The following is a 59,676-nucleotide window of genomic DNA, read 5'->3' as shown; positions in this document are numbered from 1 at the left end:
GGGTCCTTTTGGATGAATTTCCTCTGAAAATTTGAACTGAAAACAACTAAATTTTCTCTTACTTCTTACCTGAATTGAGCCTCATTTCCGCTTCCCTGTCTCTGTGTTTCTCTCTGCAGATTTTTTAAAATTTGCTCCCACTTCAAGGCTTGTTCAAATGTCTCAAAGTAGTAAGACCTTTGCTGATCACTTTATTTTAAATTTCAACAGCCTCCCAATAGTCTCTGTCCTTCTTTCCTGTATTACTTTTCTCAATAGACTTAATATCTTCAAATGCACAGTATAGCTTACTTGTTTTGTTGCTTAGTTGTGGTATCTACAATGAATTACCACCATACCTCCAGCATCTACTATAGTACCTGATGCAGAGGAGGTTTCCAATACATATTTGCTAAACTAAGGAAAAGGCATAAGTACCAATCATTCAAAAATATACATTTTCAAATAATATATATGTCTTCTATGTGCCAAACACCGTGTTAATGATGTTCTGCTTACATGGCTTGAATGGTCCTTTCTCTGAGAACCACATCATATGCTCTTCTTGCTTTCTTTGCTTTCGCTGTACATCACTTACTACACATTTCATAATTATGCATATGTTTCTGTGGTTATTTCCTTCTGTGTCCGTTAGTGATTCATAAGGGAAACACCTCAGCTATTGTATTACTCTCCCCATGCCTAGTCCACAGCAGCTACTCAGTAATGAGTGGATAAATAAGTTAACGAAGCTCATTTTTACTCTGAGTTTTGACACCATGCGCAGAGAGAAACCCCAGAGCATCAACTTGGACCATGCGCTTCTACTAAAAGCAACTAAAGACTTGGGCTCAAAGCTAGTCACAGAGACGACCTTCCTCACTTCTACCTCCAGGCAGATCAGCTCTGCATTGTCCTATTTTGGTGGCACATAGGATTGGTCCAAAGCATATCATTAGGCAAGGAGAAACGTGTACAAAGGAACAAGCACCAGGGCAAGTGAACATGGTAGCAGGGCCTTGATCAGAAGTAGGCAGGATAAAGTGAGAAGTTGCCAGGCTGTATCATCTCACCAGTAGAATGGAGCAGCACTGGAGTGTGAGAATAGGGACAAAGAGGCAAAGAGTATCCCCAGTCTCTAGGTTGTTTGCTGCAGAAATTTTAGGCAGGGGTAGCAGTCAATTCTAGTTCTTTCACCACCTACTTGATAGAGACCAGAAATGTAACGCTACGAAATGAGGGTAGAATTACTAAAATTCAGGATCCCATGAGAAAGGCAAATCATACCATTACTTCTATGATTTATTCAAATTCCACAAAATTTAATAATTCTTCAGTATCCCCCTTTCTCCTTAAAGGATATAAGAACCAAAGATTTTGTTATGGGCTTAATATCCCCCCCAAATTTATATGCTGAAGTCCCAACAACCCCCTAGTAACTTAGAATATGACTATGGCCTCTGGATATACTGTCATTAAAAAGAAAATTAAATTAAGATTATTTTGTACATTAAGGTGGGCCCTAGTCACTAACGTCTTAAGTTACTTTTCTCATTGCTGAGACAAAATATCCAACACCTAAAGTTAAAGGATGAAAAGTTTATTTTTGCTCACACTGTGTAAACGTTTTAGTCCATAATCACCCGGCTCCAAGGTAGGGTGGCATAGTAGAGGGGAGTCGTAGAGGAGAAAAAAGAATTTACAGTGTGGAACGTGGAAAGCAGGAGGGAGCAAAAGCAGCAAGCAGCAAGCCCTCTTTTTGTCCCTTTTATTCCATCTAGGCCACAGGCCCTTAGGGAGGGTAGCACTCACACACAGGGTGGGTTTTCCCATTATTCACACCCCAAATTATGCCAAACCAATCAGCGGACTAATTTAGTAATCACACATCTTTAATTTCAGCATCACACACTTAATCCCAGCATCACACACCCTAGATCCAGCTACCTCTGAAAAGCCCCACCTAAGACAGCACGAGGCTTTGAGGGTACATCTAGACACAAGCCACGGCAGTTAGTTTCATTATAAGAAAGAAAATTAAAATACAGACAGGTACAAAGAGAAAACCTCATGAAGGAATAAGGAGAAGATGGCTAAATGTATGGCAAGGAAATGACACTAAAAGAAAACAACCTGCCCACACCTTGGTCTCCAACTAGTACCCTCCAGAATGAGACAACAGATTTATGTTGTTTAGGCTACTCGGTCTGCAGTACTTGGCATGGCAGCCTCAGCAAACTAATGAAGTGATATAGGTTTTCTTCCTCTAGAAATGAATTCTTCAACTTTGGCTACCTATTTTAATCATTTAAGGAACTTTTTAAAAATATCATGTTTGGATTCCTCCCCAAAACAATTCAGAATCTCTGAAGATTTTACCAAACATTGATTTTTTAAAAGGCTCTCCATATAATTCCAGCGTGGAGCTAGGGTTGAGCACTGTACTACATGGAAGCAATCTGGATTCTCAAGGATCTCACCAAGTCTCTCACTGGACCCATACTACTTTTGGAATTCTCATAGATAAGAGAGCAATCCATTGTTGTCCAAGCCAGAGTTTGGCAAACTTTCTCTGTCAAGGGGCAGAAAGTAAATTTTGCTTATATGTGTATAGACAATATATGTGGCAACTCAGCTCTGCTATTGTAGCCTGAAAGCAACCATGGATACTACATAAAGTGGTGCCTCTGTAACAAAATGCAATAAACTTGACAAATTAGTAATCAGCAGAGATTTATTTCTCACGGTTCTGGAGGCTGGGAAGTTTAAAATCAAGTCACCTACATGTTTTGCACCTGGTGAAAACTAACTTCCTAGTACATAAATAGATCTTTTGTTAAAACTTCACATGGTAGAAGGAGTGAGGGTATCTTTAGGATCTCCTTTATAAAGGTGGCAATCCTATAATGATGGCACAGCCCCATGACCTAATCTCCTTCCAAAGGCTCCACACCTTTCAATACTTTCACCTTGGGAGTAAGATTTCAACATATGAATTTGGAAAGGACATAACTATTCAGTCCCCTGAAAATATCATTCACAAAGCAGGTCATAGATTGATTTTACTCATAGACTATAATTTGTTGACCCCTGCTCTAAGGTATTTTGAGGATTTCTTGCTAGACAGAACCAACTACCGTGAAGGAAACAAATTTTGTGTTGCAAACCCTCCACGTGCACTGCATGTAGACTTTGCGAATATTAGAAACTAAACTCTAAGACAGGAAAGAGAGAAAAGAAAACAGGAAATCACATGATATTTCCTGTGTGTGACAGATATTTCAATAGGGGAGAGCATGAGCTGTAAGAACTTAGAGAAAAAAACCTGGAGCCAGTTCTTGAGACATCCAGGAATGAGTGAAAGAGGAAACCTCCCCCTCAGATATCCACCATCTCCTCACATCAACCACACTGCTTTTTTAATTTTAATTGCAATTTTAGGGTTTTGTTTGTTTTGTTTTGTTTTGTTTTGTTTTGTTTTGTTTTGTTTTGTTTTGTTTTGTTTTGTTTTGAGACAGGGTGTTACTACATAGCTCAGGCTAGACTTGAACTCACTATGCAGCCCAGCAGACCTTCAACTCATAGGCCTCCTGCCTCAGCCTCCCTATGTCCTGCAATTACAGGTGTGCACCACAACGCCCAGTTGGTTGTTGTTGTTGCTTAATTTATAGTCATTCTTCCTCGTTTCTTTTATATACCTCCTTGTAGATGACAAGTTTGCCCTTCGTGGTCTTGATTTGATTTCTAAACTATAAATTATTTGCTTATTGCTATCAATATGGATTTACCTCAGCCAGCTACTCTATAATATTTTTCATAATTTTTGAATTTATCTCACGCCTTCCAAATTTATTCTTGCTCTTCTCTTTATGTCTGTCTGCTTTCTTTTTATATTGGCCTGTTGTCCCCTTAGAATTTTATACTCCTTTGCTATCACGTCATCTTGCATTTCATTGAAGATGCTAGGTAATTTGCTAAAGATTTATTCCCAGTCCCTCAATACACAATTTTCAGAGGAATGTTCTTTCATTCAAAATATTATCCTAAAAGTGAGTATGTGTATTTCTGTTTTGGCTTTTTGAAACAGAGTCTTGCTATGAGTTCAGGCTGGCCTCAAACTCAGTAATCCTCCTGCTTTTGCATCTCAGAATGCTGGGATTACTGCCATGTGTACCACTCTGCCTGGAAAAATATGTACTTTTGATGTGCTATATAAAAAATATTTTTAAAAGCACAAATAAACATACTACTTTGTTTTAAATATAAATCACAATCAATGTCTTAGTCTTTCCTCATGCCATAACAAAATACTTTAAACTCAGTAATTTATAAGCAACAGTTCTGGAGACTGGGAAATCCAAGATCAAGGCACCAGAAGATCTGGTGTCTGGTGAGGGCCTGCTCCTCATTGATTGCTTCTTTTAGGTGTCCTCACATAACATAAAGAGCAAATAGACTTACAAACCTCTTTTATAAGACAACTAATGACCCCATGCATGAGTCTAAGCCTTCAACCTAATCACCTCCTAAAAGGTCTACCACTCAGTACTAGCACATTAAAGATGAAATTCCAAAATGTGACTTGGGTGGGGGCATCAACATTCAGGCCAGAGTATTCGGTATCTTGAAAACTGCATGTGAGTCTCTCCCCTACCCCAAGTTGGTGCATATAGTTGTAGCTAATCCATCTTTCCTTGGGTACAGTAGTTCATTTTATGTATTACAGTGTAAAATAGAGTACAATTTATCCATTCAAGTGTTTATGGATTTTGTATTGTTTCCAGTTTTTGCTGATCATAGTAACAATGCTATAGACATAAACTTGTCCCTGGTTCTTGGTGCACCCATGCAAGTTGTCTAGGAACTACACCTTGGAGTGGCGTTTCTAGATCATAAGATGCATCTTCAACCATACCTAGGAATACCAAATGGTTTTCAAGTGTGTTTGTGCCTATTTATACTCTCCAACCAGCAGTGCGGGGATATTTCCATTGTTTCGTATCAGTAATGATGCTTAGTATTGTTAGATTTGTTAATTGTTGCAGATACAGTGGACATAAAGTGCTACCTAATTATGACAGCATTTATGAAGATGAACATCTTTTCATGTTTGTTAACCTATCCTGCTTCTTCACTATGAAAAGCTTATTCAAATATCTTCTGCTTTTTTTCTAATGAATTGTTTGTCCTTTTCTTATCAATTGGTAGGACTTTGTCATGAAAACATGATAGTAATTCCTGATTGGTTAGCACATTGCAACTATTTTCTAAGAACTTAGGGCTTGTCTTTTATTTACTATGTCCTTTTTGAAGGAAGTTTTAACTTATAATGAAGTCAAATTTATCAGTCTTATGTGTATAACGGCTCCTCCTTTGAATTTTATTTAAGAAATATTTTCCATTCCCAAAATTAAGACATTTTCTCCATTTTTCTGTAAAGGTTAAAGTTTTCTTTTTTTAGCTGAATCTCCATACTTATTTAGAATTAGTATGTGTGTGATAAAGATTCTGTTTTTTCCCATGTGAATCACTGATTATCTTCATGTCACTTGTTAAGTACTTTTTCTTTTCTCAAATAATTTTCAATGCCAGTTCTTCATGTAGTGTTTTAAAATTAGCTATGTATTAATCCATCTCTGGACTCTATTCTGTTCCACTGAGCTCTATTTCTAGCCTGCAACCCAGAGTACAGTGCCTTAATTACAATAGCTTGTAATAAAACTTGACTTGGTAGGGAAAGTCCTTCTACCTTGATATTTTTTGGGAATTTAGAGCATATGATGTGATGTTTTATTTTTTGGGAATGTATTTGCTACTTATAACACATTGTTCATCCATATACATTTTAGATATAGCTAACTGTCTTGGTTACTTTTCTCTTGTTGCTGAGACAAAATATCTGATACCCAGAATTAAGGAAGGAAAGGTTTGTTTATCTTACAGTTTGTGGAGGTTTCAGTCCATACTTGGCTGACTCCAAGGCAGAGTGGCACATGGACGAGGGCAACAGTTCATGGTGGCAGAAGATAGCAAAAGAGGGTAGAGAGACAGAGCAGGCTCCTTCCTTCCCTTATATTGTAGGCAAACTACCTGCCCCAAGGTAAGTGTAGCATTCACATCCATAATTCCAACATTGGACCATTAATCAATCGAAAACTCTAGAAACCAGCCCCATGACTGCATGAAGCCTTGGGGGTATATTTAGACACAAACCATAACATAATCAAATCCTTCTTCAGAGTTTTATTAGAATTACATTGAATCTACAACTGAGAGAGTCTTATTTGAGAAAATTAATATTGCAATATTCAGACTTTCTCTCAGGGATCATATGTCTCTTTAAGAATTCTTTAATAACTTTCATTAAAGTTTTATAAGTCTCCCCATAAAGGTCTGGCTTTAAGATATTACTAGAGGCTGATCTTTGAAAGTGTACCATGACAAATTCATTTTGATGAAGAGGAGATTGTACTCAAGTTTGAGTACAGTTATTTTTTCCATTCACAGGTTCTACATTCAAGACTTAATCAACCAGTTATTGGAATTACTCAAGAAAAAAGCTGTCACTACTGAACACGTACAGACTTGTTTCTTTGTCATTATTCCCTAAACAATACTGAGCAACTGTTTACACAACATCTACATTGTATTAGATATTATAAATAACCTAGAGATGATTTAAAATATATGGGAAGGTGCATGCAGGTTATATGGAACACTATGCCATGTTACATAACAGACTTGAGCATCCACTGATTTTGGCATCCACGGCAGGGCTTGGAATCAGACTCCCATGGAATTGAGGGATGATTATTTTTCCCTCCTTGAGGTGGGGGCTTCACGTATGAAACAGACCTGACCTGTATCCACTCCTTGCTCACGCTGGCCCTGAGGGGAAGAAGAAACATAATCTGATTAATGGTTTCGAAGGATAAACTTGGCTTTTGTGCCCTGCTCCTTCCTCTTCCCATCCTCTTGGGAGCAGCTCTATGAGAACATGTGGTCTGAATTACTCTAAAACACGAAGAAGCCTAACAGCATTGACCCTTCCTTTATAGGAGAGGTTTGTGCCGCTGCTAGTGATTCATTGGAGAAGGCTGTCTGATTCTGGAATTTAGCATTGTGAATCTCTCTTATGCACAGATACAAACCACATTCTGGAAAATCAATGTAATAATAATAAAAATGTTTTGGTGTCTATCTGCCTGTTCTTTTTTTCCAGCTTTATTGATGTAAGATTGACAAATAAAAACTGTATAGATTTAGAGCATATGATATGATGTTTTAATACATGTACACATTGTGAAATGACTACTACAATCAAGCTAATTAACTTATCCAAAATTTCACATAGCTATCATTGTGTGTGTATGTGTGTGTACATGTGTATGGTGAGAGTGTTTGTGCTTTACTCTCTTAGCAAATTCTAAGCATAGCATATTGTATTTAACTATAGTCACTCTCTCTCTCTCTCTCTCTCTCTCTCTCTCTCTCTCTCTAATATATATATATTATCCAGTATTTATTTCGCTTGTAACTGAAGGTTGGTATCCTTTTACCAATCTCTTTATTTTCCCCCACACTTAGACCTCAGTAATCACCACTCTACTCTCTATTAGTATGAGTTCAAAAACATGTTTATATTCCACTGTAAGTGAGATCATGCAGAATATTTCTTTCTGTGTCTGGCTTATTTCACCTCACATGATATCCTGTAGCTTCATCTGTGTTGTTATAAATGACACAATTTCCTTTGTTTTTAAGGATAAGTAATAATCATGTGTGTGTCATATTTTCTTCATCCAGTCATAACTTTGATGGTCATTTAGGTTGTTTCCATATGTTGGTTATTGTGAATAATGCTGAAAAGACTATGACAGTATAAATATGCCTTTGATATAGTGACTTTATTTCCTTTTCATGTATTTCCAGAAGTGGGGTTGCTGAATCTTATGGTAGCTATATTTTTTTATAATTGAGGAAACTCCATATTGTTTACCATAACAGCTGTGCAAATTAATACTCCCACTACCAGAGTATAAGGGCAACTTTTTCTCTGCATTCTTGCCAACACTTTTTAACTTTTGACTTTTTTTTTTTGACTTTTTAATAGTACCCATTGTAACAGCTATAAACCTACATGTCGTTGTAGTTCAGATTTGCATTTTCTTTTTTTTACCATTTTTTTATTAAACCTCATAGAGACACTCAAGAAAGAGGACTTCCAGAACCACTTCATAAAGTGTCAAGAATGATGGGATGAGTGTGTTTGAGCAAGGCAGAGTATTGTTTTTTAATTTTAAAGAGAAAATAAACAATAATAATAATGATACAGAATTTCAAAACAAGATAATAAGAAGTTAGCAATGCCTATTATACTACATATTGTTAATTTCAAAGTAGTTAGATTACAAGATATGGGATGCAAAATTGATCAAACAATATAAGCACAAACTGTTCCTTTTGATGAATCAATAGAATAGTCTGGTTTCTCTTCAGATCATATAAATCTTTCACCTTTTCAATGAACTAATAGAGATTAGTAGTACAATTATCTTAGCTATCTTGTATGCATATATATCTTTTTCTTTTGTCCTCCTTTTTTCTCCTTTCCCCCACCCCAGTTGTTCTTTCCTTTTGAGCAGTTTCTTTTCCTTTCATAAAATCTGTTGTACATTTTGGATCTTATTTACTCTTGCAGTTTCTTACACTAGGGAGACAATACAATGTTCACCCATGTGGGTCTGATTTATTTCACTTGTGAGTATTGTCTCTAATTGCATCCATTTATGTGTAAAAGCCTCACGTTTATCCTTCTTTATAGCTGAGTAGTACTCCATTGTATAAAAATACCACAACTTCTTTACCCATTCTTCATTTAATGGGCATTTGGGATGTTCTCAAGATTTAGCTATAACAAATTGTGCTGCTATAAACATGGGTGCACATATACCACTGTGGTATGATGTTTTTAATTCTCCTGGGAAAATACCCAGAAGGGGAATAGCTGGGTCATACTGGACCTCTAATCCTGTTTTTTTTTTTTTTGAGGAACCTCTACACTGATTTCCACAGTGGTATCACCAGTCTATACTCCCACCAACAGTGGAGAAGGGTTCCTTTTTCCTCATATCCTTACCAGCATTTTTATTGGTGGATTTCTTGATGATAACCATTCCTTCTGGGGTGAGATGGAATCTCAATGTTTTAATTTGCAATTCTCAGATAACCAATGATGTTGAACATTTTTCCATATATTTATTTGCCATTTCTATTTCTTCATCTGAGAACTGTGTATTCATCTCAAATGCTCATTTTTGGATTGGGTCTTTCAATTTGGGAGCCCTGCTTTTTTTCAATTCCTTATATGTTCTAGATAGAAGTCCTTTGTCTGAAAGACATTTGGCTAAAATTTTTTCCTATTCTGTGGGTTTTCTTTTCACTCTGTTGGTGATTCCTTTTCATGTGCAAAACTTTTAATAAGATGAGATCCCAGTTGTTGATCCTTTGGAGTATTTCCTATGCAGTTTGGTTTTTGTCCATGAACTCTCTGCCTGCCCCTATGTATTCAAGATTTCTACCTACTTTGTCTTCCAGTAGATTTAGTGTTTTTGTTTTAATATTTAGAACTTTGATCCATTTTGGCTTTAGTTTAGTGCATAGTGATAGACATGGGACTAGTTTTAGTCTTTGGGATGTGGAAAGCTAGTTTTTCCAGGACCATTTATTAAAGAGGCTATCTTTCTTCTGGTGAACATATTCAACCGCTTTGTCAAAGATAAGTTGGCTGAGTGTGTTGTAGTTGTGTCTGCATCTTCTAATCTATTCCACTGATCCTCAGGTCTGTTTTTTCACCAGTACCATGCTGATTTTATCACAATAGTTTTGTAGTATAATTTCAAGTCAGGGATTATGATGCCTCCTGCCTTCCCTTTGTTGCCCAGGATTCAAATTTGCATTTTGTGAATGCTTAGTGATGTTGAATTTTTTTGTTAGGCCTATGGCCCATTCATATGTCTTCTTTGTAAAAATGGCTATTCAGTTGCTGTAATCATTTTAATTAGATTAGTAACTTTCATTTTTGTTTCCTATTTGTCTTGGTTACTTTCCTCTAGTTGCTGGGACAAACTACCCAATGCCCAAAATGAACGAAGGAAAGGTTTATTTAGCTTACAGTTTGTGGAGGTTTCAGTCCATGCTTGGCTGGCTCCAAGGCAGAAGGTAGCAAAGCAACAAGAACAAAGGGGGGAATGGCAGCCAAACAGCAAACAGCCAGAGCAAAGGGGAGGAATGGCGGCAAGCAGCTTTTTTTCTTGCCTTACATGGTAAACAGGCTACCCCCACCTAAGGGGCATGTAGCTCTCACATAATCTCCATGCCCTCCTCTTCCACAGGCTCAGGATGTATACAAAGTAAGCACCCTGGCTTCCTGCTGAGTCACTTAGCCAAACCTCTAGACTCCCCAAGTTGACACAATGTATCAACCATAACACTATTCAACCACTCTTTTGTCTGATTCAGAACATAGACTGGGAAATAAATGCTATTAATTAGGCCCCCCTCAAGTCTCAATATAAATGCAATTCTAATTAGATTATTAGTGTATAAACACACAACAGACTTTCATTTATGTGGAGACATATATGTAAATATCTATTTGGCAAGCCTCATAAATCTCTTATTTTAATTTAATGTGCTTATAATTTTAGTTATTTTTTAAATATTTCCTATTTCTGTAGTTATTGTTATTTGTATATACCATCTCTCTTTTCACCATGATTAGTCTTCTCAGATATTTTCAATTTTATAAATCTTCTCACTGACTCCACTATGGTTCCACAGTCTTCTTTGCTGTTTGGGGGGTTTTCTGGCATTAATTTCAGTTCCTAGTTTCATGATGTCTCTCATTCTACATTCTTTGACTTGGTTTTACTTCTTTCCTACTATAATTTGCCAATAATCCCTTAACTTCTCTTCTCTAATGTAAATGATTAAAACTACAAATTTCCTTCTGGGTAAAGGTTTAGTTATACTTCACAAGTTGCTGTTTTATTGCTATTACTTCTCTGAAATGTTTTGCTATTTTATTGTAAAGCAAAACACAAATAGAAGAAACTACGTAAACAAATGTACAGAGTAGTGAAGTATTATTAAAATCAACATCCTTGTAACTACCATGGAGGTCAGAAAAATAGAACTTTACTAGGATCCAGGAGCTGCCCATTGGCCCTGGGTCGATTTCAGCCTCTCTCCCTCCCAGACAATATCCTGATTTTATCATAATCACATTCTGTTACTTTTAGGGTTTTATTTCACCCAAATAATCATTCTTAGACATAATAGTATTTATTTTTACCCACTTATAAAACTTTGTTATTTAGGTCATTAAACTTTCTTTTATTTCACATTTTTTCCTCCATCTTCTTTTCCTGGATTTTGCTGACTGTATTCCAATGGTAGAATTCAACACAGTCCTCTCTCCCCTGGATTTCTAGGTGCTCAAACAGACTTCAGTTTGACCTCTTTGGCCCAGACTGTAAATTGTGTGGTGTTTATTTATCAGGAAGTTGTCTGTTTGGTTATCTCTCTGTTTGTGATATTACAGCCTCTATTGCTCATTGTCTAGTTCCATTAATTCACTGGCAGTTGCAAGATATTCTCATTCTGCAGCTTTGTTTTCTTTCATTAGCAGGAAGAGTTTTATAAAGACATGGTTCCTTCACTTACTTGGTTACTCTGTGATTCAGTTCATTCAGGAATGCAGAATAAATGCTCCTTCTTTCCCCTTCCTACGTTTTAAGATAATGTATTAATTTTCTGTCCTCACCCAAAGTGACTGATTAATTTTTTAAAATTATAATGATAAACTCAAAAATTTAAATGTATTCTATTTCTCATCTATTTGTCACAAGTTGAAATTAGATAGGGAAAGGCCCACGGACTCAGTCACACTCCCATGAGACACAGGACCTTTATCACTGGCAAGGACCCCTGAAATGGCCCCAACTCACTACTAGAAAGGTTTAAAGAAGTACAGAAAAAGCAGTGAGTGTGGAGCTGGGGATTTAGCTCAGCAGCACAGCGCCTGCACGGCAAGCGCAAGGTCGTGAGTTCGATTACCAGTACCGGGGGAAAAAAAAAAAGCAGTGAGTGAAAAAGCAGAGTAGAATTAAAGTAATAGATGGTGAATAAAGAGATGGAAAATCTGGAGTAATTGGGCTTGCTGGAATGGATATATTGTGTAAAATAAGAAGACCTACTAGATGGTTATGTTCTGGCAGAATGCACTTTGAATGCTATTTATAAAGACCACAGGGAATCAACTAAATAAATAGGTACAAGAATAGTTCTGAAGAAGCTAAGTGGAGGCTTTCCTCTGTAGGCCGTGGCTGACAGTAAAAGAGGCTGCTGTAAGCTTAGCTTACTGTTAGCGATGGTAATAGCAAGACTCCAACATAACTAAAACTGGTGGCAGCATTTCTGTTAATGTCTCACTAGCCACTGGGAGTTTTCTTTAGTTCACTTCTCAGAAAGAGTATATAAGAACAATAGTCCTGTGTATTTATAACAGTTTTTCTATATTTCCTTGAAAGTCAGTTTTGCTAATATAAAACCCTTTATATTTCCTTTCTAGGATATCTTAAGTGGCATCTTTTTTTTTTGGCCTTTTTCCAGCATAAGTTTTTGCTGTTAAAAACTTTGATAATACTTTAATTTTCTTTTCTTCATAAATAAGGGGAATTTTTTTATCTAAATGCCTAAAGGATTTTTTTTATAAAGTCCATAGTTGTCTATATCTTGGTGTTTCTTATTCCTAATCAATATTCTCATATGCATGACACACACTGTTTCCTACATTTTTACTTAAAAATTATTAATTTATAATTTAAATAGTTTTCTGATTTTTTTGTTCTTGTTTGGCTTTGGGACTATTACTCTTATGTTGCACCTTCCTTGCCAAGTTTCAACATTTGCTATTTTGCAAAAATTCTTTTTTCTCTACTTCTTTAAGAGATTTTTATTTATTATTACTTTTTTGTTGGTTTGGGTTTTTTCTGAGATAGAGTCTCACTTTGTAGTACAAACTGGCCTTGAATTCCCTATGTAGCCCAGGTTGGTCTTTAATAGTAATCCTCCTGCCTCAGCCTTCCCAGTGCTGGGATTACAGGTATGAGCCACCATACGTGGCTAGAATTTTTTACTTTTAAGCAATGCCAAATTCATAGCTGTACATACTGTTCAAAGAACTTTTTTTCTTAGCCACTATGAATAAGTGCTTGCCTGATGTTTCCACCATGTCTAAATACATTCATTTGTATTTTTTTGTTTTGTTTTGTTTTGTTTTGTTTTGGTTTTTCTCCGGTACCGGGAACCGAACTCACGACCTTGCGCTTGCCAGGCAGGCGCTTTGCCGCTGAGCTAAATCCCCAGCCCCCCATTCATTTGTATTTTCTTACTATCCTACATAACTATAATCATCTAAATGAGAAAAATAACACTGTTACATTGACTTATTTTGAATTAGTAAGTTAACAGTTTTGGGTCTTTTCATATGCATATGTTTCTGGTGTGTGTTCTGTGTCTGTAAGTTTGTTATTTTATTCCATATTTTATCTGTTTCTATAGTAACTTTCAATGAATATTGCTTACTTTCTTTGTATCCATTCTTATGGACAGAATTAAACCTTACTACATTTCTGTCACTGATTTCCAGGAACTACAACTGAAGGAAGATTTTTTTTATTTTCACAAAATTTCCTCTTCCATTAATTTCATGTTGAGACACTGCTTTCATCGACTTCCTACCTTCCTTTGTTTCCTCTCACTGTGCCAGCTTTTCCTCTTCCTTTGTCTCTGCTGTCTCTGTGCTGCTTTGTTTTGGTTACACTTCCAGCCCCTTCGCCTCAGGGTAGGACCCCATCTGAGAAACCCTCACAGATGGAAAGTTCCGCTCCAGAGAAGACTTCTTTCCTCATCCTTCCTTTTGCACAGCCACAGATACAATGCTCCTCTTATGGGTGGTGGTGGTTACATTTCTCATTCTCCTTCAAGACAAAAGAAGATAATATCTCAGTTGTTGCATTTGTTGCCCATATGCTTTTGGAAGATTGTTTTCTCTAATTTCTCTGCTCTATTAATTATGTGGCTCTTCAGCGAGATATCGAAACCAGGCTGCCACCACTCATACCATCTTCCCACAAACTTACAAATTTTAATGTGTATTACTTCATATTATGCACTTATAAATAGCTTAACTTCCTCTGTTTTCTTTTTCTTTGGTCTATAGATATATATTTCCATTTCCAAACAAAGAAAAATGCCTTTCTATTACTAATTTGTAAGCTATTTTGTAGCAAACTGTTGTGTACTGGGGATATAATCTTTTCAACTTTCTTAAAATTTGCTTTAGGGACTAGCATATGATGAAACTTTAAAATAGTCTATGCTAAAAGTGAATATGTTATGTACTTCTTGGGTGTTAATTATATTATTCAAATATTCTTCACCCTCAGTTATTTTTGTTTCTTTGACTAAGAATGTTTAAATATGTATTGAAATCATATATATATTTATATATAATTGTGTATAGTTATTAGATGTGTATAATCTAAAATTATTTTTATCTTCCCGCAAATTGAACATTTTATGTACTACATGACAACCATATTTACTGTAATTTTTTCTATAGAATTATGTTAATATAGTAACTACCTTTTCCCTTTGTTTGGTACTTACCAGTTATATGTTTGTTTATTATTTTATATTTAAACTTATTGAGTTCTTGCATTTAAATGTATCTCCTATAAACAGCATGTAAACATATTTTGCTTTTATCTTTATCTTCTGAAATCTAAACTTTGACTTTTTAACTGAAGAATTTTGTTCATTGACATTTACTCTGAATTATAATTTTTGCCTATTTCAAATTTTATCTGTTGTATTTTATTTGTCCCAATTTTTCTAATTGAATCTCTTACCTTCTTTTAGACTAATCATATTTTGCATTTGTTTTTAATCCTTTTTATTTTTTCCATCTACTAATTTAGAATTCTTACAGTTTCTATTTTTTCGTTGATTCTACTAGAACTTTTAGCATAAGATTTAAAGTCTAAAATGATTGTTCTACCATCCCCTAGGACATAAAACTTCAAAATCTTCATTACTAATCATGGCTTTCCTCATCCCTACTGTTTTCATGTATTTTTCTTCATGGATTTAGTTATGTCCTTTGTTTTTCTGGTTTCATTGTGTTTTTTTTAATCTTTCATATTTGATATTAAGTGTTTTATTCAGTTAATGTTTGTATTTCTGTATATTTATTCTTCTCTTTGCTCATTTTCCTTCTAGTATTTTATATCTTCTTTTATTTTTTGTTTTCCTACCATAAGTATACCCTTCAGAATTTCTTTTTATAAAAATAAATTATAGTAAATTCTCAATTTTTGTTCACCTGAAAGTATTTTCATTTTAGTGTCATTGTTGCCAGGTAATTTTGCTGGGGATACAACTCTAAGTTTACAATTATAAGATATTATTTCATCATGTTCTGATTTCTGTTGCTCCTGTTTAAAAGTGAACTGTAAATCTAGATGACATTCTTTTGTGATTATTAATCCTTTTGCCTCATATGATTTTCACTTTGTTCTAAAGTTTACTCTGCTATGTCTAGATGCAGATTTCTGTTTATCCTACTTGAGCTTCATGATGTAAGGATTGATATATTTTATCAATTATGAAAAATTCCCAGCCATTATTTCTTTGAATATTACTCCATACTACCAACCACATCCTATAATAATTCCTTATGGAACTTTCCTTAGAATAATTAAATATGTTCTTATGCTAATCTCCTTGATATTCTCATTCTCTCTCTTTCTCTCTCTCTCTCTCTCTCTCTCCCCTCCCCTTCCATGCTGTGAGTAATGCTTCAGTCTGTCTTTTAACTCATTAATTTTCTCTTTAGATGAGTCACCGTTGTTTCTTAACCTCTTTGATCCACATACTGCATTTGTAATTTCAATTACATCTCTACTTGGTGCCTTTTCAGCTCTTTTTAGTCACTCTTTATAATCGTCTTCCCTTTTGCAATATTTTTAAACAGCCCATTTACATTCCATTGTTAACACTGTAGTAAATCATGTATCTAGCTCTGCAGTTAATTGTGTCTTCTGATTCTAACACATAAGGGTCTCTGTGCCTGCGTATCTTCTCCCTCTGCCTCTCCTTCTCCCTCTCTCTCTCCCTCTTCTCCCCCTCTCCCTCACGTTCTCTTCTACGTGTTCCAGGGACTCATGTGGAGTACTCATCTGGAGCTCTCTTGAATGTTAGCTTTCACTTCCTAGAGTTGTTGTGAATTGTGGTCCCAGGTACCTGTGAAAGTAAGCTTGGGGGCTAGAAGTTCTTGCAGAACATTTTTACCTTATTGTCCTCCCACAAAACCAAACCCCAGGCAGGCTAGGATCCCCACATTCTATCTCTGTGGTATGGGGTTTTCCCCTATTTCTCCACTGAGGAATGTTGGCTTGATGGTTCCAGCTTTATGCTCAAGTTTCATCTCTGACTTGCCTCTCTGCTACGTGAACTTTGTCTTGCCCAGCTAAAGTCCAGGCAGCATTTGGAATCCACATGACCGTCACAGAAAAATAAGATCATAGCTTTCTTATTATTTTCAGGATCTGAGGATTTCTTTTACTTCCCAACCATCTCATCACAGTATTTAACTAAATTATCCAGCATCATTAATGGTCTAAATTTGAAAGTTTTCACCAGTCTCCAGCATGTCTTTTAAAAGTCTCTTCTGCTGAGTTTTCTTTGTTATATAGTATTTTTAGGGTGCTGTCCATGGATAATCTTCCTCTTCATCCACGTTCCCATAGGGCAGTGCCTTTATACTCCAAGTCCTTACCAACAGTGGAGTACACAAGTCATTCTTGACTCCCTTCTAACCCTTAGGCTCATGGTGGACCCTTCTTGCCTCTGCAGCTTGAGGTTCCACCATTTCTAACAGACTTCCATCGAGGTCAGCATCAGTGACACGCTCCCCTAAACTCACTGTTTATGTCTCTAACACTTTGAACAAATATAGTTCACAACACTCGATACTTTCCAGCATGTACTACTATCAGTGTTACTTTCCTCTATGACTCTAACTAGTTTTCTCATGAGAACTTCTACAAAAATGTAACATTCTGCCACCGGGTTCTTCAACCCTCCCCTTCACTATCTTCCCCAATTCCGGTGCAACTTTGATACTAGGATTATTTTCTGAGTGAACAGTAGCTTTTCCCAATAAACCAATACTACTTTCATAAATGAGTTTGTTATGTCTATCTTTGTGTAAATAAAAAAGATGACTGACTTTCAAAAGAACAGCTTTCAGAAAACCTCAAAATGCTCTGTCTATCTCATGCACTAAAGGAATGCTCCCTTGTTTTCTGGTTTATGAAAATCCTCAGCCTCTGATCAATGAAGCAGACGTGAAGGGATTAGAAGGTGACTTTTTAGCCTAAGTGTTCTGTTTGATGAAATTAGTGACGCCTGGCTGTACCATGAAGAAAAACCTGCAGAGCACTTATTCTCTTTGGTTCCTTCTCCTTATACTGAGGAAAATCTTAGCTAATAGCACTATATTGTCCATTACTCCTACTTTTTTTTTTTAGTGTTACAAGTTTCTGCCTTTTCTTCTGGCTATTCAGGGGTATTTATGTCATGGGGCTGTTTGATAAGATTTATCAAGAACTGCATGCCAAACGCCACTTTAAACAAGAAGCCCCTTCCTTGGTCATCACAAATTACCTGAATATGATACTTTTACCCAATGTTCCTGTCTTTCACATCCTTCAGAATTTGTTTAATGGGGTAGGACACTCATAGCTGACTTCCCCAACATAGAAAGAGATCCCAAATATTTGAGATCAAATATGAACCCGGTGACTGCCTCATGCTGATCTCCCCAAACAATGTGCACCAGCTGATGGAAGACAAAAACTAACTCAGCTGCCCAAGCTAAGCCTGTGGTCCCAGGAAATTAGTTCTTTACACACCCTCCTTTTCTCTCTGACCTATCTCTGATACCAGGCCACCTCTCCTCCACTCCTCCCTTGGTCAAACCTTTCAACTTATTAAACACTAAATATTAAATAATCATGTAAGCTATAAAGAAAGAAAAAGCTGCAGTTCTGTCAGCCTCAGTCCAGGCCAAATGAGTCTAACCTTCCATCCTCTGTACTGCAGCCCCTTCTAGGATCCTGTGCTCATGCCACATGTTGAAAGCACTGAACACATAAACAAGAGAAGAACAGGGCTGGGGATTTAGCTCAGCAGCACAGCGCCTGCCTGGCAAGCACAAAGTCATGCATTCGATTCTCGGTACTGGAAAAAAGCCACAAAAAAAAAAACCAGAGAAGAACAACCTGAGTGGTCAAAACCCCAAAAGATCTGGAAACACTGTCATGTGGGAAATTATCTGATAAACCAGAAAACAGGGGCTGAAGAAGAAAGATCACTATCTTTGAGTATTTTAAATGCTAGCAAATGAATAAGGGAGCAGGTTTGCCTCTTTGCTCTGTTTCACAGAACTCAAGCCTGTGGAACAAAGTTGTGAGGAGTTAGACTTACTTTAACTTTAAAAAGTTGATCTAATCAACATCAGTTGTACCACAGCAGGGTGCACTACCTTGTAATGCAGTGAATTCTTTATCATTGGAATCTTTCACTAAGTTTCTGAATGACTACCAGGGAAATTATCAAAATAATATTTTGAGGGGTGGGAGATGGACAAAATGACTTCCGATCTCTGACTATCAAGTTGTTTCATACCATGGTTTTAATGACTAATATGAGTAGTATAACACCATATCTCAAAAGCAATGACTAATGGTACCACACCAGGAATTATCACAGACACTATCACAGGGCTTGGGAGATAAAATTTTTGTCTGGGGTGAGGCAAGGAGGGTCTTCTGAGTGCTGTTTCAGAGGTGATCTCATTGCTGATAAGGCTTGATTTGGTTTATTTGCTTGCATGCACCATATCTTTTTAAGATGCTGGGGAGGAGTAAAGAAAGGAAGAGAGGACAGTTTGTTTACTAAACTCCCATTTTTAAACTAAATGTGCACTTTCATATCTATTATTGAGTCCTCAAGACAAGCTACAGTGGTAATATGACAGAGAAAGTAAGAGCCAAAGGTCACACGGCTTGTAAGTAAAGAGGATAACATAGTGACAAAGACAGGACAGAAAATAAATGTGCTTTCTCAAATCCTTTTTATGGAACTTCAAATCTCTGAGATGAAAAGAGACTTAGAGGTTATAAAGTTTAACTACCTCTAGGACACAAAGTCCTCAGCCTTGGAAAAGTAGGTTTGTGCCTTTAGACAGAAGGTCAACCTAATAAGAAAAGAATGAAGCTCACTTTTAAACTGAATGGCTTTACCCTTCCTAACCTCCTCTGTGTATGTGAGCCCAGACTCCTGAAGAAGACATCCACGGTGAAGTAAGAGGTGTCTGGCCCTGGTAGCAGAGACCACAGAAGACTTCCCCTATAGAAGGCTCTCGGTTGGAATCTGGAACCTGATGTAGCTCCAGGCTACGTCTCAGTCCTTGCCAGTCTATGCACCGAGAGTGCTGTTTCCGGTCCAAGCCATCCCGCAGGCCTGAATCCCCTGGGAGCAAGGCTCAGTGGGAAAGAATGTATTTCTAACATCCGTGTCACGGATTCAATTTCTTTCTCTGAATTTTCTCCCTGGGATGTGGATACTTCCACGCTGCCTCCCAGCAGGCCCCAAGGCGCAATGCTTTCCACCCGTAACTTGCCCACATCGCCACAGAGGCCTTCAGCCCGTGCAAGAGGCAGAAACTCACAGTCTCCTGGTGATTCATTGGCCTCTGGTCTACAGCTAGTGACACATCCTGACTCAAAAATGAAATTTGAACCTCCATTAAATCTAGGAGAACTGAGCGACATGAAAAGAAAATGGTGTGAGGGTGCAGGGGAGAGGACATTTCCTCTCCCCTCCAAAGGAGAGTCTTGGTCTCTGATGTCCTTCAGCATAGGGGTAAAGAGCAGGTTAGACTCCTCTGAATTCTAAAACCAACACCTTTGCCAGGGTCATTGTGCAGGCAGAGCTCTGAGCTTCAATGGTGTTGTGCAAAATTCCAGGAAAAACATAAACTTATATAAGGTCTTCTCCCCACCCTTAGGAAGTCTTTTGGGATCCCCCAAATCAGAACAGCACCTTCCACCAGGATCTCTGTTCTTCGCATTAACTCTTACACCAGACAAGGACCACCGCTTATATCCCGCAAAGTGAAGGTTCCTTAAGTCCAAGAACCAGGTTTTAAACATCTGTATCCACCAAGCTTTCACACATTCACTGGCACACGTTACATGCCAGTCAGTGTGACGTGAATATAGTCTTCCGGGGTGGTGAGAATTAAGAGGGATTTGAGGGATTGTGAGTGGGGACAGAGTGGGGGGATGCCCAGGTTTAACCACGTTCCCCTGGATTAGAGCCATGCTCAGCTGTGTAAATGGCACAGAGTGCTTCTTCTCTCTAGACTTGTCAAATCCAGGCACTGAAGATTCCATGTCTGTAAAATTAAGGAGCTGCTAAATGATTTCTGGAGGTGACGGGGACCTCTGCAGGGTGGGCAGAAAGAGTATGTCCACTCACTGCCCTCTGGCTGTTCCCACCCTAAATCTTCCCTTTGGAGGTAGGGTTCTCTCATCACTACATCTCTGGGGGCCTTTGTCACCAGGAGCTGAAGGACCTTAACTGGAGGACTCCTCAGCAAAGGTCTGCCCCTAGGCGCACTCCCCTCAGTAAAACTTGCACATCCTTCTGAACAATGAAAGCGTATTTTCTGGTCCCTAAATTCCTGAATAAACTTTTTTATCATTCTGAAAATTAGGACATAGGCCCAGTCTCAATTTTGAAGCCCTTAAATTCCCATAATGACATCTACAACTGCGTCCACCCCAAGGGAATATATTAATTCATCATCACTGGGAATAAAAAGTAATCAAAAGATATTGAGTGTCCTCTTACTGAGGCAAGAGAATAAGGCGTGGTAGATTGGCTGGGGAAGTAGGCATGGTTGGTTAATTACAAAATGCCCGGACGTGGGCACAGAACAGTTACCAAAGACCTGCACAAGGACTTCTCCCAAGAACTCCAGCAGGTTTTCCACAGGACAACCTGGACCTGACACCATCCTGAGGGACAGGAGATACGAACACTCAGATGCCACTGAGCTCACCGCCACTGTTCTCTCTCTCACACAGGGGTCCGCTTTCACGCTGCAGGGTGGACTTGTTTTCCTGCTATTGCTTGGCCCAAACTTACTCCTCAGAGCCTGTTTCCTTTCCTACCTTCAATAAATGTAAAGCCTTGCTGTCATTTATGCTTGTCTCTACCAAGTCTTTGCTCAGGAGAGAAAGAACCTAGAAACCACCTCTAGAAGTCCCTAGCATCCCAAAACTGGGTAACATTACCAGTTCTTTCCCTCTGTCAGCCTCCGATTGTTTACACCCTTTCTGTGTGAAGATTGTGCCCTTAACGGAGAAAATGAAAACCAAAATAGAAATTGAGGAAGTTTGGTTTATTTCTCTTGAGCACTGACATTCATCAGCTGTCCCAAGCACTGGACCTATGGCTCCTTTGATTTTCCTTTTGCTCTGGTCATCATTTTTAAATAGCTTGTTGTGTTTAATCTCAGCAGTTCATAAAAGCTTCATCTCCTTCTGCAATTCAGGAATTCTGAATCTCCTCCTACAAGAGTCTGCCGACCTTGGGAAGATTACTTCCTTCCACGTCCATACAGGTTCTTGGAAAGCTGAACTCAAGGACAGCTCTTAAGATAACCATGCGCTTCCAAAGGTAGTTTCCCTTCTCCTGCCTCAGACTCATTTGCAGTTGCACGGTGACAATGATCATTCTTAGGCTTTTCCAGGCTTTCACACCTATTTCCACTTTGAGAGCCCTGGATTTACATCCAATTTTCTATGCTGTCTGCACCATTAAATCCAAGAAAGGTATCAGAGTTTCCATCCCTGTCTCCTATCTAAGACTATTTCTATCATTTTCTCATCTTCAAAATCAGGTATTTCTCATTGATAAAGCTTTAGCCTATAGGCTGAAGAGCTTTCCCAAATTAAAACAGTATCTGTATCTGGGAAGGTAGGAAGAACTGAGGAAGGAGAATGAAGGAAATCTCAACTTTATTTATAATGCAGTATTTCTTTTGTTTATTACATTGTTGTTGATTATCATCAGTACTTTCTAATATTCTTTTCAAAATAAAATATTTAGAAATAGAGTAACAATTCCCTTTACTACTTCCTTACTCTTCTAAGACAGGAAATTGTAAAGTAATACTAGAGTTTATCCAGTATTGTACTTCTTCAGACATTCTGACTTCTCCTGACATATCTTGGGTATATGTCTCCAAAGACCCAGCCCTCTCTCCCTGTGTGATTGCCTGTCTTCATTTCTAGTCCTCTTGCCATTCATTGTAATTCTATCTTTGTTTCTGGCTTCTTTTGTCTTGCTTTATGCTTTGTTCCTGTCTAGGAGATTAGGAGTCCTTTGCTCTTTCTGATACCTGATTTTACTCAGGGCCCGTGTAGTACTGACCAACTTTTCTTTGTGATCAACCTGAGAGCAGATTTACAAGAAAAATTAATCCTGCCTGTTATGGTTTGTGTCTGGATGCCCCCCAAAATCTCATGTAGGCGTGGGGCAGGCTTCTAGAGCTTATGATTGATTCATGGTTTGATGTTGGGATTATGGGTGTGAGTGCTGCACCCACCCTGGGGCAGGTTATTTGCATACAGTGTAAGGGAGGAAAAGAGGCTTGTTCTCTGCTGCTCCTCCCTTTTGCTCTTGCTGCTTTTGCTGTTTTCTGCTGCCATGAACTGTTGCCCTCTGCCATGTGCCACTCTGCCTTGGAGCCAGCTGGGTATAGACTGAAACCTCCACAAACTGTGAGCTAAATAAACCTTTCCTTTCTTAATTTTAGGCATCAGGCATTTTGTCTCAGCAATGAGAGAAAAGTCACCGAGACACTGCCCCACAGCCTGTTATCTGGGGAGGCTACAAGAGACCAAAGAGCACCTGCACCACATGTTCGCCTTAGGGAGGAAAATGACAGAAGAAAGAAGAACTAGAAGAGCACAAAGACAGGCTTGACCACCTTCAGGGTTTTCTAATGTCAGTTCTATGTAGGACACATGAAATAGGAGCTACATTAACAAAATTCATGAATTTATGTGCAAGGTTCATAGCAAGTTCAGCCTACCTCAGCAGATGAGCACAGAGAGCTTGCAGGCACACAGGAAGTAAACTTCAACGGTTAGACACAATGAAGGAAGCACCTAAATTGCTTCTCTTCTAAAGCTTTTAAATACTCTTTGACTGCCATAAATCATAGAGAGCAGGCATTCAGGAAACTGCAGGAAAGACAAAAAGGAAAGTCCTTCTTTAGGCCCAGCATTTCATGAATGTGTGAAATAAATGGTAGAATCAGAATTTAGACTGCAGTAATAAAGGGAACGACAACTCTGTTCCTTAAATAGACCATGGGCGGACAATGAGCATTCTGCACAGTTGGTATAAACCCTGAGTTCAGTTAGATGAAGTGACCAGGTGGGTATATACTTTTTAAGTCAGCTTGGTACTCAGAAGATAACAGAGCTAGAGAACTAAAACCAAGCATCATCAGAAAAACCCTTCCTCATCACTCCTAGATCAGGATTTCACTAGTATACTACAGAACATACTTTTTTCTCTCTCTCCCTCTTTTTACAGTATCACCAAAACCAGAACTGTAGTATTCTGGTTTTATTTTATTTAGAGTATTTTTTATTTTTTTATTTTATTTAGTGTATTTTTTTATTTTTTGATGTATTCTCATGCACATTAACTATGTTTTTGAATAACTGCCTAACAAAATTTTCAAGGTTTTTTTTTCTATTGTATGGTTCTGCTTCTGTCAGCTTATCTTGCTATAACCCTTGCTGAATTCAGCATAAAATCATTTTGGGAGGATGTAGTGAAGAATTACCTGAAATCAACTCCATTGATAATTGCTATGAAAAATCTATGCTGAGAAAGAGAAACTCAGCTCAGTCACCTCAGAATACCTCTGGATTGTTAACCCAGACAAAGCTGCATGAGATATGGACAGAATACAAAAATTTCTAGGATCCAGTTTCCACTGGGATGGCATTCACAAGATAATTGGAAAAGAGGAATTATTATCACCTGAAATGAAAAATGATAATGAGCCAAGATAACAATTGAGATATCTTGAGACAATATGTGATTTATTGGGATTGCATTATTAGAAAATGGACAGACAGATTTTAAGGATGGACAGTGAGGTATATTTGCACTGCACAAACATGAAGCAGCATGCATGCGTTTAAGTAGTGGCTATAAGATTTCCCCTTACTTTACATAGTTTTAGGACTTAAGAGATCCCAATAGTTATTTAGATGCATTTCATTAGGTATCCATAACAGCCCTGTATACCAGAAAAAAAGGTCAATATTATCTCCTTTTTATGAGAAAACTAAAGATCAGAGTCAAATTCTTCTGACTTCTACTCCAGTGCTCCTTCAAGGACAAAAAGATCAAAATAATTTGACAACTTTCTGGATTAATTCTCTAGGCTTTATTTCAAACTTCAATACTTAAGGTCAAAAAGACACACAAACTTTGATTCAGGAAACTTGAAAAATAATTAGGAGTTGCAGGTACAAGATATAAAGCACAAATGTTCTGTAAATTATAAAATGCTGTCAAATATTGGTGGTTGGGTTCTACTGGGCACCACTGGGCCAGTTCTGGAACCCAGAGATGGAAATGCCATTTCAGTCCCCACTATGGCCCAGCCAGTGAAACATCCCAGCCCCGCTGAGCCAGGCGTCCAGACCCTTCCTCCATCAGTTCCTTATGCCGCCAAAGCCAGGGTAGAAGAGAGGAAATTGCAGCCCTCTCATTTTATGACCTTGATTTTGTGGTTGAGGGATTTAAAACAGCCAGCTTCACTGGGGAGGCTGGGTGCTTTGGAAAGCCTTCTCTCATGTTTCAGAAAACATGCTCCTAATATGGCACCGTCTCCACGGAAGTGATGAGGACAAGGCCTGGCGGCTGAGCTTTCAGGCCACCCTTCCTCATATCTGAGGTGAGGGAAGCCAGGGACAGGATCTGCGCAGACCCAGCCTCAGCGGGTTCAGAGCCTTAAGTATTACATAGGTCATACAAGCTTAGTGTTAAGACAGAGGACAAATCTAAGTTCAAATACAGATTCTCACACTGGGTAGCTGCACAGTCACTTGCAAATTACTTAACTGAGCCTCAGTTTCCTCCTCTGTTAACAAGAGAATACTAATAATTCCTGCTTTATGCCTTTTCTACAGGGACACACTGATATAACATGGGTTACTTAGCATAGCACCTATGCAGGATCCTTGTAACTGTTGCTATTATTGTAGCAACTATAACCCATGGTTATTAAGAACAATATTCCAGTAAACTAGTCAGTGCTGAATGAATGAAAGACCTAAGTGACTTTGGGTCCAGGATCTTTGGGTCTGATTGCTCTTCCCTCTTTGGAATAGTTAGGACAGCCGGAAGGAAGAAGGCTTAGGAAGCAGCCCCAGTGGCAGGAGGTTTATTTCCTATATGTGTGCAATCTTCACCCACACTATTACACTGCCCCTTCATTTACACATCAGAAGAGCAGGTCTAGGCAGAGCCCACAGTCTCAAACCTGGTCAGTGACTAATTAAACACCAGCAAGTGTGACTGTAAAACCCAGCTCTGTCTATGATGCCCCAGAAGCCTAACCCAGTCCATGGAAAAGCTCATGCATGAGCTTTTGAATGAGCTCATCAGTCTGGAATGTTGGATTCTAGTTGTTTGCCCTAACTGGGTGCCCTTGGGCAAGACACCTTGCTTCTGGGGACCCAGGATTCCTCATCTATAAAACAAGACAAAGGCCTTGAGGACCACTAAGGGTTCAACATGTCTGCATTCTAGGAGCATCTGATCCTGAGCAGTGGTTATAGGCCTAGCACACAGGGAGAGAACTGTCCCCTCTCTGAGGACCCCTCATCTATGGAGCACTGGGCCTAGGTGTAGAATGTATAAGGCACCTTGACCCCATTACATCAATGCTTCCCAGCTCTGTCACTTCACTGTTTTCCCTCCCCTTCGTTTTCTCCTTTCTCTCTCACACCTAGGCTCACAATTCTACCAGCTGGGATGAATGTTCACGCCCCTCTGCTGTGTGACACACTCACCCACAGTGGACCATGCTGATTTAATAGTGTCTCTGGGGTAACATTAAGTCACATTAACTGCTATTTATTTCCTTTGAGATTCTGATATTAATACTTCAAATCCTGAAATGTCCTGGGGCTAAGGAAATCATGTCTTTCATGTTTGGCCTAAAGATACTGTAAGCCTTTCACCCAACCCCACCTCCTTGGCCACATAAAGACTCGGGGCAAATTGCTGGAGAGACCTCTCAGACTGCACACACCCTGATGCCCTCAGAGGTGGCAACTGTAGCCTCTAGCTTTCTCCATGAATCTAAACTACTTCAAAACCTAGGGTCAGGCAGGCATGACTGTTCCTGCATGTAGTCTCAGCACTTGACGAGGCTGAGGCAGGAGAATCACACACTTGAGACCATCTGGGCAACTTGGTGAGATCCCACATTGAAATAAAAAGAGGCTGGAGATGTAACCCAGTGTTACAGCCCTTGCCTAGCATGTCCAAGATCCTGGGTCCATTCTCTAGTACTACAGGGAAAAAAACTAGGGTCCCATCTTCACTGTGAGCAGCAATGTATTAGGAGTGCTAGGGAGACTCACACACAACTACCTACGAAGTTTGCCATCTGAGAACATTCCACCAGTATCCTAGACCTCCCTGTGGCTGACGAAGCTGGTGGTGCTAACTATTCCAGCACCAAGAGTAACCTGATGGGAAGGGAGAGAGAGAGGGGAGGGGCTTATCCCAAGAACACCTCCCAAGGAGACAGATGTAACTCATGCTGCCCCATCACGTGGACACTAAAAGCATACTCCTCCCACTCCCAAAGTCACATCCTGCCCTCTTCACTTAAGAGATGTGTGACCTCAGGAAAGTTGTCTGACCTCTACCTGAGCTCCTGATCTATGAAATGGGCAAATCATTTATCACACAGGGTTTAGGTAAGTGAGAGCTATAAACCCAAATTTATTTCTGCCAAGTGCTGGAATTACAACCATGCGCCACCACACTGGGCAGAGAAATTTAAATTCTTTTATATCAAATCTTCTTCTTAAATATATGTTGAGATTCTCACACTGTCCTAGGTGAAGAATTTTGGCTCTCTTTAAAATGAACAAGATAGGCATATTGGCTAGGAACTATACAGCGGTATAAAACAAGTAGTGACCACAGGGTTGGTGGCTGGTCCCAGTCTGAGGAGCAGGGCTGGGGGCAGAGGCCCACAGGGGACATGGGCTACAGATCTACTTTGGAAGGTCAGACACTAAGATGACTGCTGCTGAACAGAGAGCATCTGCTGCACAACACCCTCCTGGCTAGAGAGCAGCGGGCCAATCTCCACAACCATGGGGTGGGTTCGTGCATCTCTCACCCTTATTCCTTGTCCCCTGTCCTTTGGTGCTGCTTCAGGTCTCACTGGCCCAGATAGCACCTAGAGCCAGCCAGTCACTTCTCAAGAGAGGCTTAGAGGAAGCCGCTGATCACTAAAATTCCTCGGCTATCTTCTTCCAGCCTTCATGGGCACAGTTAGGAGGAGGGCAGAGATGAGCGCATGGAGAAGTAAGAAGACAGGTGACAGTCAGCGGCTGTCACTCCTCCACAACCTAATATGCTGGCTTCTTGAAAGGTTCAACAGCAGCCATCCGGAAACAGTCTGAAAATCAGAGATGAGGCTCCCAGGGAACTGGGAACACGGGAAGACACAGAGAAACAAGAGCTGATTCTTTCCCACAAGGGTCAATAAGAAATTCATGGTAGAATGTCCCTGAATGAAAGAAGTAAAGAGCTGATGCATCAATGGATTGCAGTTACTCCAGCTGTTTTCTCGGATAATTAATGCCAGAGGCCTGCTGGGGGACTAGTAGAAGGAAATCAGCATGGGTGTTCTAGGGATCTACAAGGACTTGTCTTGGATCCACTTCAGCCCAGAGCAGAAGCCACGACGTTCACACATTTAAGAAGTCCCACAGAAGGAAACCCCCAAAGAAGAGGGCAAGTGGAGCTCTTTGACTCTAGGATAGTACGCACCAGAATTATTTCTTGCACTGCCCTATGTTCAACAACCACAAAAACGTGCTCACTCCAGAGAGGCATGAGGCAGATGCCTGTATTCTCAGCATCCTGCGAGGCTGAGTCAGGAGGATCACAAGTTGCAGCCCAGCCTGGGCAATTTAGCGATTTAGCAAGTCCTTGTCTCAAAATAAAAACTATAAAAGGGCAGCCTTCAGTGTGAAGGCTCTGGGTTCATTCCCTAGAATTACAAAGAAAAAGAAAGGGAGAGAGAAAGAAGAAGGAAGGAAGGAAGGGAGGGAGGGAGGGAGGGAGAAAGGGAGGAAGGAAGGAAGGAAGGAAGGAAGGAACGAACGAACGAACGAACGAACGAACGAAGGAACAAAGGAAAGAAGGAAGGAAGGAAGGAACAAAGGAAGGAAGGAAGGAAAAAAGAAAGATAAGCTTGTTCTGTGAGACTGGCTAATAAAAATGATAATCTAATCTCATCATGTCCAGAAATGTCCAAAATAAGACAAAAGTTTTATTTGGCCCTAGACCAACTCTAAAAACCCATAATGTTTAATCCCAGCACCGTTACTCACTCATGGGTACCCAGGGAACTTTACAGCACAAGCCCCTCCTGGTGATGGAACCACTGCTCTCTCTGCCCTTCTCCATGACTCTACCCCGCCCCTGCATCCCTTCTACCTCATATGCTGAGCATTTCTGGCTCTTTTCCTTTCACTATTCCTAATTCCAACAGCCGTTGGGTCTTGCTATTTCTTCTTAGGACATTTAGTTTGCACTTGATTTTCCGTCATTATGGCTACAAGCCTAGCCCAGGCCTACATCCCCTGGCCCCTGACTGGACCTCTCTTGCACCTGTCTCTTCCCTCCAACACTATTTGCATGCAGTGTCCCGCCCATCTTGCTAAATGCAGATTTTTCATGCCAGTAGTTCCCTGACCCTGTCAAGCCTTGGCTTCCCCTAATCACACTGAACTTGCCATTTGTTCCATCTCCAGTGTTCCGATCTCTGGCACTTTCTATCCCTCCCAACAGAGCTGTGCCTGATCTTCAGGGCTGGCTCAGGGGCTCCCTGTACTGTGAAGCCTTCTTTGACTCTCACAGGAGCCAAAGTTCGGTTACTTCACTCCCTCCTTTTATATCACAGGTCATATTTTAGCGTCTAAGTGAGAGCTATAAACCCAAATTATTAACTGTTTACCCATCTCTTTCAACCTCCTTCCCAACAGCTGCCTCCTTGGACAGAGCCTCACAAGAGTAAACCCTGGATAAACACAGGCTGGTTCATCCCCCCAATCATTCCCAGCATGTTTATATGCCCACAGAGCATGGTTACTGTTCATCCTAACCTTTCACAGTCGCGTCTGATCCCCCTATCCACCCTTCAAGGCTCATCTCTGTTTCTAAACCTCTGCATGGGATCTTAAGGTGGAAAGTACTGTCATATCAATTTCATCCCCTGCTTGGATAGGGTTACCCTAGATTTGTAGGTTAGGGAATCTGACTTTGTAGTGGATCTGATCAGAGCAGAGCATTTAACAAGCATTGCAAAATAGCCTCATGGACAAGTGTGGAGCAACCTGGGCTAAATACCAGAAAGAACAAGACACTTAATAACTAATTGAATTCTGTACCCAAAATGTGGGGGCCTCAGTCCTGTATCAAAGCTATTCAACAAATATTTATATAGCCACATTTTATTAATGGGTTAAATAAATGTAGGCAAGGCATGCTTAGTATACAAGTAATGAATAACAAATAACTCCTGCCCAAATGAAAGAGGGACAGGAGTAGCCACATGATTCGTCAGCAATAGGTTTAAAAGAATCTAAGTGTTTTAACTGACACTGATCTCAATATGTCATAATAGCATAATAGATGTAGAAGGAAAGAGGGAATAAAGGGAGGGAACAAATTACTCAGAGTGACATAAATGGAAGCCGAGCAGAGCCACCCAAAGTTTTATGGCACAATAGTGAGGTTAATGAATGATACTGTGAAAAATAGCTCTGTGGTCGAATAACTTTGAGATGCTAGAGTAGGTAAAGGCAGAGGTCGGTGCTCAGATCCTTTAGTACTCTGGCACACATTCTGAAATCTCTGAGTGGGAGATACTGGTCTCCAAGAGGGAGACATTGGTCTGCAGGATTTCCCAAATATACTTGATTGTAAAACTCATTAAATACCCACCCTTGTCCCCTGCTGGGATGAATGAAACACACTTTGGAGAACACTAATTCAAAGAAATTCTGCTCCATGGGTTAATCACAGCTCATCTAGAGTGCAGTATGCACACCAGGAACCTCAAAGGAGAGAACCAGAGATCAGTTGGGCAGAATTAGCAAAAATTGTCAGGTTGGCAAAAGGATGCAAAATCATAACATCTGAGGAATGTTGGAGAAATTTACATCCTCTGTCTGGAGAAGAACTGACTTGGCAGGGGAGGGGATGGACACAGAAAGTTGGGGGCTTGATCACTATAATTAAATATGTGAAGATCTATCACATCAGGAAGGAATTAGCCTTGTGTGAACATAAAGGATAACACTAGGATCAAAAGTTGGAATCCTCAGTGAGTCATCGTGGAAGTTTCTTTCATATGTATTCCTTTTGGCCGAGATTCTGGTGCAGTCCTTACAGCTCGATTAGGAGTAATGTCTTCTCACATTTCTGATTCCCTTGTTTTCCTTTCCTTTTAGCCCAGCATCAGAAATTGAGTCACAGGACACTTGAAGTCCATCTGGATAGTGTGAAAAAAGATGAGTTCATGGGTGAGTCCCAGCCAGCACCTTCAGGGGAAGTCGAGAGTCAAATCAGGAAGAACAAATAGTAACCCCAAGTCTGAAGAGCAGGAGACAATAAATAGAGCTGGGCCAAGAATCAGGCCCAAAGAGAAAAGTACTGGCATGTGTAGAGGTCATGAACCTGGTCCAGATCATTGCTGTGAAGAGCAAGATCTGCAGGGAGTTGGGATACTAGATGTCGGACTGGCACAATTTGGAATGACAAGAGGTCCCAGAACAGCCAAGATAGGCTGCAGGAGGAGTCCTTCTTAGCCTGTTCTAGGGAAATAATCTGCCACAGGAAACAAGAGTTATATGTCACCCAAATAAACACCATATTTTGAGAAACTTTGCAAATCTCCTTCTCAAGAGTAGTATTTTCCCTTGTTTTGAATGTCTTCAACATTTATACTTACTAGTCCAAGCTCCTCATTTCACAGATGAGGAGGAAGCCCCAAGAAAAGAGAAAAAATGCACCACAGTGACACAACTTGATAGGTTAGGGGAGGGCACAAACAAGAGCCTCTGGATGATCCACCCCATTTTTGTTCCTTTGTTTTCACTGTGATGCCCAGTACAATGATCAGTTTTCAGTTGTGCTCCATGAGTGTTGGTTAAAGGAAATAAAGATGTCATTGTGCCATTGACTTCTCTCTTTACATAGCAAGGATGAAAGACTAGAAAGCCAGGGAAGCTCCTGCTCCAGGTATAGGTTGATATCTGTATATGGAACTGGGGAGTGAAAGGCACCTAGCGTGGGCATCTTCCCCACGACTGTGCTAGCAGAGGTGTTGAACCAAGAAGGCCCTGTGAGCCCAGACAGACAACATCAAATTCTGAGGTGATGCTGAAGAAGTGCTCTGGAAGTCTTTGGTCCCCAGCTGCCTATAAATATAGCATCATTTTCAGTTGAAATATGGGCTATGGGTTTCTCCTTTCCTGGCATTTGGGAACTCCCTGAGGCCCCCAGAGTTGTGCCGCCAGAAAAGATCATTAACTCCCACAAACTCAGGGGTAAGTGCTGCTTCCTCAGCCAAAGCTCATAAAATTTCAAACAGAAACCCTTCTGAACCCAGGAAGATCAGCCTCGTTGACAAGAAACACATGGGCAGGGCCAACACATGGAATGCATTTTGCTCCAAACAGCTTCTTTTGATGATGTTTCCAAGGGTTGAGACCACAGCTCTCTGCACCTTCGTGGCAAGTGATCAGCTCTTGTTTCTCTAGGGTTTGGCATCCAGCTGGAGCCCTAAGTCTCAGAACTGCTGACTCTCAATGGCTTCATTGTCCTCAAGCGCAGTCCCTAACCCTGTGGGCACAAGCACATTGCACATTGTCACTATCTCCACCAGAGCATTTCCACCTCCGCCACAGACTCGGCGTGATAGGCGTGGGCCCTCAGCCTTCGGGCAGGCATTCTGCCACGGAATGCTCATCCTGGCTTCATGGAGCACTGTGCCACTCTGTAGTGGGGACTCCAGGCCTGAGCTGCATGACTTCTTCTTCAGCAACATCCTGACAGATCCCATCACCTTCAGCTAGTCTTTGCAACCTCCCTCAGTTGTCTTTACTGCTCTCATTTCCCATGGGCGGCCCATTCCAAGCCCCAGAACTTGTTTACCTGTCCCTTCATCAGCAAGAGGCCCTGTGTAGGTCTTTCTCCCAAGCTAAAACGGTTTGCCTCCTTCCTATCCTTCCTCTTCTCCCTCAAGCGCTTCTCTAGCAAACCTTCTTCAATGGACCTCTCCTTTGTATTTTTTTATTTCATTCATTCCCTTGTTTGCTTGTTTATTTTATTTAATGCCAGATTTCAAAAGAGGAAGACTATGTCTGTCATATTCTCATTCCATTGAAAACCCATGCAGAGGCCTAGCAGGGCTTTCTCAGGAGCAAAATGATCCCCATTCTACCTACTAAAGCCAGGAGTCTAGGTCATTGCCTTTTTATTCCCTTCTTCTTCCTCAGCCTCAACTCTTTCAGGCTATCACAGTTATTCGTATTGAGGCAGATATACCTTGAAGACATATGGCAGGTTTATCTTCTAGAAATGTCTTCTGTTTCACCGTAGTTCACAACTGCCGGCAAATGATGGATGAGTAGAAGAATGGAAGCTGGAAGACAGATGCGTGGGTTAAAGAAATAATTCGTGATTTCTCCCAGCCCCTGGACTTTATCAAATGTTACTTTCCTGTGCTGGAGGCAAGACTCTTAAGTACCAAATAAAATAATAAAGACTGGTGCCTTTCTCTTGCCATAAAGCCAGTCGGTAGTTCTGCTACGTGAAAATGTACAACCTTCAAGGTACAAATAATAAAGTATTTTCTATTCTGAGCACAGAAATCAGTGTTCTTTGTCCTGGCCCTGTTCTGTGCCTGGTCAGCATACTCAGTAAGTCTGTATCTGTCTGCTTTTCATCCCTGGGACACAATACCTAACACTAACAATTTACATGGAGAGAGGTTTATTTGGTTCATAGTTTAAGAAGATTCAGTCCAAGGTAGGCTGGTTCTGCGGCCATAAGGGTGTCAGGGGGGTGGAGGGGGGCCTGGCAGAGAAAAGCTGCTCAACCCATGGTGACCAGGAAACAGAGAGAGAGAAAAAGGAACCAGGGATAAGAATACATCCTTCCAGATCATGCCCCCAGTGACCCACATACTCCAACAAAGCCTCACCTCCTAACAGCATATGAAGTCACCAGTGGACTAATTCACTGAGGCATACAGCACCCTCATAACCCAGTCACCTTCCAAAAGCCCCACCTCTGAATGCATGACACACTGTGGGAAGACTTTAGCTCTAAACCATGGCAAAGGCTGAGGAGACCATCTCCTTAACTAACTCTGCTTCTCCCGGGCACCACGAGTCACTGTCAGATCCCCACTAATACCGACCCAAATCCTCTCATGCCTCATTTTACCCTGCTTGATGCATTTCTAGCAGCAATCAGACATGTTCATTTTAAATAGTTTCATATTGGCTTTTTTTTTGAGAATGAGGAGGAATGTGAGCAGAGAAATTGAACATCAGATGTAAGCCATCTATCCAACCACAGAGAAGAGCAGAGATTTTTTTTTAAAAAGCCCCTGCCCAGAGGGCTTTCAGTGTAAATTAGACACATAGAGAGAGTGTAACAAGACAGGGCAGGCAACCATAGGGAGACAGGTGGCAGCCGGGGATAACTGTCTTTGTTTCTGGCCAAGACAATCTGTCACCTGCTACCTTCGAGGCAGCTCAGGGGAAAGCTCAGAGAAGAGATTAAAAGAGGGCACAGAAGTGACGAGTTACTTCCAATAACAGGTAGACACGGAAGGCACTGCTGAGGAAGTAGAGACACTTTGCTTCTGGGAGAAAGGCAAAGAGAATATCGGTGAAAGAGCTCCCTACCTCACCAGGGTGTGGGAAAAAGACAGGTATAAGAACCCAACAGGGCATAGCCAGTACTGGGCCCCAGGTGTGCTGTGGGCTTGGATGTGTTCGTTTATTACAGTGCTGAAACCTTGTGTGTAGTGACATCTTCCAGCCTTGTCCTTGCCATAACCCTGCAGCATCCTCTATAAATTCCAGTGCAAGACTCCAAGATATCTTAGCCCAGCACATCTTATCACATCAGAATCAATGCAATATTAAATCCCAGACTTTGTAGAATGTCTCATAAAGCTCTTGTAACACACAGCCCATGCTCAAATTTCTCAACAAGAAATTGCCACTCCCGAGACAATTCTATGGATATGCATGTTCAATACATAAGTCAAGAAGGATGGATTTTAATCCTCTCACTACAAGAAATTAGTTACACCATCTTGAGGCATGATATTAGAAGAGAGTGTTGAGAACAAGTAGAATAGCAATCTGTCCAACATGAGACTCTACGCTGACTTCTCTGAGGAGACAATGGGGATTTTCTGCAAACCCACATGCCCACCCTCCCCTGTGAACTGCACCCACCTCTTCCTAGACTAGCATTCACTTTATAAAATAAAAAGGGATACAAAGGAGGACAAGGGCCTTGGTTCCCCTTACTAACATTCTTTCTTCAGCTAGTCACTTCTACTGCCATTTACTAAACCATGACTATGCCAATGACACAGCAATAAATGACTCTGCTCTTTGAAATGGAGCTCTTTGTAGCTTTCCCTTTGTTCAGTGATTTTAAAACTTGTTTAACGTGGGCTTTTCTTTAGACAGTCTGCAGGGGGAAAAGGAAGAGATTCACAAAATCAGACTGTTTCGATGAACGCAAACTGAAACATTAAAGGCTGACTTTTCAGGAGACACAGCAAAAGCTGGGACCCAGAGGAAGGCAAAGGCCATTCTTGGAGAGGAGGAACTCTAATCTATGAGAAGGTGATAGCTTGGGCCCTGTCCAAGTTGCCCCATGGTGTGGGACATGGGTAGTGGCCAGACAAGGGGAAAGGGGGCGTTCTCCCTGGAAGTACCCAGCCCCAGATTGTCAGGAGCCAGAGACTGGGCTGGACACTGGACCCAAGTCCACAATTCCTGGACTGTGGGGAGAACATAAAACAGGCACCTGAGCCTGTGGTGCTCTCCCAGCATCTCCTGCCGTGAACGGGGAACCTTTGGGACAAGCCCTGATGTGTGTAGTGAAAGCTGTCTTTCTGGAATTGCAAGTAGATTAATGGGGTTGAGTTTTATAGAAAACATGTTTCCAAACACATTAGCCACAGGCCAAACATCTCCTCAGAGGAGCTTTATTTTTAGAAGAGCTTTAAAAGTATTTCCTTTATAGTACCTGAGACTAAAATCAATCCCTGTGATTATCTGAAACTCCACTCACTATAAAGCTTCTGGGAGTGGACGCCCCTGAGACAGACCCTCACCAGAGCGGCATTACATGCTTAGTGAGTGTGAGAGGAAACGCACGTGAAAACTGGGAGTGGAGCAGGTGGGAAGTCCTCAGTCGTACTCATCCAGCCCCTGCTTACAACGTTGTCTGACTGAAACTGCCAGATCAGAGAATCAAGTTCCTATTTGGGTTTGTCACAATCTTGGGCAAGTCACAACATTTCCAAGTTTCAATTTTTCCCATTCATATAGAAAGGATTGCAAAGCCTTATTTCCTTCCTAACCCAGAAATTGCTTTCATATCTGCAAAGACACACCTGTGATTCCTCCAGCTTCCCTAAAGGAATATACCTTCAAGAATGGATATGAGTCGGGTCATTCCAGGAGTTTTTACACATTAGGAGGAAAATATTTTCATCATTTCTGTTCTGATCTTTTCAACAAAACTGTAAAGTAGTAGCATAGACAAGGAGGTTGGGACTCAAAGAGATTCTGTATTTTCTCAGTCCTGGAACTGCTAAGTGATAAAATGGCACAATTCACTTTTTTCTACTGAGGTGATTCCCCAACACATTTTCCTGTTGAATTCTGTGACTAGCTGCAGCTAAGTCTGTCTCAAGAGCTTAGGACTGAATAATAATCACAATAGCTGTTACCAACTGAGATGCTGCTAAGAGTCACGTGCTGGGAGCTATGCACATTAAATCCTTACAGCTCCGTAAGCAGGTACTCTTGTCTTCCTTTTATAGATCAGTAAGGCTGTGGTCCATTGTCTATGAGCAAGGATGGAGGAAGATTTTAAACCTATGCTGTGCCACCTTCTTCCCTAGGATCTGGAAAGAAAAAATTTCAGCAGATAACCTTGGGAAAATCGTATGGCCCTCCTAAATAAACATCCCTGGAGTCTCAGGGACTTCAGCTCAGGGAGCCTTTATCATGATCAGATCTTTAATCTCATCCACATCTATGTGCTGCTGACAGTGAGATATTAGAAGATATAGTGAGCCTCCCTGAAGACTTCTTACATGCATAGAAATCTCACATATAACCTGAGGAAGTGAGACCTTGCTGATCTCCATCTTAGAATGCAACACAATGCTGTATTTATAAAGCACTTATTCATATGGCTACTAAATATATCATCTTCTTAGTGGTGTTATAATCTTATGGGGAGCAGAGCTCATGGTTCCCCATCTTCTCCCCCTTTACCCCAGGAGATCGTGAAGTGGATCATCCGTATATGTGGCTGGGCTAGTGGATTGTAGTGCAGCATGTTTAAGAGCGGCTCCAGCCTCCCTGTCCAGAAATTCCCACAGGACTGTACGTGGACAAAGGAGAAAGGGGCATGAAACTGCATTTTAAAAGAGTCCATTTAAAAAGAGGCAAGGGATAGACCATCCCGACAAGCCAGGGGATTCAACTCTACACTCAGCCCAAAATGATCAACACCAGAAGCAATGTGAAAAAACCAAGAGGATTTCTTAATAAGAAGAAAAACTTCTGCTTCTTAAGTAGCAAAACTGCAGCAATAAAATGTCTCCCATTCTAAGTAGCAAGTAGAAAGTAAGCATTTCTGGCAGGTGTAGAAGAACTTCCCCAAGTAAGGTGTCATAACACACATGCTTCTCGGGGCACGCTAGCCACAGCTCTCATAAGACCATCTGTACAACCCCAGGACAGTCCCCTCCCCAGGAATAGTCCCCTAAATCAATCAGATTCCCAGATGCACTTGCGTCACCAGTTCCCTCAGAAGGCAAAGCTCTTTCTCAGGGAGCTTAGAACCTGCTTTACATATAGAAGCCTCTTCCACTCCCATACTGGTAAGAGAATAAATAAAAGGAATAGAAGTGTAACCAAGGGCTTGCGGCAGATTAGATTTGAAAGAATCATCCAATGCAGTCAGCACTTCCTAATAGCTGTATGATTTTATTATTCAACAAACTTTCCATTCTATTTGTCATCGCAGAGTGACATCCTCCCACTCTCCCGTACCTACAGATCCCAAAGAGTGTGCTAGCACCTGTCACTAGTTAGTGAGAATTTAGAGAGTGCTTATGCACTGCAATATCAGTCAAAGCAAATCTAATATAATTTTTTTTTTTGGTTTTTTTCCAGTACCAGGAATTGAACTCACAACCTCGCACTTGCCAGGCAAGTGCTGTGCCCCTGAGCTAAATCCCCAGCCCAAAGCAAACCTAATATAAACTTGTTATTCAGCTCTCCTCTCCTCTGTCTTTCTCTACACACACACACAGAGACACACAGACACACACACGCACACACACTCTCTCTCCAAAGCTAATTCTCTGTGATTTGGGGGTTTTCCAGAGCTAGGGATTATCCACATTCCTGTTCCTCTGGAGTCTATACTGTGGCCCATTCTGTTTTCCAGTTTAAAGGAGCAGGCCTGACATCTCGCCCCGTGGTTCTGTTAAAAGGAAAACCAATGGGAATTTCACAGGATTGAACCCAACACTCAGCAGCACAAATCTGGGATGTGTTAGAGATGTGAAAACAGCTCCACATTTGCATGGCGCCTTCCCTTCTCCAAGCTCCGGCTGCATGAGAGACTTTGCACTGGGGACTTCATCAGCAAAGCAGAGTCCTATCCAGCCCATCAGCCCAGGCTTCCGTGCCTAATTCCCTTTGAGCACAGAAGGCCCCCTTGGCCTTCTGCAGGCAGGTTGGACCACATCCCTTTAGCTTTCTGGACTTCTCTGTTCCAGGCCAAATTCCAAGCTGATAAGCAGAACTCCACTAGTTTCCCTTCTCCACAAAATTTTAAATGGGAGATGTGTTGCTCTTTACCTCCTGCCTCATCCTCTCCACTGATCCATAATAGTTTGCCATTTCTCACATGCGGCAATGCCCTGCAGTGGCCTGGATGACTTGCCGACTGGCTGTCCTGCTCCAGTAGGTGTACTGGACTGGCAGCACTGGCGGGAGGCATCTTGGGATGGGTCTGACTCAGAGCGGTCTCTCCGGTAAGGTGGGGCTGCTGAGTGCACTGCGGGGCTCCTTTTCACCTCTCCAACTGTGGGCTGCTCCTCACTCCTTGAACTTTTTCTTCTTCCCTAAAGAATCTCATCTTCAAAACTTTGGCGTTCGGCGCTAAGGAAGGGATGGGCGTTACTCCCCTGTCCCTAGACTTACTAACCACAGACAACAGGGGAGAGGAGACATTCCCTCCCTGTTTGTGGGAGATGAATGTACGCATGCATCGTTCTGTTCTCTCTCCTTGGAAGGCAGGGTTCTTTTTTGGTTTGACCTCCCAAAGGAAGTGGCTATTTTAAACTAGCCTGAGGGAGAGGAAGATAATTGACTATTCTTGTTGTCCAAAAAGAGAATGAGAATATCCCGAAGGTGAGAGGCCTCTGTGGCTGATTTGAATACATACTTTAAGTTTTACATTGAAGCAGATTCTTTTCCCATACGATTTCCATAAATGTTTCTTTTCTTTATTTATATTTGAATGAAGAGCTATCCTCCTAGACTCTACTGTTAGTGATTCCCGGAGTTTATTAAAATGTCTTAAAGTTAAAAATACACAGAACTCACCCCAAGAGCATTATTAGTGCCCAGTCACCTGAAACATAAGCAAAGCTGTGAGCTAACTCTCTCCGGCACTTGCCGCTGCTGCATTCACTTTGCCTGTCTCCCCATCTCGGGCTCCCACTAGAGACTTCCAGGCAGCCTTGGGCAGCCAAAGTGCCACAGCCCCTGGCTTCTTCCTGAGGTCTCTGTGTACAGAATTAAATGCTCTTCAGACAATTAGGCAGTTTTCATGGTTTTTACACTACGCCACTTCATAATTTGTTATACTGGTCCATTAGATAGTTATGCTGAATTTTCATCTCTATTTTATGGATTGCAAAACTGGGGTAGCTAGAGTTTAATCATCTGGTCCTAAATGACAGAGTTAGAGCAAGTTTTTGTGGAACCTGGCTCTTAGACTGCGGCTTGAAAGAGAACAGCTGGAGAAGGCAGGGCCTGCGCTGCCTCGCAAAGTAGAGAGACAAGTTAGAGCCATTGCACTATTCACACTGTGCAGCCCTGGGGGTCACCCCAGACCTCCTGAATCTGAGTCTCTTGGGGAGTTCCGAGAAATCGGCAATTTAACCATTTTCTGTGATGATTCCTACGCGAACTGGTGTCTGGGAATGCGCTCCTTAACTGAAAGAACTAGATTTCTAATGGTGAAATTTCAGACTTAAAATAAAGAGTAAAGAACTATTTGAGAATCAGAAACTGCTACACCAACTGTCCCTGATACTTTCTGAGCACCCAGCCGCTCTTTGTCCACGCATCTCACCCTGGAGCAACCAGGCTGCTGAGGTATTGTCCAACACTCCTGCTGCACCACCCCAAGGCTGAGCACCTAGCTGCAGTGTGGGGTAGGAGTCATGCCCAGTGCTCCTTTCTATCATCTCTCCTCAGTCTCCATGTTCTGTTTTGCTTGGTACTGTTAAATAGAAACTCAAAAAAAGAGAAGAAAATATTAAAAGATATTAAGAAAACATCCTCTTCTTCCATTCAAGAACATTCGCTCCCACCCCACCACCAACACCATTTTGCAAGAATAATACATTATTATCATAGACCAAATCCCCACCGTCAGTATATTCATGTAAAATTCAAAAACATCTGGGTCATTGATTGACATTTTTTCTTCTCCTTTGAGTGTGAAGCATTGTGTACACCCAGCCTGTGCATTCTCCTGTGGGAAATGCCGGGGATGTAAACGCAGTGCTCAGTTCTTTAGTTAAAGTTACAAAAACATCAAGAGGGTCTCACCCTTGTAAACACAAAGGGACTTTCCAGGAAATAGCTCTGCTTCTTGTGTTAACAGATGTCATGGGGCAGTTGGGCCGGGAGTGTTGTTTTAAAATTCTCAATCTGCCTTGAAGAGTTTTTTCCTTAGATGATTCCTGGATAGTATCACACACTTCCCTGTTTCAACTTTCACATCACCTCGTTTAGCTTTTCTGCTCAGATTCACCTTGAGTACTTGTTATGTGGAGGAGAAATAACCCAAAGGCCCGCTTCTTAGATCTCTGACAGCCAGCATTTGCCATCGGCTCATTTCCCTGGATTAGGTCATGTCTCTTTCTTTACCTCTTGGTACTGAGGTAGTGAGCAGCCTCATAGTTACAAAAACTTCGGTGAATCTTCTTGAGCTTAAATATCTGGGTGAAAAGTAGAAAATCCTTTTTAGAAAATCAAGATGCTTAGCATCAGAGTAACAAGTTTCTAAATACCTGAATTTTTTTGCACAAATTCTTCTGGAGTTACTGGTTTTGATGTCTTCTTGTATGGTTTTTGTCAATATTAAGCAGTTTTTTGGGTGTGCATTTTCCTATCCCAAGGAGGGTGCAAGTTCCTGGAAGGAAGGCACCGGGTGCCTCCATCTGGGGAGGAGACCCAGTCATCAGAAGACCTGAGGAGAAGAAGAGAAGATTTTGTAGAAGCAGGAGAGTAAGAATAATGGTACTGGAGGGTGTCAGAGTGGAATCTTGAAGAAAAGCAATTCTGAGCTTGGCTATTGTCTGACAACCAGTACCAAGATTTGCTTGATGACAGCTAAGGAAAACAGATACAAGTAATTGGAGCTGACTCCATCAAGGAACTGAGATGGAACATCAGAAATACCTCTCTATACCGCTTCTTGGCCTTTTGGCTAAGATCAAGTGTAGAAATACCTCTCCATGGATGCCAAAAACCTGAAGACCATCACAGCATCTTACCATGGGCTCAAATCACCAAGACCACCCACAGACTGTCCACCAGGAGTCAAAGGAAGGAAGTAACAAGGCAGTAAATGGGATGGCATGATAGGCTTGCCCTTCCCGCGAGGAGCTGTGCTCAGAAAGGGGTGGAATGATGACCTTGAAGCAGAGGGCAATTCTAGGATTATTCTAGGAAAGCTCATCTTGGGGCACCCACAGGGAGTGGTGCCTCTGGGACTTCCTCCCTCACTTCCCCAGTACTCCCAACCAAGCCAATTCTGCCTATTGCCCAAGAGATTCTGGCAGAGTGCTCGGTCACCATCCATGTGCTGTGAGATCACCTGGAGAAACTTTCCAGGGCCCCCAGCTCTGTTTAATCAGCAAGCAACAGAAAATGAGAAGGGACATGAGCGAGACGCTATCCAAAGAGAGTGCTGCAGGCAGACAGGGCTCCCAAAGGGGATGGATTCTAAGCCTCTGACATCTTGGGATGAAAGTTCAGTAGTACAGGAAGAAGCAGTTCAGGGAGAGAAATGGGGCCCAGGAGAAAAGACACTGTGGAATTCACACTGTTCTTGGGAACCAACCTTCAAGCAAGGTTGCAGGTAATGACGTGACCATATCACGGGAAGCAGCAGAAGGAGCATGGGACTGAGAATCTGGAGACAGAATTCCTAATCCGACCACCATTAGTTTCCTGTTGACCCAAGGCAAGTCATACAGCATCTTCGGGGCTTAGTTTCATCATCCATGAGAGAAAAGGCTAGGTTGGATGATACCCAAGGCTTGCTCCAGCTCTGATATCCAGGCCCATCGGAGGGAAGTACCAAGGCCCTTGATACTGGGGAATTGCTGCCAGAATTGGCCTCCCCCACCCTGCTGTGTTCTCCAGTGGACATGCCCTTTATTATCTGGTTGTTGTTGACTCAGTGTTTTTTTCCCACAGAACTCTTGGACAGGACAGCAGAGCACAGCCAGAGCAGATAGGAAGGGTGGGAATGAGCAGAAAAGGGCAAGGAGGGCTTCTCCGGGATTTCCTGCAGCCCTGCTGTCTAGTCTGAAAAGAGGAAGCTCTGTCAATATCTGTGACGCCCTCAACTGTACAGCCTTTCCACAGATGCACCTGCTCCAGGGTCAGGTCACTGGTCACCGTGCACTGCCACCTCCTGCCTTCCCCAAGCTTCACTGAAACTCTGGCTCACTCCTGCAAGGCCAAGCAGCTGTGTCAGTAGGAGATGAAGAACACAGTGTGCTTTTGGTAATAGATGGATTTTCCCACATACTTAACATCTCAAAGCTTAGTGATTTAAAGCAGTAACCATTTTATTTGCTCCAATTCTATAGGTAAGCTGGGTGAGTTTGGTCTGGGGTGGGTTGGCTGTGCTTAGATGGTCTAGAACACAACTATCTAGTAGAAACAAAATGCAAACCACATATATACTATAATTTGCAATTTTCTAGTAACAATATTTTAAGAAATTAAAAGAAATAAATGAAGTTAATTTTAATAATATTTTGAAATTTCATTCTACATACTCAAAATATTTTTTCAATATATAATTCATATAAAGCCTAAGTTTGCTCACATAACAGTGGAAGACTTTCTCTGAGTAACAGAGTCCCGGTGCATCAGTGCCTCTGTTTGATTCACCTCTATTTGATTTATGTTTGCCAAATCCCCATTGGCCAAAGAATGTCACATGACCAAACTCAAAGTCAGAAAGGATAATACTGAGGATGCAATTACCACTAGACAACTTGTAGGAAATGGCCTTGAGGCGCTTCCTCTCTCCTTCACAGAACATTTCAAAACAGAGGAAAGCACAAAAAAGGAAAATCGAAATAACCTGTCATCCTACCTCTCAGAGATAATACTGCTAACCTTTCCACTACTTTTTACGCAAACTTATAAAGGCATTTTCTAAATTTGCAATCAAACTATGTAATACCAATTCCTTGCATTTAAAATATCTTTCAAGTGTTATTAAATATTTTGTAAGATTAATTTTAATGGCTTTATTATATCCTTCTAAATAAATGTATCACACTTTATTTAAACATCTCTATTGCTGAAGGATTATTTTCCTTTTTTTTTTTTTCTTTTTTGGTCTTTTTGAGACAGGGTCTCGCTATGCAGTTCTGGTTGACCTTGAGCTCACTTTGTAGCCCAAGCTGGCCCCAGACTCACAACAATCCTCCTGCCTCAGCCTCCTGAGTACTGGGATTACAGGCATGCACCACCATGCCCAGCAACTGTTTTCCATTTATCACACTTATAAATAATGAAGAAAGGAATCATCTTAGTTCACACATTTTCTCATTCAGCCTATTTCTGAAGAATAGAGACCTAGAAGTAGAATTTTCAGGTCAAAAAATTATTGCATATTTCATGGTATCTGACTCATTCATTCACTCAGCAGAAGTTACAAGGCACCCATAATGTCTAGACACTTTTAAAGATGCTTGGGATACAGCAGTTACCAAACAGACAAAAACGTTCCTGTCCCCATGGAGGAGCTTAGATTCCACTGGAGAGAGGACTGGAAATTATCTAGGATGTTAGAAAGTAATAAATGCTGTAGAGAAAAGCACAGTAGATCCAGGGTGAGGATGAGGAGTATTGTGGTGGGGGAAGGGCTACCAATGTAAATAAAATTGTCAGGATAGGCCTCACTCAGGTGACACTTGACCAAAAAATATTGCTCAATTTCCTTATTTAGGATATATAAGAAGGGAAGATAAAAAAGGATAACTTGGCAAAAGCACTAAAAAAGTGACCAAAACAGAGAGTCCAGCACCATCTCTAGCATGGATCTCCCATGGACTGTTCAGTTGCCTTCACCTGTACACACCTGGAAAGTTATAACTAGACTCCAGGTTATAACTAGGCACCAAGCTGTGGGTCGTGGGGATGAGGTTTGGTGCCATTGATCCATAGGTCTATGCACACACCTGTACCTGTGTAATTCTAGGGACAAATCCAGTCAGGGAAACACTGTGGAGCAGAGGACACTTTGCACAACCTTCCCAGGGACCAACTCTTAGTCTCCGTTTTGGTCAAGTGTTTCTTCTGATTTACCAGGTGGCAATTAGTGCCTCTTCGAAATCTCAGAATCTCTTCTATCAACACAGCAAAGTGTTTAGGAATACTGAACACTGAGTATGTGATAGATGGATGCTTGAAGATGGATGCTTGAGGAATTAAACACATGAGTGAGTTATTTGAATTAATCTAAGAAACATCCACATTTGAGGGGGGTGAAGAAATTTCACTATTCACACAGCAGGCCCTGGGCATTATGCAAACAGAATGAACTAAGGTTGATAGTGGTCTCCGGAAAAGAGACCTGAGGTCTAGTTGTAATTCTACCACTAACTGGATTTGCATCTCTGGATACAGTGTTACATTCTGGAGTTGTTATCTTTTTATCTGGTAATGGGTAACATAAAACCACGTACTTCTCTAACCTTAAGGACTGCACCATAGAAGAAATCTACAAAAATCCCCCAGAAACTATTTGTGGCTGCTTCTCATGAAAGCATTCATTCATTCAATCAACAAATAGTGAGGGTCAGCCTGTTAAGTGCATGCATTGTGCTAGGTATTAGGACCAACTATTCTAGGTGGTAGAAAAGTATAAGACCAGTCCAGATTCACAGTCTACAGGGGAAGTAAATATATAATGCAACCAAGAACAATAAGTACTATAAAGATAAGTTAGGAAATAGTGATGATGTCATAGAAAGTTAGAGAGCTGGGTTTTTTCTAAATTGGGCAATAGGGAATGACCTCTCTGAGAAGTAACATTGAAGTTGATATATAGATGACAAGCTGAAAGTAAGACATGCAAAAATCAGTGGCAAAGAAGGTGTATCACATGCCCTGCAGAGGAAAGAGTGATCTGAGCTTGGCATATTTAAGGAACAAAGAGGATGCCAGAGCATCCTCTGGAGCTTGCTGGAGCAAGGTGGGTGATAAGAGACGTGTGTGGGTTCAAGCTCAGATAAAGAAGGCTTATAGGACTTTGGACTTGTCTTAAAAATGGAGAAGGCAGTTGAATGCAAGCATAAAAATAGAAAGATCAATGAACAGGCTACTACAGGAATCTGTGTAAGAGACAGAGGAATTCAGGTGGTTATAATAGAAAAGGGAAGTTACACTGATTTTGTTAAATTTTTAAACAGGATTTCGGGTGGATCAGGTTTTGGCTTGGGCTAATAGGTGGATAGTCATGGGATTTCTGAAAGGAAGAAGACTATGAGAATAACAGATTCAGAGGTAAATCCACAATTTTTTTATTTTTTTGGTACCGGGAATCAAACTCAGAACTTTATGCTTGCCAGGCAGGCGCTTATACCACTGAGCTATATCTCCAGCCCTTGGAGGTAAATCTAAAAGATCTGTTTGGGTCTTGTCAAATTGGAGATATCCTTTGGTAGGCAATGGAAATGTTGAGTAGACAGTTGGAAATTAGTCCAGAGATCAAGTTTAGAAGCCACGAGACTATGATGACAGGATTTGGATATGATTCTATGGATTGTTTTTCTGGCAATTTTAGGGATCAAGCCCAAAGTCTCATATATGCTAGGGAAACACCTTACCACTGAACTGCATCCCTAGGCTTCTGTAAAATCTTTTCTTATCTCCTGTCATTAAGTTGTCAAATGTAAAGTGTTACCCATTTTCACAGTGAGGAAGAGGAACTTGGCTTCACCAAACCAGAATCAACAGCTGAGTAAACCATTTCCCTCTCTCCACCCTTCATTTTGTTAATCTGTGAAATGGAGTAAATTGTAGTAATCCCTGATGGGTTGTCTAAGAATCAAAGTAAGGCAAGAGATTAGGGCATGACAAACTGGCTGGGGAAGTGGACATGATCTGTTCATTACAAAGTTCCAGCCAGGTATAGTGGCACATGCCTGTCATCCCAGCTCTTGGGAGGCTGATGCAGGAAGACTGAAGTGAGTTCCAGGCCAGCCTGGGCTAATAAGTGAGTTCAAATCCTGCCTAAACTACATAGTGAGATCCTGTCTCAAAAAAAATAAAAGTTGCAGAAAAGACCCCAAAGCCCTGAGCGTAGAACCCATCAGAGAGTGCTGTCTTCAGTTCTCGCAAGAACTCAAGCAGGTTTTCTATAGGACATGCCGTGAGCCTGAGGAGTGGAAGATACAAAAGGACAGCCACAATTCAGCTCACTGCCACTGTGTTCTCTCTTGTACAGCGGCCTATTCTTACACAGTGAATTTGTTTTCCTACTTTTACTTGGCCCAAACTCACTCTCCAAAGCCCGTTTCTTTTCCTGTTTCTTTAATAAATGTAAAACCTTGCTACCATATACACTTATCGTGACCAATTCTTTGCTCAGGAAGAAAGAACGTAGAAACCACCTCTAGAAGGAGACCCCAGCATCCCAAAACCTGTTAACAAAAGGATTCAACACTTCACAAAAATGCCTACTAAGATATATAGCACAAAGTATGCCTCCTCTAATAAATGGCTATTTATCCTTTTGAACCTGAAAGGTCTCCTAGGAAATGAAGGGCTAATATGGAAACCACCCTCAGAGGGGGTCCTCCCTAGACCTTACATGCCTGTCTTCTCACATTAACAACTTCCTTGGTAAAGGCAAAATCAACACCACAAAGCCCTCCTTTGAACCTGAAATCAGCTGCTTTGGGGAAAAATAGTGATGAATTTCTTCATGGTCATGCTATTTGTCAGCTGATTATATAATTTTCACAGATAATTAGATCTGAGCCATGTAAGCAATAGTTGAAATGCACGCTCAAATATTATTGATTTTTTTACTTCATTCTTTTTTGTTTCTTTAAGAAAGTCCTATAAGAGCCTATTTTGGGGGCTGGCTTGAGTTGTTTTCCTGGCTGTGCTCCAAGGAGCTTCATAGCAAGGGTCGCTCAAGCTGATAGTGGTTTTGCGGGCTACTTGTTGCTCCTTTTAAGTTCCCAGGAGACCTCTCATTCCCACATAGTCTGTTAAGAAAGGAGATATGGGACTCCTGACCACTAACAGTGAGTGCAGAACTCCCCAAATCAAAGGGTTTAAGAGAGAAGGGGAAGGATTATCGTTTCATTCCATGGTTGCCCGTTCCCTTCTCATGACAGGAGCAATTCCAAACTGGACCAGCTCCAGGCTCCCAGTGGGAAAATCTGTAGACAAACCACCACAACAAGCAGCACCCTTGGGGAATGTTTTTGATGTATTTCTGTCATTTTCACTCAAAAGGTTTCCACAAAAGACACCATCCCAGCCTGGTGTTTCATTAAGAGGGTACAGCACGGGAGTGAGTTGCCAGGGTCCCCCACAAGGGAGGTGAAGACAGGATTACCCAGGAAAGACAGGGGCCTAGTAGGGCTGGGGTAACTGTAAAAAGATTGTGAATTGTCCATCTCAAGCAAGCACTTAATTCTGGGTGAGTGGATTAATTTTATATGTCCCAGCACCGGCTCTGCCCTGAAACATGGTACCAGTTTCTGCTGTGAGGTTGCTTCCAGCACTATAACCTCTCTTCATGGAGATCTTCTCCTACAGACTCTATAGATAGGTCATCCAGGTGGGAAAGCGAACATCCTGCAGTGCAGCAAGCAGGGTCATGAAGAATAGGCAGGAATCCAGATCCAAATCAAAGCCAAGAGTCATCTGGGTTTCATCCTGATAAAGCAGAACTCTCCTATTCCCTTTGCTTTCGCCAATATCCTGTCAAAATGCAGACTTGTGGGGTGGGCAGTCCTATGAATGAAAAAAGTCCAAACCCAGTCACACACTGGAAAGAAGAGGAATTCCTCACTTTACACTGTTTTACAACAGGTGCTTTCCTGGAGCAGCCTCTTTGGCCTCAGAGTGTGTCTCATATTTGCATAAAATGAAAGCAGATCTGTCTGGGACTGGATCTGACAATTGGGGATCTTTGAAAAACTTTAGCCATTCGGTAAATATGCACTGAACTTCACGCAAGTGCCAGAGGTTCCCTGGAGACAGCAATGCAGAGGCATCTGCTCTTAATGGAGCACAGAGGTGAGGACATCTCTGAGCCTCAGCTTCCCAGTTTATGAAGTGTGGGTAACAACAACATGGAAACATCATAAACAGCCAGCAACTCTTGAGTGCATAAGTACATTGTGGTTAATCGTAATATTTTATATAGCACTGAAGATGCAGGAACTGGGACGCCATTTATAAATAGGGGCAAATAAGTGAAAAGAGAAAACTGGAGGATACATTAGTATGATTATTCATATAAAATTATAAAATTTTCAGAGCAATAATAGATTGTGGAAACAATAATAGATTATGAATACTCTTCATCATAAAGCATGGGAATGATATACCATATTTAGAAAAGTGGTCATCTCTGGAAAGGAAGGAAATAGAAGGAATACTCAGGAATTTTCAGTTAAACCTGAAATATTTTATCTTTTGAGGAAGCTAGTAAGTGAACCAGTGTTTGTTATATTATTATTTATACTTTTGGTATAACTAAAGTTCATCAAAACAAAGGGATTTAATACTATGTAAAACATCCAAAGATATTTAATTTTTAATTTTTAATCAGTCAAAACAACAGATATAACTGAGCTTATCTACTTCTATGAGAAACAATGCCACGTGATTTCTCAGGGTTGAAGCAGGACAAGCAAAAGCTTTGACTTCCAGATTATTGTTAAAATTATTATGACCAATATTTACTGAGGACTTACTAATAGTCTAGGCATACAGTACATAGTCATTAAGGATTCTATGTGTGTTAAAACCATTTCAAATGAGAGTACTAAATAAAACTCAGTTGATTATCAAATTATTTCCCACAATGAAGGATGACCTTTGGCACTTTTCCTCCCACCTTCCAATTCTTCCATATTTATTTTTCCCATCTCTTCAAACTTCCAATGTGCTTGTAGTGCAATTTTGATGAGATCAATATATGAAGGTATCTATTATGAGATTCACAGCTGAGCTATATAATAGTTAAATGTCTTCCTTACACAACTTTTTGCTTTCTCTGCATGTAATAATTATCCTTCCCCCAATTTCTTCTTTTCTCAAATGTCTTACCTTGTCATCGCTGAGATGCAATACTTAACACCTATAGCTTAAAGGAGAGTTGTATTTTGGCTCACAGATCCAGCCCACAGTTGGCTGGCTCCACGGCAGAGGTGGCATGATGGAAGGGCCTCAGTGGGGAGAAAAAATGCTTCTTATTTGATTGTGGCTATGAAGTAGAGAATAAAAAGAAGAGCCAAGAACAGAGATAAACCCTTCCAGGTCAGCCCTCACCGTAACCTGCCTCTTCTTACCAGATCTAACCTCCCAGGAGCAAGCCAACTATATCACCCCCATGATTCAATCACCTTCCAAAAGCCTTGCTTATGAGTTCATAAGGCACTTGGGGGACGTTTGTGATCCAAATTATAATATTCCACCCCCAGTCCCCAAAAGATTCGTGCCTATCTCTTTATGCAAAATGCATTTTATCCAACCTTAAGAGTCACCAAAGTCTTACCAGTTCCAGCATTGCTGAAAAGTCTAGTCCAAAGTCTCCTCTGAGACCCAAGGCAAACTCTTAGCTGTGAGCCTCTGTAAAAATTTTAAAGAAAGTTAAACTCTACCAACATACAATGGAACAGGTAAACATTCCCATTGCAGAAGGGAAGAGTAGGAGGATAGAAACTGTACCAAAGCAAAACCAAATCACAGCAGGAGAAACATGAAGTCATACAGCTCCATGTTCAGTACTTGGGGCAAGATGTTGTGATGAGATCCATGCTCCAAAGTCTTTGAGCAGCCCCATCCCTACAGCTGATTTTAGTTCTTGTGGTTTGGAGACCCTAGGGCTCTCTTCCCAAAACAAAGTCTTTCACTTTTACACCTTGGAGTCTATAAAGGTTGAGGTGTTGCTGATTCTTCATATGCCCTCAAGACATCCTTTATATTGTCCTGATATAAAGTATACTAAGTCCCCAACTTATAATGAGTTCTCTTCCAGGAGAATGTTCATAAATTAGATTCATTTTTAAGTCTGATAAAGTGAGTCTTATACATCTTTGACACAAATATACAATGTTTATTGCTTTACACTTCTGAATAGTCTCCTCCACATCACTATTGCTTTTCCTCTTGCTTGCCGATATTCTGAGCTCTGATTAAGCACTATACTACTGTATACTATTGTATTGTACAATGATCACACAACAGTACAATTGTGACAATGTCTAGCAGGCACATGAGCTACTTCCACAATTTGTTCACATCTATGAATGTTTGTAATGCAAGATCCATTTGTATCTGTGGAAGTTCATGACTCAAATGTTAATAAGGGGGATTACTGTATTTGGCTTCTTTTTAATGCTAGTCTTTTTAGCAGAGAAGCTGGCCTTGACAAAAAATTTACAGGCTCCAACTTTACAGGTGCTTCCTTTGTAGTGAAACTCAAAACTTCTAAAATTACTCAGTTCTGCTTCTTGCTATTGATTCTTAATACAGAGTTGGTTAACAGTCCCAACAGTACCTATACTACAGTCTCAACACTGGGGTGCCTTGAAATCTCCTCTGCCAGTTTAATTAGTCTGCCCTTGATCTCAGTCTCCTGCAAAGTCTCAGGATATGAGAAAAATCTTTACAAATTTTCTGCCAGAGCATAAACACACAGGCCCTAGAGTGCTTGTTCCCAGCTGGAACCTCTGGAGCCTGGCCACAACCATCCAACCAGTATTACACAACAAGTTTCTAGGGTTGTCCTTGCTGGCATCTCCAAACCTTTCCAAACTCCTCCCCCAACCACTTCCAAAGGATTCTAAATGACATGGTCAGTAAGAGCAATAACCCCACTTCTCTGGTACCAAAATCTGTCTTAGTCTTTATTACTGGGACAAAATATACCCATACCCACAACCCAAAGGAGAGATTTATTTTGGCTAACAGTTCAGAAGTTTTAGTTCATGTTCAGCAAACTTAAACACAAAAATAGCATTGTGGAAGGGCCTGCATACAGAAACATCTTCTCACATCATTGTGATCAAGAAGCAGGGAATGAAGGGAGGAGAAAGAAGAGAGATATATCCTTCTAAGCCACATCAGTGACCCTCCTTTTCTGACCAGACCCCACCCCCTCACAGCTATACTGCCCCCATGATTCAATCACTTCCAAAAGCTTCACCTCTGAGAACATGAGGGGAACATCTAGATATAACCATAACACCAAATAACTAATGGCCAATAATATACATTTTCTCCTAATGTACTCAGATACTCAGGTAGTCTTTCAATAGCTTTCTCCTCTTAGTTTTTCTCCCCCTTCCTTCTCCTTTTTCTTTTTCTCTCTCATTCATACATGCAAAGAAAAACTGGCTAACATGAGGAAAATTCTTTCTGATGGAAACTTTAAATGTTTGGGAATCCAGCTTCACAAAGACAAGCACATCTTTTTGAAGAAGTCTCTCCTAGAATCTCACCTGTTTCTATGTGAATGTTTCCCTCTCCTCCCAGGTGTACAGCTCTCACCAAAGGATCTCCCTTCTCTATAATCCTGACAATTCTCTCCTGTATTGATTCTCCCATTCTCCAGATCTCTTGTCTGCTTCTTGCTGTCTTATTTCTGACTTTAACGGATCACATTTCCTGGTGACTTCCTGAGAAAGGCTGTCTACAAGGTAAATTGCTTTAGAACTTGAATGTCCAAAAGTAGGTTTATTATACACTGACCCTTGATTGATAGCTTGGTTGAGAGCAGAAATTCATGAATAAATTGTTTAATTTGAAAATTTTGAACACATTACTCCATTGTCTTCTAACTTCCAATTTTGCTATTGAGAAATCCAAAGCCATTTTGTTTCCTAATTCTTTTCGTAAGTTTGGGTTTTTTTTTTTTTTTTTTTTTTTTCTGAAAATATGTAGGATCTTCTTCATTTAACTAAATAGTGGTATGCAAAACAGCAAGTATTGTGTCCTTAGAAACACTCCTATAGATTTCCCAACTTTCCTGTAGTTAGGTTGGGACCAATTTCTAGCCAATGAGTGGGGAGCAGAGCACATCACTTCCAGGCTAAGGAAGTTAAAAATTAGTATGCTTTCTTCAGTTCTATTTGCCCTTGCCACAACAACTTCAAGTACATATCCAAGTAGGCATGTTCACAAGGTGGAGTGGGACCGCCTGAAACGAACAAACTTCGCATAAAATTTGCAAAGGTTGTCTGTTACAGTAGCCAACATTAATAAGCCTGATAAACATACCAATAATCAAGAATCTCACATGTATATTTCTTGAAGATTCCTTGTGGGTCAACTTTTATCATCATTCGGGGTACTCAGTACACCCTGAAAATACAGACTTCAGTTCTGAGAAATTTTATCTCATTAATATGTTCCAGTTTTTAGTTTTCTCTGTTTTTTTTTTCTTGAACATCTATTATTTAGTTACCCTTATTTTCTTTGCTGAATTTTTACTACAGATTCTAAAAAATTTCTCCAATTTTTATCTTCCTAACTTTCTACCAAATTTTAAATTCTGTTACCATGTTTTTAACTTTTAAGAGCTCCTTTTTAGCATAAAATCCAGATTCTTTTCCAAATCTGTATACTATTCCTATTCCTATTTATTGCTCTTACTACAAAATAATTACTTACAGTCTATTAGTGCTTTGTACATTTTATATGAATAATCATACTAATGTATCCTCCAGTTTTCTCTTTTCACTTATTTGCCCCTGTTTATAAATGGCGTCCCAGTTCCTGCATCTTCAGTGCTATATAAAATGTTACGATTAACCACAATGTACTTATGCACTCAAGAGTTGCTGGCTGTTTATGATGTTTCCATGTTGTTGTTACCCACACTTCATAAACTGGGAAGCCGAGGCTCAGAGATGTCCTCACCTCTGTGCTCCATTAAGAGCAGATGCCTCTGCATTGCTGTCTCCAGGGAACCTCTGGCACTGGCGTGAAGCTCGGTGCATGTTTACGGAATGGCTAAAGGTCTTCAAAGATCCCCAATTGTCAGATCCAGCCCCAGACCACAGATTTCCTGCTTTCATTTTATGCAAGTATGAGACATGCTCTGAGGCCAAAGAGGCTGCTCCAGAAAGCACACATTGTAAAATGGTGTAAGTAGAGAAATTTCTAATAACAATTATTTTAAAATTTCATCTGTTATGTGAGTTTTTCTGTCAGTTTTTACTTCTCAAATGTAAAATCTCTACTTAAGCGAATGCTTCTTTAGGACTGTCATATTTTCCTGATGAATACAGTATCATGCCCTCATTTTATCACTGTGAAATGGCTCCTCTCTCTGATCATGTGCCTTGCCTTGGGATCTAGTTGTATATCTTCCTTTCTGAAGTGCCTGTTAAAATCTTTATTGGGCTGTGTGTTTTTTATTGTAAAATTGTAAGAATTCTTTATATATTTCACATAAATGTCTTTTCTCAGAAACATGTGAAACAAACATTTTATTCCAATCTGTAACCTGCCTTTTTCATTTTCTTTAAGGTGATAAATAACAAAAGTTTTTAATGTTTATAAAAATAAAACAATTTTTACATTTCAAGTTTCATTCTATTCATAAAAATTGTGCTTACTCCTTCTTTGCATAAGAAATAACGTCCTAAGGTTCATCTTTCCCAAGTGAGCACCAACTGTTTCAATGCCAGGGTTAAAAAGTCTATTCCATTCTCATTGTCTTCACTGGGCACCTTGGATGAAAATCAACTGACCATATATGAAATAGATGGATGATAGATAGACCAATGTCAATATTACAGTCTTATGTACTATAACTTCCTAATAATTCTTAAAATCATGTGATTCTAAATTTCTGCCTCATTCAAAATTGTTTTGACCTATATCCTTTGTTGTTCTATAAAATATTAGAATTAGTTTGTATAATTTTTGAAAAAAAAACACATGTAAGATTTTCATTAGGATTTCATTTCATCTATAGACCAATTTAGGGAAAACTTGCATTTTAACAGTATTGATTTTCCAATCCTGGATCATGGTTTATCTCTCACCTTAGGTCTTTAACTTCACTGAACAATGTTTTAGTTTTCATTGTACAAATTTAGTCAGTAATTGTTATTTACTCCTAAGTACTGAAATTTTGATATTATTATTAATTTCAATGTTTATAATTTAACCTTCCCATTTAATTACTAGTATATAGCATTTCAATTAATGTTCAAATATTAACTTTTTATCTTATGAACTTGCTAAACTCTCTTTTCACTTTTAGCACTTTTTTGTAGAATCCTTAGGGTTTTTCATACACAAGATTATATCATTTGTGGACTCCAGCAAAATACAGAAAAGAAGTAATGAAGATACCTTGCTGATGATGTTAAGAGAAAAATTCTGTATTTTCTCCATTAAGCATTTTGTTTGCTATAGGCATGTTGTGGCTGCCATTTTTTATGGTTAGGATCCAAAATATCCCCCAAGAGACCATTGTGTTGGGAGCTTGGTCCTTGTTGATGGACTTTTGGGAAGTGATTGCATCGTGGGGGTTCCTAACTCCATCAAGTAGATTAATCCACCAATGTACTCATAATTTGATGACATTATTGGGAGATGATGGAGCACATAAGAGCTGGACCCAGTTTGCAGAAAGTCACCAAGAGCACATTCTCGGGGACTATATCTTGTCTCTGACTCATTTCCTGCTCTCTCCTTTTTGACTGCCATGAAATGATGGGTTTTCCTCCACCATTCCCTCCCCACTGTGACATTTCTGTCTCACCACAGGCCTAATAACAATGGAGCCAGCCAGTCATGAACAAAAGTCTCTGAAACCATGAGCCAAAATAAGTATTTCCACCCACCTTTAAATTATTTTTTCCAGGATGTTTTGTCACAGAGACAAAAAAGCTAACATACTGTTTATTAGATTCATTCATTTTGTATAAAATTGTCATACTCTTTTTCAGGGTGGCTGCATCATTTTTCATTCATAAATTTTCCATTTTTTTACTTTTGACTTGTGTTTAAGTGGGTTTCTCTTAGCATGTACTCTAACCTTGCATTCTTACCCAGTCTCATCATCTTTGCTTTATAATTGAAATATTTATGCCATTTATAGCTAATGGAATTACTGTTGGAATGAATATATCACCTTTATATTCACTTTCTATTAGACTACTCAATTTTTTTCTGCCTATTACCAAGGCACTACTCTTTTTTTTTTCCTCTCTGTAAGTAGTTTCTATTCAAACTTGGATGTTTTCTATTCCATGATTTCAAGTTCACTGATGCTTTCTCCTGCTGTGTTTTACCTCTCATTAATTTTACCCAGTGAATCTTTATTCCCTGTATTTTATTTTTCCATGCTAAAAAGTACAATTTAGTTCTTTTTGGTACTAATTCTCCTCTCATAATAGTTTCTTGAGTCATGTTAGTATGTTTATTTGCTATTTCTACCATTGTTTTCATTTTGAGGTTCATCCTTAACAACTGATTTTATTTCTGTTATGGGTCACACTTTCCTTTTGTATTTCATATCTAAAAATATCTCATTGCTTGCTGTATGTTATTAATTTTGCATTGTTCAGTGTCTCAAATTCTTGTCTTTTTAAATAAATGAGTATGCTTTATTTTTTGCATAAAGTTATTTTCAGATGAGCTTGATTCTTTCAGAACTTGTTTTTAGGCTTTTTGTTTGTGAGGCTAAAAAAGAATTATTTTTATATATATTTTCACCTTACTAATAGGTATGACCTTTCAGGAGTCTCCTTTTGTTCTCAGGGTGACCAATAAGAATTCTCTATTCTGGAAAGTTGTAACACAGTTGTCTTCCAGACCTCTGTGGGATCTAGTGACTATTCAGCTTACACTTTCACCATCTCTCTTTGTCTATTTTTATGAGGTTTCAAGCTACACAAGTGCAGGTTAGTATTTGATACTCACTCAGGTTTCTGGGTCTTTTTTTCTGTTTAGTTCCACACTGTACAGGACTCTCTTCCACATATTCTAGTTGCCTCAGCCTCCATGAACTCTGAACTCTGTATAATTGCCCAGTAAGACTACTGGCTTGTGCTTTGATTTAGAATGCGCCCCCAAGCACAGAGCCAAGGATCATAAATTTCACCTTTTCTATTTCCTCTTTCTATTTCTATTTCTCTTCCTTTACATGATTTTCTCCCTGATTTGCAGCCACTTTGACAGACCCAAACTTTGTCCTCTAACACCTCATGGTAGTGACACAGGATCTTCTGCTTGAGTGCCAGTCTTCCTGTACTATACAGACTAGGTTCCATGCTAAGGTACAGAATCTCACTTAGTTGCCCTCTTTCCTAGGTTGACATCCCTCCAGTTTCTACTTCCTTTTGCTACTCTTTAGTGCCTATAATGGTTGATGTTAACGTTTAATCAAAGCATATCACTGATATCTATAGGGAAGTGAGTACAATGCAAACTATTTCAACCATTACTAGAAGCACAATCTTAGACTGCTTTTAATCTGCATTAATCAAATTAAGCAGTATTTTGAATTATGCAACCAAAACTTTTCACAGAAAGTATATGATATTATAAATAATTTCATTTTTCTAATGCTCTGGAATATACTTTCACTGTACACTTTAAGCCCAATTCATTTTGACACAAGCAGAATATGTACCTTTAAAAATAACTAGGATTTAATTCTGTTTATTCTTTGATTTTAAGTTCAATTTATCTGACTATCAGATTATTTTGAATGTTCAATTCCCTCTGAATGTTATGTATAACCAACATGCTTCTGATGTTTTGAGTCAACAAGCCCTTAAAACAACTTAATCTTTATTAAGGCTGAGAATTACAACACTGTTATTATGTCGATGATGAAGAAAACTTGGCTCTAGGACTTTGCAGTAAAAAAAAAAAAGATATTATCATAAGAATAGATAAGAATTGTTTCACAAGTTTCTGGACTATTTTTCTTTTGTTTCTGTAAGGTCATTGTCCTTATACCTGGAGGAGAATGGAAACTCCCACACTTTTGGACTGTTTCCTTCTAGATAAACCAAACCAATTCCAGCAGCTTCTGCCCCTAGGCAAATGACAGCACCCACTGGAAGGAGTTTTTGCCAATTACAATGTCTCTTGGACCTGAACTTTTAACATGCCACATTCCTCATCTTAATCACACCAAAGTGCACTTATTACGGTCCTGGATAAGCATGGTGTTGTACCCAGCAAGTTAAGCACATGCAGCCTCTGTTGTCAACATCGTGATGAAGAAACACAGACAACTCAACATAAACATTGAATGATGATTCCTTTAAGTCTGTGGTCTACTGTGCCTACAGGATGCCAAACATCTGGATGAAAGATGTGACATCCAGTCAGGAATCTTGCTGCTCTTCCAGATAATTGAATCGACTTTTATGTGAATTGTATAAACTCAGTAATTATCATAGTTATACCAACTTATATTTATATAATGATTTACAACTGTAATGTGTGTGTATGTGTATGTGTTTTGTGGTAAATGTGTGTATGTCTGCATGGATGTATACAGCTTCATTTAGTAACCATATCTTTATGGAATATGTTTATTTATCCCATTTTACAGGGAAGAGAGAATCTGAGAGCCTTTGTCAAAGATCCATTAAGAGCCTTTGGCAAAGATCCATTGATCTCATACTCTGTGTCAGATACAAAGCCTACAAAAAAGAAACACAACAATCCCTTCCCTAAAGGTGCTCACAGATCAGGGAAGACCTTGAAAGTGAGTGAACTTGACTTGCCCATGGTCACACAACTAGTTACTGTCAGATCTGGGACTCAGCCCAAATTTCTGGCACCAAGTCCAGCACTGTCTTTGCAGCTGCATTCAATAAAGCCAAAATATAGAGCAATGAGTGGAAAGCGAAAGAGACAGGGGACCACTGGAGTTGGAAGAGTCTTATGACTCACACCAAGACCAGGAATGAAGTACAAATCATTAAAATTATAATCATGGAGACTATGGCCAGACACTGGAAAATGCCTTTGATGTAATGATCAGGGTCAGAGGGGAAAAAGAAGGAAGGAAGCAAAATACCAATGGCATGTCTATCACGTCCACTATATATACATGTGGACAGACACACAAGGAGGACATGCACAAATTAAAACAGCTGGATTTTTTTTCAGGTGGCAGAGCTGAAGTTGGACTTTCCCTTTCTTTTTTCTCTCTGTTCTTCTTTTTCCAAGCTAGAAGTGCTTACCTTGAAGTTTTATTGCTATTTCTGAAATGTAAATTGTAAGCAGGAAAACGGAATAACAGAAGTATGAAGGCCTTCAAAGTTAAACAACCCTTGATTAAAATCCCAGGTTCACAGTCACTAGTTGTGTGATCATGGTGAAACTACTTAACACCTGTACCTCAAAGTCTTTGATGGAGGATAATGCCAGGCATTCAGGGCTGTTTTGAGAATTAGAGATTATGTGCTCTATATACCTAACACACACAGAAGCCACTCAACATGAAGTCATTTGTACCATCATTATTATATAGTGTGAACCATGAAGGGTGTTGGAGGCAGACAGCCATTTCTAGGCCTGCTAAGAGACATGAGTTTGGCCATGAGTTCACAGTGACACCTTTCAAACAAAGAACAATATCCTGGAATCTCCCTCATCAGCAGCAAAACAAGAATGAAGCCAAGTGCTAGGGACATAAACATGTGTAAACCACTACCTTACCTTGCAGGGATTTATCATCGTTCTCTTTGTATCCCCTGTAAACATTTATTAAGGACTTCCTATAAGTCAGAGACTAAAAAGAAGAACCTGTGACATAAAGATAAACAGGGCTCAATCTTTATTGTAGCTCAGTGAGGAAGAAAACAGCATGGAAACAGAAATACCATGTGAGTAGCATAGCTATGAAGTTAGGCCTATGGAAGCTCAGGCAGTGAAACACCTACTCCCGCCAGTGGAGGAGGAGGAGGGAAGCCTGAGAAGAATTTCTGGAGGTGTGCTGCCTGGGCTGAGCTTTGACTGTAAGCCGAAGCTACTTTAAAAAGAGACTACCTGGAAGAGAATGAAGCATCCCATACGGAGAGAAAAGCATATGCAACAGCCAGGCTCGGTGGCACACGCCTGTAAT

General features: G+C 40.2%; 1 long non-coding RNA gene across 1 annotated transcript; it reads right to left on the bottom strand.

Moving 5' to 3' along the window:
* Positions 1-6,225: 6,225 nt before the first annotated feature.
* On the bottom strand, positions 6,226-23,366 carry LOC102023949. The gene is made up of 3 exons (XR_261721.2): positions 23,282-23,366; positions 13,786-14,024; positions 6,226-6,867 (listed from the first exon to the last, which is right to left on the bottom strand). It is a non-coding gene; the product is annotated as an uncharacterized LOC102023949 (long non-coding RNA).
* Positions 23,367-59,676: the final 36,310 nt, after the last annotated feature.

Source organism: Chinchilla lanigera, unplaced genomic scaffold (genome assembly GCF_000276665.1).
Source record: "Chinchilla lanigera isolate Chin_1 unplaced genomic scaffold, ChiLan1.0 scaffold00034, whole genome shotgun sequence".
NCBI classification, from domain to species: domain Eukaryota; kingdom Metazoa; phylum Chordata; class Mammalia; order Rodentia; family Chinchillidae; genus Chinchilla; species Chinchilla lanigera.
Note: the sequence above shows the minus strand (reverse complement) of the source record. Positions and strands in the feature narration are given on the sequence as shown.